This window comes from Lygodium microphyllum, chromosome 12, assembly GCF_053477565.2.
Source record: "Lygodium microphyllum isolate KBCC chromosome 12, Lygodium_microphyllum_v1.1.10, whole genome shotgun sequence".
In the NCBI taxonomy this organism is placed as follows: Eukaryota; Viridiplantae; Streptophyta; class Polypodiopsida; order Schizaeales; family Lygodiaceae; genus Lygodium; species Lygodium microphyllum.
This window is the reverse complement of record NC_141146.1, coordinates 143,566,920-143,639,008: the sequence shown is the minus strand read 5'-3', so window position 1 is coordinate 143,639,008 and position 72,089 is coordinate 143,566,920. Positions and strand designations below refer to the sequence as shown.

The window sequence follows — 72,089 nt, the reverse complement described above, 5'->3', positions numbered from 1 at the left end:
ACTAAGGAAAACTTTTTACCGAGTAGATAATGTCTCCCTAGCTTAAGGGCGTGAATTATAGCAAGTAATTCTAGATCATGCATAGCATAGTTCCTTTCATGGATCTTTAATTTCCTTGCATCAGTTATGACTTCAAACTTCTTGCTTAGGTTAGCTAGCCTTAAAATAGAGTCCGTACCAAACTATGCTTAAGCTTTTCAAAGCTGGATTACTTGATAGATGTTCATATAATGGTGATCTGCTTCTTAAGTAGGTTAGCGAGAGGTGCAACGAAATTGAGGCATAGTCTTGATGAAGACTCTATACCAACCCATTAGTCCTAGAAAGCTTTGCACTTCTTTGACCATTGTTGGAGGTGGCCAAGCTTGTATGCCTTTGTCCTTGGCTAGGTCCATTGAAATGCCATCTACTGACACTATGAACCCTAGATATTCAACCTGCTTCTTGAAGAAATAACATTTCTTCTTTTTAGCATAAAACTTGTGAGTTCTCATTGTTTTAAGAACTATTCGCAATCATGGTTTATGGTCTTCTTCATTCTTGGAATATGTTAGGATATCATTGAAGAAGACAAGGACAAAATCATCAAGATCGGGTCTGAAAATATCTTGCAGCAATTTGTTGAAGGTGGCAAGAGCATTTGTTCATCCAAATGACATCACAATAAATTCATAATGACCATACCTTGTATTAAAGGAAATTTTGGGGATGTCTTCCTCCTTGATTATTATTTAATAGTAGCCTAATCTAAGGTCAATCTTTGTAAAGATCTTTGCTTCCCTAGAGTCGATCAAGCAACTCATCTATCCTTGGGATTGGATGTTTATTTTTCACTGTCACCTAGTTCAACCCATGATAATCGATACAAAGGTGGAGTGTCTCATCTTTCTTTTTCTAAAATAGTACCGGGGCTCCCCATTGTGAACTACGTGGTCTGATGTATCCTTGTTCTAATAACTGTTTGAATTATTCATTTAGCTCAATGGCTTCATGAATTGACATCCGATAAGGTTGCTTGGCTATAGGAGCAGTGCCTAGAATGAGTTGGATCTCATGATCTACCTCTCTTGTTAGTGGAATCTCTATCAAGTCTTCTGGAAAAACATATGCATCCTTGGCTTCACCATCTTGCTTGACCTTGTTGAGCTTAATTAGATAGATGGGTAATCATTTCTTCAGTCCTTTCACTATTCGTGAAGCTTTAGCCATCTGAACCTTAGGTTTTCCTGCTTCTCCTTGAGTGGTTACTTATTCTCCTTCTAAGTTTTGAAATGTAATTTGACCCTTTCCGCAATGGATATGGGCATTTTTTGGAATTAGTCAATCCATACCTAGCAAACATTCATAAGCCCTAAGGTTCATAATCCGAAGCCCATTTTGAAAGGATTGCCACATAGACTAAATTTTACCTTGGTAGTCTATTGTGTTGAAAGAACTTCTTTACCATTTGCTAGCTCCACAAGATATCTAGGTACAGGATTAGTGTTTATGCCTAGCTTTTTCGCACATCTTGGTGATATGAAAGAATGGGTACTCCCACAGTTAATTAAAATTTAGAAAGGTTTACCTTGATAATTTGTCAGTGTCTAGATCACTGAGAATTGGCAATTTGGACCCTTTTTGTTGAGAGTGGCATGTTCTCTTGCTCTCTCCATATTAGTTTCCATCGTAGGATCTCTATCATCAATAATCTCATTCAAGGTTACTCAAGCAACTTTGCCCCTGGTAGCTTGGTTCTACCCTCAAAATTGCCCTTGGTGATTGTTTCAGCCAAGCTTCAGGCATTGTCTCTTGAAGTGTCATGTGTTCCTTACAATAAAAGCACCTTGGAGCATCATTGTCTTTTCTTGTGGATACAAAGTTTCCCACCACATTTGACTTGGCTCTCTTTGCCATGTCTGTCTGATACTGCCCTTGGGCTCTTTTTGCAAAGCCTTGGGAGTTACCTTGTTCTAATGGTTTTAATTTTGAATTTTAGCATTTCTTGGCTTTTGCTCCATCTCTTGAACTATTGGGGCTGCTCAAATCAATGCATCTGGTAAATCTAATGGTTGCATCATTGACTCAAGACATGTATTCAAGGGCAGATTTAGACCATTGCAAAATTTGGATACTTGTTGTGAAATATCCATCAATAGTGCATATTTAGAAGCATTATGAATTTACAGTAGTAAGCTTCTAGGCTTAGGCTTAACTGCTTCAAATTGAAAAATTCATTCATCTTTTGGGCCCAATATGTGGGTGGAAGGTATCTCCCACGTATAGCATCCTTAAACTTGTCCCAAGCAAGTGATAGTGGTTTCAGACACTCCTTGGTCCTTGCACAACTGTTGCCACCAAAGACCGGCATCCCCTGTCAATTTTAGTTTTGCGATCATTGCTTGATTTGACGGTATCATTCCTGCAGTAATGAAATAATCTTCCATAGATTCTATCCATGTTTTCGCCTCGATTGGAGTATTATTCCCCTTACCATCAAATATTGGCGCCTTATAATGCTTGAGAAGAATTTTCTTCTCCTGAGCTTCTATGCTATTGAGCTTCAAAGTAAGATCTTGGGGATTTAAACAATTTTCATGATCAAAATTTTCTCCAATAATAATATTTAAGAAAGATGTTAACTTGCTTAATGTGATCTCGTCACTCTTGGAAATGAAGTATGTATTATTCAAACTTCTTGAGAATAATCAAGGTTTGTACATTAAAAATAGAGTTTTAATTAGAGCTTGAACTTGTTTCTAGCTTTCAGCTTATCCGTGGGTGTCGGGGTGGCTCAACAAATCTTATCAGTCGGAGTTGCAGCATGTACATCCACATTTTGGTATTTAGTGGAAAGGTCTAGATATCCTTCTCTGTAGTAGTTATGATGAGGGTTACTCTCGAGAATAACAATACTCTCAACCGAGACAATTTCAGTTAGTTCTCCATATACGTAATGATTTTGGTGATATAGTTGGCCATTAATACACAGAATGGTATTCTATTCAAATTCATCAAAAATAAATAGTTCAACGAGCTTTAAGCTCTCCATCCATTAGATCTACCTAAGGTTGTGTAATAAAGTAATTTTTCATGCTACCTTAGTTAGGTAATTAGCCTATTTTAAACTGGAGTATAAAAGGCAAGAGGGTACCAATGTAAATCATCTTTGTTAATCATTTTCACATCTCCACTTCTTAGAGCTTGAAGGTAATTCCTTCCCCACCATTGTAAGGGGGGTGAGTTCCTTGCAAAAACTATCATCAATTTATTCTCAAGCTACCATGGCTTCAACATCTCTTGTAATTCTTGGTTGTAAGACATCTTGAATAAAGAAATGGCAAGCTATGATTCTCAACATTTCTTGTTGTTTAGCATTTCTTATTAGTCCTTGTGTAATTTCTTATAATTTCCATTGAAGATGCAAATTTCATTACATTGGTATCAAAGCATAGACTTTGATCCATGGGAAGAGTCACTTTCATGGAGAATTTAGTCATAGGGATAGGTAGCAAGTAACTGGAATACCAAGATTTGGTCACAAGGTTTGGTACAGTTCAAATCGTGACTAGTCACGGTTCTCTACAACAAGTCAGGATTAATTTTGGAGGTTTCTTGAAGGATATCTTGAGGAAGATGGAGGTTCTTGGACAAAATAGCAAGTTATGATCAAATGGAGGCCCATTTTGAAGGTTTTTGACCCTAACTGGAGTCTAAATAGGGATTATAAGAGTCAAAACTTGGTTACTTTTTGGAGCAAGCTTCTCTTTCCTCTTTCCAAGCTTCTTGCTAAAAACTGCCACATAGATTTCTTCCTATTTCTCTCTGCCATGATCATTTCTCTTCAAGCCACCCACTGGAGAAGATTCTTGATGTCTCAAGCAACTTGTAGACTACTCTATTGCTACATTAAAATAATGATCACATGGAGTAGGAAGAGGCTAGCACAGTTTGCGCCATTTTTCAGCCCTATTTCTCCTAGGAAAAATCAGCAATCTCCTTCATCATTGAAGCTTCTCCCTCATTTGAATGATTAATGGCATCCGTGACATGAAGTGCTTGCCTTTTGAAACTTAATCTTTCACTCTTATTCAGCCCTAAAGCTTCCTTCACAACCCTAGCTATGGCTGAAAGTGGACAACATGAAGATCTCAACAATTTCTTGAATTTTCGAGTCAATCTTGGTCTCTTTTAGCTTCAAGAAGTGGAAAGCAAGCATCTACAATAGACATTGAACCATTCTTGGACTCGAAGCTTCAAGGATAGTTGCCTATGGAGTCAAAATAGAGCACCAAGCTTTAGGCATCAAATTCTTGGATTATTCTCTTCCATTTCATGGGGCTTTTTCTCTAAATCACTCCAGGGACCTCTCTTCTACTTCAAGTATTCAAGATCTTGAAGAATTCAAGCAAAGCATTCAAGATTGAAGGCCAATCTTCTCTTGAACTACAAATATGACACGGATTGAAGAATTTCTTTGAAATCTCCATCAAAGAAGCTTCAAATTCAAGGGATTTTCATCTATACTACTCATTGGAGCTGAAGACTTGATCTAGACATCATTCTTGGATCATATTTGGAGCTAATGTGTAGGATTATGGAGTCTATTCTTCTCTTGATCATTTGTTGGATTCAAGAAGACGGTCTATCAACCTATATTGCTGAAGTTTGACTCAAGCAACATCTTTTTCTTCAATCATTGAAAGAGTACTTCTATTACTCTTCTTTAATCTCTCCAATCCCTCATTCAATTGTTGTTGCATTTCCTACTAGTGAAGGAGAGGTTAAGTAGAGTACTCTTGCATTGAGTTTCAATTGCAACATTGATTGAATGAACCATAATCCTCAAGTATTGAGGCATTGAACCTTGAATCCCAAGCATGAATTGATTGATGAATCAGCCCATTGAAATCAACCCGTTGAAATTGAGGTTTATCTTTACTCTTTGCATTGATTGATCAGTCCATAGCATTTACCATACAATTTCCTTTCAATTTTGCTAATGAATTGCTTAACCTCTAACTTTTGGGTCTTTTGCTGATTGAATCTATTGAGAATACCCAAGAAATTTGTAAAAGGTGAGCATAGTAAATCAGTGAATCACTGATTACTATAGGTAAACCTTTCTCATCCTCATTTACATACATCTTACCTTCCAATTCCTGCATATCATGGGAATATCAAAATCTTGATTCAACCATGCATATCATGCCTTGGTTTTTAGAACACTAGCTTTGCCGTGTATATTCCGACCGAGGAAAAAGGTCGAAGCCGAATGAGATAGCAAGATGATAGTGAGGTGACCCTCCCTTGCTATTTATGACTCCATAGGGGTGCACAACTTGGCCCGGAAGGAACTTTGCACACCTTGCAAATTCTTAGAGTCCATTTAAGTGCTTGTCCGCCATTTTATCCCTCACCATAGGTGGTGGACCATAGAAGACCACTTGGGAAAAAGTGGACAAAGACTTGAAAACTTTTGGTTCCAAACAGAGCAAAACAGGGCAGTAGATGACATTTTTAAACAGAGATACATGTCTATAGGTACATTGAAGGTGATCATAGGTTTGTGGCTGAGCCTACAGGTTGTACTTCAGTGCCCACAAGGGATTCTTAATGATCTATTACCAAATGGGTTGAAACATAGTCCAAACAGTGAGTTTACAGGTGGTTACAGGTTGTTGTCTCATCCTGGACAGTCATAAAGAATCAATTACAGGAGTAGAAAATTTTATTTTGAAAATTTGGTTCTTATACTCTATGCATTTGATCCTAGCTATAGAGCATTTCATTTTGACCAACGGTTCAAAAGTTATGGTCATTTAGTGTGACAAGTGGAGCTATCAAGCACTTAGATTGGAGGAGTATAGCTCTAGTTATTGGCCATTCTTTACCAGGAAATCCTGAGTTACTACAGTTTCCATGATAGCAAGGAATAAGAAGAAGGAGCACGTATTGGAGTACATTAATGAGGGCTTAGAAGATTGCAATGTTGAAGCAAATCCTACCATAAGGGCCACAAATAAGGGATAGGAATTTATGGGCAATAGTACAACTAAGGAAGAGATCCAATGTCCAAGGGTTCGTCATGACAATGATCCTAGAACTGAAGTAAATGTTACTCATGACTCCAATGATTTCCAGTAGCTATTAAAGCATATTAGTCATTTTAATGAAGGTCTAATCCAACTTACCCATTCAATGGATGACAAATTTGGCAAGATGATTACACATATGGAGCAGCAAAACCATAGGTTGGATGCCAAATTTGAAGTTACAATATTCAGCAACTTGGTTAACAAATTGCAAAGCAATCCACCTTCCCATGTTGAAGATTACCTATTACTCATGACAATGTGAGGTTCACAGTAGCCCACCTTCATATACCATCCACTTTTTGTCAAGAATCGTGTGGTGGGGGGACTTGCTCAAGATGCTGCGCCGAACACACACAGAATGCACAAGGAGAAGCTCACTCAAGAGATAAGGAGAGAGATGGAGACGAAAACGTTTTCTTGTTGGTTTCTTCTTCTTCTTCCACACTCTTTACGATGTACACAAAGTATAGATAAGATACAACATAAAGGAAAGTGGCCTACTAAGTCAAATAATGCATAACCAACTATACTAGTCGACTGGTGCTATAACTATGCGAGTTGTAAACAGGTGTAACAACTTGAATATAATAAGTAATGAGTCAGTGGCCATGTGAGAGTCATAATGACCACCAACGTGCTAAGTGTAGACATGTGGACCCATCTAACAAGGCAGTCCATCATCAATGTCCGCATGTGTTGAGCTTGTCATCTCAACACTCCCCCTCAAGCTCAACTACATCTCTGCAACTCCAAGTAAGCTTCAAAACTTTTGAAGCTTCTATGTACCCAATGCCTTCGTGAAGATGTCAGCTATCTAATCCTATGTGCTGACATACACCAAGTCAATCTCACCTGCTAGTACCTTCTCTCTCACAAAGTGGTAGTGTACCTCAATATGTTTTGTCCTGGCATGGAACACAGGGTTCCTAGCCAACTGTATAGTGCTCATGTTGTCACAATAAATGACAACTGGACCTTCCACCTACACATCCAAATCAACCATTAACTTTTGTAGCCATACTACCTCACATGCTGCAACAACAACACCTCTATACTCAGCCTCTGTACTCGACAAAGCAATTGTAGACTGATTTTTGCTACTCCAAGCAACTACTACACTACCAAGAGAGAACACGTATCCACTGGTAGATCTTCTATCAGACATACTACCAACCCAATCTGCATCTGTGTATCCAAACACCTGTATATTTATACCTGCCTCATAGAAAAGTCCATAATATAATGTGGACTTCACATATCTCAATATGCATCTGACTGCATCCAAATGTGGCTTTCTAAGTACTTGTATAAACTGACTCACAAGACTAGCAGCGTAGCTCAAGTCTGGCCTTGTAATGGTCATGTAGATCAAACTCCCCACTATCCTCCTGAACATAGTAGGGTCTTCTATCTCATCCCCAACATTAGCACTCAACTTTACATTCTACTCCAACGGGATTGAAAGTGGTTTGCATACTGTCATACCATACTTGGACAACATATCCAAGCAATATTGTCTTTGAGACAGCCATATACCATCATCACATCTGATGACCTCAATGCCAAGGAAGTACCTTAGCTCACCTAAATCCTTCATCTCAAACTTCTTCTTCAAAAAATCCTTGACTTCAGCAATCCCACTATCACTATCACCTGTAATAATCAAGTCATCCACATAGATGACTATGATGACCAAACCTGCCCTTTCTCACATAAAGTGAGTGATCAGCATCACAAACATAAAAGCCAATATTGACAAGATATTCTCTGATCTTGTCAGACCATGCTCTAGGTGCTTGCTTGAGCCCATAGAGAGCCTTCTTCAACCTGCACACATACGTGGGATGCTCTAAATCTTCATAACCTGCTGGTTGATCCATATACACTTCTTCCTGCAAATCACCATGCGCAAAGGCATTCTTCACATCCATTTGCTGTAACCTCCAACCTTTGGCTGCTACCAAAGCAATCACACAACTGACAGTTGCCATCCTAGCAAGTGGACTGAAGGTTTCTTCATAATCTATGCCATATGTCTGGGCATAGCCTTTGCAACCAGCCTAGCTTTGTACCTACTAATAAAACCATTTGCATTGTGCTTAATCTTATAAACCCACTTACATCCAATAGCTTTCTTGCCCTTCGACAATGATACTAGATCCCAAGTCTTATTGGCCTCTAATGCAACCATCTCCTCATCCATTTTACTGCATCCCAATGAGCATGACCAACAGCCTCCTCAAAACATGTGGGCTCAACATCCTCAACTAGTTTCACCATATAAGTATAATGGTGAGTTGCATAACCTTCAAAACCAAATCTTTTAATAGGCTATCTAACCCTGCTAGATCTGTGTACCACTGGATCACTCAATGGAGCCTTTACATTACTATGAGCTCTCTGTACACCTGGTGTCCTAACAGAAGGAATACTAAGCTTATCATCCAAGCTCTCTGAGCCACTGGAGTCTCCATCAAGAACTGCATCAATGCCATCTGACACTTTATTCTTTCCTTTGTCTTTACCTGTAGTGCTACTAGATGCACCTGAAGATGTAGAGGTACTCCTTAGTCTCCTAGGCCAAGGACTACCAGATGATGTCTCTGGTCCACTAAGAGTCCGTGATCCTTGCTTTTCAGCTTGCACATGAGTGTCATGATCATCATCATCATCCAATGTATCACCACTAGATGCATACCAACTGCTCATTTCATCAAAGATGGCATCCCTGCTCACTCTGAACTTACATGTGATAGGGTTATAATAGCGATACCCTTTCTGCTATAAAGAGTATCCAATAAAAACACATTTTTCTGCCTTTGGATCAAGCTTCTTCCATAGCTCATCTGGCACATGAACGTATGCAACACAGCCAAATACCTTCAAGTGTGATACATCAGGCTTCTTGCCAGTAAAGCATTCTTCAAGAGTCATCCCATGAACTGTAGCTGTGGGAGTTCTATTCATAATATAAACAGCAGTATGAGCAGCCTCAGACCAAAAATGCTTAGGCATATTCTTTTCAGCCATCAAGGCACGTACAACTTCTGCAACATGCCTATTTTTCCTTTCTACAACCCCATTTTGCTGTGGGATATATCTGCATGTGAACTGTCTCTTTATCCCATGAGACCTCAGAAAATCACTGAACTCATTCGAGAGGTACTCTCCCCCTCCATCTAACCTCAAGCACTTTACTTTCAAGCCTGTTTCTCTTTCAACTGCAACCTTGAAAGTTCTAAAGTGCTCAAATGCTTCACTCTTTTCCTTCATAAAATATACCCACAGCTTTCTAGAACAATCATCAATGAATGTGACAAAGTATGAACTACCTCCAAGAGGTACATTTTGTGTAGGCTCCCAAATGTTTGTATGCACAAAATCAAGGATATTTCTGCTTACATCTCTATCATGTGAAAAGGGTTGTCTTGCCTGCTTACCAAACTGACATGCTTCACATACCTTATGAAATTTTGCAATTCTAAATGTAGGCAAACCTGTAACCAATCCTTTGGACTGCATTAATTTTAGCCTTTGTACATTTGCATGTCCAATGCGTTTGTGCCAAATTTCAATATCTGCAAAAACACATTTTCCTTTAGCGTACATAGCAGCATTCATAGTAGGAATTCCAGCATCCAGAGTAAACATACGTCCAACTCTACTTCCCTTTGCTACCAACCTGCACTTGTCATTGAAGTCTTCTACAAAGCAACCCTTTGCATTAAATGTGACTTGCAGCCCTTGCTCTACCATTTGACCGACTGACACCAAGTTCTTTATAATAGATGGCACATGTAATACATCTAAAAGACTCTTTGTCTTACCATCATGCAAGGACAAGGAAACTTTTCCAATGTGTGAAATTGGGTGGCATGAATCATCACCCGTCTGCACATAACCTGCATTTTGCAAATCCTACATCTCTCCAAACCATTCTACATGGTTGGTCATATGATTGGATGCACCTGAATCAACATACCAAACATCATCATGTGTTCCCTTTCCTGTAACAGCATTTAGCATATGCTGCATAACAAATAAATGTTCATTTTTGTCTTCATTCTGTCGTGAAGACGATGCATAGTTTCCTTGCTGCAACTTACCACTGCGAATATCATCTTTCTTAGCATAACATTGGGATACAATATGACCTGTTTTGCCACAGTAGTGACACACAATACCAAAGTTGTTAGAACCTCTATTCTGCCATCCACCTCTTCCTCTAAAGCTCCCCCTGCCTATAAAGTTACCATGACCTCCTGAAACCTGCATATCGCCAAATTGCTGATTCAATCTGTTTCCCTAGTTATCACTACCACGTCCTGTACCACAGCCTCTTGAAGAGAACCTGCCACATCCTCTTCCTGAACTAGAGTAGAAAGCTTGTACCTGTTCACCACTTCTTTCAGATGTCTCACTCTGCACGTTGATCTCTTCAGTGATCATAAGGGAGACCAACTCATGGAAATCTGGAAATGGCTTTCTAACATATACGGAAGTTACAAAAGACTTCCAAGCCTTTTCATTGTTAAGTCCACCCAAGGTAGACGACACCAAATCATCATCATTGGGCATTGCATCAATCGCTGCCAATGCATCTACAATACTCCTTACCTTCAGTGCATACTCATTGATAGACATCTTTCCTTTCTTCAATGTATTCAACTCTTGCTAATGCATTTCTAATATGTCCCAGCATATTATTGTCAATCACAGTAGACAGCCAATACATGACCTTCTTGTCTTTTGCATTCCATTCCTTCCGTGCCTTCTTCTCTTCTACAGTTGGAGAATCACTCACCTCCGGCTCCTTTTCTTCACCTGAAACAAACTCGTAGAGGCCTTTTCCAATAAGGAAGTTCATAACACGGAACTTCCATGAAGAGTAGTTGTTCTTGTCGCACTTCTCAATGATGGGGCTTCCACTACTCTCTGCCATTATCACAACTAATACCAAACTGCAATCAAATCTTCTGCAACCCTCAACCTATAGTGCACAGTAATACACTAGACAGCCTTTTTCACTGTCTCCTCAACAATACATGCAATCTGCAACCTATTTGCAGATAAACCTTATGTTTTCTTCATGCAAACACCTCAAGAATTACAGATTTGCAATCTGTAACTTGCACACCCACTTTCGGTCAAAACAGCCGAAATCATAGTGTACCTTGAAACTGTTGTCTGCAACCTTGTGGCTCCAAAACGGGGCCTGAAACAACCTCAAATGCCCAAAATAACTGCAGGAAAGCCCTAAAGGGCCAATTTGCAGAATACACAGTGCTCTTCGTGCACACCAAATCTCACTGCAATCTGAGATTTTTGCTCTACCCTGCTTTCGGTGCCTCCACAGGCACTATCTAAGAGAAAGAGTGGAAGGATGGGAGAGCTTACCTGTGGCTTGCTTGCTCGAACCTTGCTTCTTCTCCTTCACTTCAGCCTTTGAAATCAGCCTCTCTCAGTGGCACGGCTTTGATACCATGTCAAGAATCGTGTGGTGGGGGAACTTGCTCAAGATGCTGCGCCGAACACACACAGAACGCACAAGGAGAAGCTCACTCAAGAGACAATAAGAGAGATGGAGGCCAAAACGTTTTCTTGTTGGTTTCTTCTTCTTCTTCCACACTCTTTACGATGAACACAAAGTATAGATAAGATACAACATAAAGGAAAGTGGCCTACTAAGTCAAACAATGCATAACCAACTACACTAGTCGACTGGCACTATAACTATGCCAGTTGTAAATAGGTGTAACAACCTGAATATAATAAGTAATGAATCAGTGGCCATGTGAGAGTCATAATGACGATCGACGTACTAAGTGTAGACGTGTGGACCCATCTAACCAAGCGGTCCATCATCAATGTTCGCATGTGTTGAGCTTGTCATCTCAACACTTTTGAACATGAACAACCTTCTAAGGTGAATGAAACAGTTCAGCCTCATACCAACTCTTGGAATAGAAGCAAACCAAACTTCACTAATTCAAGAGATAAGGGACGATAAGATTATTCCCTGCATGATGAAAATAATGAGTTTGTACATGAATGTCATTCCTTCTATAAAGAGTTCAGTTCTCAACATAAGTTCATAATGTAAGAGATGATTAAGGGCAGTATGCACATGATAAAGCAAGGAATGGAGACAGTTTCTAGCATGCTGAAGATCATGATGATAGGTTGCCACATGGGATATCCACTCATAATCAACAATCACATGGGAACTCATTGTTTGGTCATCAATCTTTTGGAAATAATCGAAATGGGTGACATTCATTTACTCCCAATCATGGACAGCAAGCAATGAGTGATCATTTTAATAAGCAGCAATCTTTTGGATTTACCAATCATAATGGGCAGCACTATCATTAAGACAAGGAATACAAGGACAAGATTAGCATATCCAATTTCAAAGGAGATAAGGAATGAATTAACCAACCAAACTTGAGGAATGGATCAACAAACTGGAAATATATTTCAATCTCTACCCACGCAATGATAAAGCAAAGATTTGTTATGTAGCCCTACACCTACAGGGATATGCGCATACGTGGTGGAGATACATGAGCAAGATTGGGGAGAATTTTCAATCTTGGGAGGACTTCAAATTAGCCATGACTCAAGTCTTTATACCACCAATGGAGAAGGAAAGGCTTGAAAGAAAATGGTATGATCTTGGGTAAGGGGATTCTTCCATGAGGGAGTATTCCAGCTAGTTCCATGAGGAAATGGTATGATCTTGGGTAAGGGGATTCTTCCATGAGGAAGTATTCCAACTAGTTCTTAAACCTTTCCATGTATGTGGAATGCATTTTTTTTTCAGCCAAACTGAGCAAATATATTTTTGGTCTTGATCTAAACCTTTCAACTGAAGTTGGGCAGCCACAAGTCTACAAATGTCCATGCAGCCATTCGATATGTTGAAAGGTGCATCTAAAAATATAGAAGAGATTTAACTTCATTTCAGCCCAAAACAAGAATCGATTATCAATCAAATCAGCCTATGAGATTTGGACAGCAGTTCAACCAACAAAGAGAGGGATTTAGAGCTGGAAACAAGTTTCAAAATAATTTCAACAAGGTTCCAAATTACCCTACAACATATGCTTCAAAATAGGGCAATAATTTTAGATATAATGATGATCCAAAACGAGAATTCAAGAGGGCTGAAGGTGCAGCTAAGCAATATCCCAATAAAAACAGCAACAAGGCACTTCCCAATGACAAATACAAGGGTCTATGCTATAACTGTGGGGAGAAATGGTCTTCTAAATACAAGCAAAACTGCAAAGGATATATGGCAAAGTCTAATATGCTAAATATTGAAGACTATGATGAAGAGGAGACACAAGAAGGAAATCTTTTGCAAGTAGAGGCAATTCCTACTTGTGATGAGATTCATGAGCATGATGATCAGAACATACAAGAGGAATTAGAGCCGGTTAATAGTTTCCCTTATGATCTAGGTGGTCCATTTGATCCTGGTGGATTAGAGATTGATGATCCTTCTATGGTTTCTTGTCAACGCATGTTATGTTCCATATCTCAAGATGCATGGATGGGTTGTAAAGGTGAAAATACACTTTGGCTCAAGGATACTATTGTAATGTCTCCATTACTTAGTTTATTTTAATGTGCATATACATTCCAAAGAAAATTTATCTATATTGCACATGTTTTTAAAAAAACTAGCTCTAATTATGAAACTGACTCTCATTATGAAGATAATTATTATTATTAATGAGGTATTATATGCCAGATGGAAGAAAGACTTGGGAGACCCTCCCAAGACTAGCTTATTAATGAGGTATTATATGCCATATGGAAGAAAGACTTGGCAGACCCTCCAACGACTAGCTTATTAAAACTATGTTTGTAGTATAGAACAACAAAACAGAACTAGCCTAGTGGATAGTCACTTGGCAATTAAGTGAACTTGGGTGACAACAGTGCTAGGATGGGTGACCTCTCGGGAAGTCTTTCCTACAAGCTAGTGGGAGCTTCTCGGTGTAGCCAACGGTGCCAACGAAGCCTTCGTAGCCTGTTGCCAAGTATGCCAAGGTCTATGCCTTGGTCACCACCTTGGTCGTCAGCCTTAGAGTGACAACTGCCCGATGACGCACCATGCGATGCTTGCCCATAGATTCGTAAATTTTTATCTTTGCGCTACAAAAATGGAGCTCCCTCTCAGACGTCATCAACGATGTCATCAGAAGTGCTAAAAGAAAAGTGTTCTCTCTTTGTCATCGATAATGTCATTAAAAATTGCCAAAAAGTAAGTGTTCTCTCTTTTATCCCCTTGCAAAACTATAAATTGAGGGCTTGGGGATGACCAGAATAGGGGAAAAAAGAGCAATCTTGATGAGGACAAGATGTTGATCGAGAAGAAGGAGACTCTATTCCGTGAGACAAAGAGACATCATTCCATTCAACCCAAGGAAGGGGATACGCAGAAGGTCTCTCATCCTTTTCTACTCTAATCCAAGAAGAGAAGACATTGAAGAAATTTATCCTATTCTATCAATCCAGTTAGAAGTCATACCTCTACTCTTGTCCCTATTCCGTCTACTAGAGAGCGAAGTATTGCTCTCCACAAGATAAGAAGAACCATTTGCAAGGCCTACATCACTGAATTCTGCAATAACAATCATCATCATCGAGAGTCTTACACCCTTGCCAACCGGTATTACTATCGTGTTATTTTTCTTCTACGAATTATATTTCTGTCATAGCCTCAAAGAAAAAAAATCAAAATAAGAAATTGCAAATGACCCTACTAACGTGGAAGCAACAGTTGGAGCGCATGAGTCATACGGAGTCACGAGCACGGATCACAACCCTTTACTAATCACAATATCACAGGTTTTTCTAAAAATTTATATCCAATTCAATAGAAATAAGATAAGCCTCTTAAGAAATACTACGATCTTAGAGTATTCACTTGGTAAATTATTAGAACATCTTATAGGCTAGAAACTGTTAGGAAAACTACAAAATTCTAAAACTTAAGAGAAATCATGAGGCATTTTTCAAGATGGATTTATTAAGAACGAACCTCGAAGAAATTAGTTAAGGATATAGTTTAATCTAGAACCTTTGATATAAGATTTTAAGACCAAAAATATCTCTAAGTTAAAGAAATTGGGAAGTTAGAGACCCTAAAATCTAGATACACTTAGTTAAATTCCAAGGGGAAGAGTTTATTATGTGAAATTCAAGTATCGATTGCTACTAGATTAATCATCACTTGAAAGTTAGATGATTGATTGAAATCATAACTGCTTAAAGACATCAATCTTGTTTGTGATTTTCTAGAATAGATCCTGATTGAATTAAGTACTGGAACATATAAAAATTGAGAAGCCCTATACCTCCCCCAAGGATAGGTGCTAAATCGTCATACCAAGAGTGGATGTCTTTATTGCCACGGAAGCATGGATTGGCTTTGATGGCGAGAGGTCTCCCAGCAGGGATCGTATTAAGTAGGAGGTGGATAGGGTGCCATGGGGGCTCTGGCTAGCAAATCCTTTACACACCTAGGAACTAATCAGTCCCTTGTATGGCCCAAGTTCTACTTGGGACACCTAGAAATGCTAGGTATAGGTGGATTTGATCTTGATGACATGCAGATGTGCCATACAGCATATGTGAAATCGTAATTTTTCTCCTATATGGGCGGGAGAACACACATTGTGGAACATAATCAATGAATTTGTTTTATTCTGATTGTATGTCCATGAGTAAATTATGCAAAGGAAAAAATGTGCATAAAAGGATTCTTTTTAATTAATGAAGCTGTTTTTATATTATTCATGTAATGTGATAGGTAATTAGATAACTAAGAACTCCCATAGAGGGATGTGGATGGATTTTCGATGAATCCAGTCATATGGCAATGTAGTCTCAGTTAGTCGAGAGGTTTCCCAAAAATAAACGCTAGGAACAAACTCTAGGAAGGGCTAATTTGCTGACTTACCTAGGGTTTGGTCTCACAATCCGAACTGTAAATTATCTTAAGGGAAAGGTACGGCAACTCTGCCAGAGCAGTGCAAGGGATTTCATAAATCCTTAGTTTGCTACTGGAAAAAAGCATTGTACTCCATGAACCAAGGGTAATGGCAGTCGCTCCTTCCAGGCAAGAAGCCTCTCAAAGGACACCTTCGGATGTGAGCTAGTTGTCAATAGGTGACTATTAGGTCAATTAGAAACCTTCAGGTCAGTCCTCCGTGGGTAACGGCAGGATGCTTCCCTTACGGATAGACCTAGGGTTAACTAGTCGGGACAAAATCAAATCATTCTGGTTAGAGTACGGATGGCTATGGTTGGAAGGTAAACTCTAGGCAACTACTAAAATGTTATCCATCACATTATCCAGGGCGAGTACATTAGAGACAAAAGAAATCAATAACTTAATAACAATGGCCTGAGATATGAGTTGTTTTTCCCTTCCCTTCCTAATATGTGAGAAATTCATAGTCTTCCAAGCAATGTTTACATTGGCAATGCATTCTATGGATTGCATTTACGATCCTTCTCCACTATATCTAGAAAGACACTAAATGATAAGCAGTGGATATTGTTATATCGATGCAAACCATCTTTCCTTTCTTCAAACCAATTTTAAGAGGATAAGATGGATGGAAAACCTTAAAGTCATGAAGGTTTATTTTCATGAAGCCAGAGTGAATTCAACTTTATTCACTAGAGACCAGGAGGAAAGTCTTTAAACTCATCTAGTCGAATCATTTGGACTTAACTAGCCATACACATGCCATTTTTTGTGTAGAGGTATTCCCAACCATATCAATCTCGCAAGGTGTCAAGGTACAAGATATAGATTATTTTATTTGAGACACTACATTTTATAGTCTAAGCTCTTCAAATTTAATATATGGAATGTTAAGAAAGTTGAAACATCACAAGGGAGTGAGCCTATAGCACCACCTTCTAATGCATGGCTTAATCAAAGTAAAGAGGATGTATGGAGGATGTACCAAAGGAGTTTAGTAAACCAAAGAAACAACAAAGTTACAAGCTTGCTTTAGATATATAGCTAGCCACTGATCTTATTAAAGTGCTAGAAGAGAGGATATTCAAGAACAAGGTTGAGTTCACTCTAGAAGAGATTTTGGGGATTGCAAAAAGAGAGTTTCACAAGGAGATTGTAGACATCATCAAGAGGAAGAAACATGTAATTCAGACTTCAAAGGAACCAAATATGCAAGGCATTATGATTGAGGAGCTAATAGAGGAGAGTGATGATGATGTTCTTATTGAGGATGTTGTAGAATGCATGAATATTATGAACAATCTATAGCCATTGCACTATGTAGAGGATGATGCACCTATGATGATTCCCCACAGCCATTTCTCTACAAGTCAGTGGGCCCGAGAGACCATGGAGACAATGGTAAATATTGGGGACATGGAAAATCCATGTGTTACTTTGCTTGATCATGGATCGAAGATAAATGTCATAGTTTGCAATTTGTATATGAGAGTGGAAAATGGCATGTTGACGTAGAGCATACATGGTAGATGAGAGTTGCTAATAATATTGTAGGAGAGCTTTATGTACTGCTAATAATATTGTAGGAGAGCTTTATGTAGGATGTTTGAAGGGTATGAGGGTGACGTAGAGCATACATGGTAGATGAGAGCTGCTAATAATACTATAGGAGAGCTTTATGTAGGATGTTTGAAGGGTATGAGGGTGACTAAAGGAGATGTTTAGAATGGTTCCCTTTTTTTTTGCAAGATTCATGCTTATGATGTTAGTTTGAGGTAGCATTTTATCATTGAGACATAGATTGAAATGAAGGTTATTGATGACTGTTTTGCATATGCATGGGTTTGAAGTCAAGATGGGTGAAGAACTACGCAACTTATGATAGTCTATGTGAACCATCCAAGAAACAAGGATACTTTGCAAGATTCCCATTTCCCTGCAAGAGAGTTGGATATTCACTAGGTACCATTGTCATGCAAGATGATAGTGGTACAATGAGGGAAAAGGTCTTGCCTCCTAGCAACGATGCTTTTTCTTCAGGATTTATTTGTCTTACAACAAAGGGTGTTTGTTTTTATAAGCTTGCAAAGTTTCCTAGAGTTGGCAAGCAACATGTATGCAAAAAAGATAGGGAGTTGCAAAAAGTAGCTTTATTGTTGGATAATGAATGCATTGATGGATTTTATGATGGGATCTCTTATGTTGACATTGCTACACAGATTGAGGATGTGTTGAAAATTGAGATACGGAGTGGTTCCAATTTTGTACATGTATATTCATTGGACATGTAGCATGAAATTGCAAAGTCTATGTAGCAAAAAAGGTTGAAAAAGAGCCACTGGATGTAGAAAGAAGTAGAGATGTCCCATATTTGTTATCTCGAACATCTTGTGTAGTGTCTCCTTTGTCTACTTGACCTTTTGGAGCATAGTGTTTCAAAGATTTCATCAAAGGAAAAGCAATGAGGGAAGTACCAGTCTTCTCCTCCTTGTGCACATGATACAATCCATGATTCAAGGATTGAGGGAGTTCCTGATGAGGAAGGGCAGCCACAGGATGGCTTGTGGACTAACTATTTTTTTATGACTCATGCCATATAGGATAAGGAGCCCACCTCTGTGAAGGAGGCTTTATAATCACAACATTCGCAAAAGACTATGTCATGAGATTTAGGAGACTTCGAGGGGGATTTTCATCTCTCAAAAACGGTATGTGTAGGAGCTTTTGACCACCTTTGAGATGGAGGGGTATGATCCATGTAGATTCATTGGCAACATATGCTAGCTGCTACAAGTAGTTGATTGGATCGTTGATATGGCTTCTCAATACTCAAATTGATTTGTGCTTTGTTGTTGGTTTGCTTATAGGGTTCATGAGTGAACCCAAGTTGGTTCATTGGCAAGAGTGTTGAATTATTTCACCAATAGGATTATAAGGGGCTAAATTAATTCAGGTAGGCAAAAGAGTTTGATGCTTGCTTATGTCAACATACAAAGTTTGGGAATGACTGTATGCAATTCCAAGAGAAGGGATAATTTATCTTAGCCAATAGGGTTTGGTGATGTGCATTTGCAACAACAGTTGGGTTTACAATAGGAAAATAATGAAGCTAGGGTGCAAACTATGAACAAAAGTTGTGGATAAAAAAGTGAAACCGATCATATGACCCTTGCCACCAAATAGTGATGATCAGATGAAGAGGCCTATAAAATGACCAAGTTTGAGTGATCCTACAAATGTTGGGATCATAAGTTTTTAGTAGAGACATTAGTAGAATTGAAGATTGGGAACGGGGAGTTCTTACTTCCTATTGAGAGATTATGTTTTATGGAGATGTTGGAGAGACATGGGAGAGAATTTGCATTCTACCCGCATGAGATTGGGTGTGTGGATCTTGAGATTGTGACATTGGTTGTAATTTTCACTATTCCTCACATACCTTGGAATCTTTGTCCTATTCCAATGCCTACAACTCATTTGTCAAAATTGATTGAGCTATTGAATGAGAGGATTTGGATTGGAATACTTGAGCCATCATCTATGTCATACTCAAATTGACGGTTCACAGTGCTTAAGAAGAATGGGCCTCTTAGGTTAATTTAGGATTTGTAGCCACTAAACAAGATGACTATCAAGAATGTAAGTGCAGGGCCAACTATGGATGAGTTTGTTTATGTATTTGTAGGTGAGCTATCTATTCTCTTGGTGATCTTTATTTAGGGTATGATCATTTTCAATTTACCTTGGAGAGTAGAGATTTGACTACTATGAAAACTCCATTGGGCCTTGTTAGGAAGTGTACTTTTCCATAGGGGGCTATAAATTTTGTACTGCATAGGATGAATGCCATAAAGAAGGTCCTATGTTATTATATCCCTCATCTTAGAATGCCAATCTAGGATGGTATGCCTATTAAGGGTTGTGTAGAAGAGGAGAAGGACGAGACATTGGATGTTCATGGTTGTAGACAATTTGTTGCAAACCATCTTATAAATTGTGAGAAGATATTGTCTAGGTTGGAAGAGGTGAACTTGATTTTATTAGGGTTGAAATCAGTTTTTAGGATGAACAAAGTACTTATTTTGGGGCATATGTGTGACTACTATGATAGGAAACCATCAAACCATAAAGAAGATTGCATAGACTTGGTTTTTATCATCACAAGTAAGGAGCTTCCTTGGTGCATATGTCTTTTACATAATTTATATTCCACAGTTTGCTCATATTACAAATGAGTTGTGTAAGCTACCTCAAAAGGGGCAAAAGTTCTTTGGGATGAGAGGCACACTAGAGCTATGAGAAAGCTAAAGAAGTCATTGCATATTGCTTCGATTCTCAAGAAGGTAGATTATGCTTGTGGATGTCCTATTGTGATTACAATTGATACTAGTAGGATGATGAGGAGGGTCACAGGTATGTTATATGGTTTGGGGTGAAGATCTTGAATGCAAGGCAAAGGAGATACCCAGAGATTAAAAAATAGCTTTGGGGAGTCATGACTACTCTTAAGTGTGATAATGAATATTTGGTACTTATATTATGGTTGAGACTAATTGTTTGCCTCTGTTGGGGATGATCACTAGTTGCTCCATCCCTAACATTGCTATGCTTCATTCCATGAATCCAAAATTCAAGCATATTGTAGGGAAGGAAAATCCAATGTGGCAAATATGCTTTTTGGATCTTGATTTGAGGATGAGGATACACTTCTCTTGCAAAGGATGGAGAGGTTGAGATTTCAGCCATGGTTGATCACATATGTCGTGCCTCTTTAGTTGAGGCATTTTGAGAGGATTTCTATATAGGTTTTTGGTTGCAAATCGATTAGTACTTGACTAGACTAACTGAGAGGGTTGAATGGTCAAAGGTAGAGTTCAAGAAAATTAGGCAAAGTGCCTATGGATATTTCTTGAGAGATGGGTGGCTATGGAAGCATCCTAAAAAGGGAGGTGGGATACCCTTGACAATAGTCTATGGCAAGACTAAATACATAGTTCCAAGCTATGAAAGAGCTTCATGAGAACTTATGGCCTCAACATAGAGGTATGTGGGCTACATATGAGAAAATCAAAGAACATTATGAGTGGAAAGGGATGTATAAAGATATATCTCAATTTTTTGAGATATATAGGGATTACCAATTACATTCTTCTGTGTAGCATAGAAATGAGCTTCATCCAACTTATCCACTTTGTATATGCATTATAAGTGGATAGCGAATTTGGTTACTATATTGATTGAGCTTTAACAAATGAGGTAATTGTCCTTGCAAGGAAAGATCTCACCAATCAAGTTGAGGGTAGAGCATTGAGGATGAAGGCTACTGGTGCCATATGCAAGTTCCTACTTGAGGAGATCTCTTGTAGGTATGGATGTGGAAGATTATTGCAAATCAAGTTGAGTTGGATGTGGATGAGGCTAGTGAATTTTTCTCTAAACATGGTATCAATTTGGCCTTAACTTTTGCATATAATCCAGAAGGTAATGGGAAGAGTGAAAGAGGTCATCCATCTATACTAAAGGCCTTAGCCAAATCTTGTGGTGGGAAGATTAGAGATTGGTTGAGGATGTTGCATTATACTCTATGAGAAAACGTATTATACACAGTGTTACTATTGGATTTATGCTTCCATAGTTGATGTATGGGAAAAATCCAATGATGCCTATAGAGACTTGTGTACTTACTTGGAGTGTGTTGCCTCGGTAGGAGGTTATATCTAGAGATGAGCTCTTAGATCTTCACATTTGACAACTTGAGAGAAGGTCAAAGGATCTACAAAGATAAATGCAAAAACTTAAGGAAGCTAGGCTATGGAATAAGGACTGGTTTGATAGTAGGCATAGGCTATGGCCTAGAGTAGTGGAAGAGGGTGTTGAGTGTGAAATATGTTGGTTTTTAATGATAAATGGTTGTTTTTGATGACTGATTGTTTGAAATTTGAAGATCTTTTGAAGTGTTTGGAAAGGTTTGGATAAGTTTGAAGGGTTTTTTATGGTTTTTGATGAGGATGTTTGGTTCTGTAAGGTCTGATTTTCTTCTGTTTTCTTCTGTTTTGTTTCTGTTTTGGTAGTAGAGATGGATGAATGAATGTTTTGAGAGATGATTGAAGTTGTGTGAAGAGGTTTATGAAATATTGAATTGGTTTTGTTTTTATTTTTATGATTTTTATGGGTTCTGTTGATCTTCTGTGAAGTTCTGTAAGCTTCTGTAGCTCTGTTGTTCTGTACTTCTATTACTCTATGGTTCTGTTCTGTTGTTTCTATTGAGTGTTATGATGGATGTGTGGATATTTTGGGAAGTGTTTTTGTCTTAGGAAAGGATAAATGAAAGCTCTATCCAAGCTAATTGAAGTGAAGAAGTAACTATGAAGATTCACAAAAGGTTACAAAAGACAGTTGACAGAAGACAGATCTCACAGGACACTATGAAGTCTCTGGTGCCCTTTCATATCAGACATACCTTTTGGAAGGTGTATCCACAACCAAGAGAGGAGTATTGAAAGTGATTATTGATTATTGTAGTGAGGATATGATGTACTATTGATGGAGAGAGAGAGAGAGAGAGAGAGAGAAAGTCAGAGATAGTCAATTCTATCAAAACATTGTAATTGTATGTGAGAGATAGAGAGAGAGAACTATGAAGACATTGAAGATGGATAATATGTGATTGATTTCTATTCAAAGATGGTGTATTTCTTTGTGTTATTTGTTATATTGATGGAGATTATGAAGATTATGAAGAATATGGTTGATTTTATCAAATCCGTGGGAGATCTACATGATGTTGCATGAAGATTTGTTGTGCCTGGTGTTCTTTTCTTCATTGTGATCATATAAAACCTAATAAAAAAGCTTGTTGATGATGACAAGATAGATTTTCTTGCAGTAGAAACCCTATTTCTTTGGTGTCTCTCTTGGGGCTCCATATTTTTGGTGCGTAGCTGGGGAAAACTGCCATCAACAAGCACAAACAGAGGCTGAAAATGGAAGAAGTGGCACTGTGGAAAAAGAAGTAAATTAATGGATAGTAGAGTTCCTGGCACTGTTGAAGAATTCCAAGCCTTCATTGCCAAGGAAACATTCTACAAAAGATTCATTCCCCAATGGAGAAAGCACAATGCCATTCTGATGAAGTCCCTCTGTGAGACAGTCTGTTTTCACTACCCTCTGAAGCTATAGAAAGTTGCATCACAGTTGCAAAGTTCCTCCTACAAAACTGAAGAGTAGAACACAGAGAATGAGTATCAATGGAGGATTTGGCCTTCATTGAAGAATTTCCAAATATCATTAAGTGGGAAATAGTCAAGAAGCTTCAAGAGTTGTGGTCTGTGGAAGTTCACAAAAATAAGAAGGAACGGAGCTGGGACTTGTTTGTAGACGCTCAACAGCAAGATACGTGGGATGCTTGGTGTTCTGACACTGTTTGTCCAATTGGCAACCCACTGGAAGTTGGTAGACAGAGTGTTCTTTACAACATACACTGTTGAAACCATCAGGAGATGGCATTACTATGATGATGGCACCACCACAATGTTTAGACATATGCATTTTGACATCTTCAGAACTGAACACCTTCCTCTATGCAGTGGCATGAAAGCAGAATTTAGAGACGTTTAAAAGGAAGAAGTTTAAGAAATGTTGGCAAGAGAGTCCTCCAGAGACTGAAGCCTTCTGTTATCTCTCTGTGGAGCACTAACAACATAGTGGAGCCAACCCCCTCATGAATGGCGCCATCAGGAGACAAGCACTAGAATGACTTCAGAGGTACGTGAGAAGAGAGAAAGCAAGAATCAAAGCCGAGAATGAGCTAGTAGGAGAAGCCGCCTTTGACGCCCTTGCAGAACTCTTTACAGAAGTCCTGATGGCACATCAAGCCCTTCCTCCTCCTGCTGGAGGTCCACTTCCAAGCCAGATCCGTCCTGGAAATATTGATGGCAGGCAAGTGAATGTAGTCTCATTGCCAATTTTTAACGGAGAGTACAATGAAGACCCCGATCTTCATGTAGCAGAGTTTATGGTAGCATGTGTGGCTAACAATGCCAGAACCCCTGAGCATTGGTTAGCAATATTCCCCGCCACTTTCAAGGGTGCAGCATTTCAGTGGTATGAGAGACAAGCAGCAGGAACTTTTGGCACATGTCTGATGCCAGGAATGATGTACCCACCAAATACAATCCCAGGGATTGTCCCCTACCCCTACCAACAGATGCCCCCAATATCACAGTACAGTGCACCAAATCCACAGTAGCCACAATCAATGCCTCAAATGATGGTTCAACCACAACAACAATGGTCCCAAACAATTCCCCCAATGCCAAATCAGCAGCAACAGTGGAACCCTACCAACTGGAGCCAACAGCCAATAGTTCAAATAGGAGCTCTGAATCAGAATTAGAACAGAGACCCCTCTGTACCAGCCCAACCTGTTTATGCAGTGATTACAGAGACTCCTCAAAACCCTATTGCCAGTGCCTCAGGAGGAGAAAGCTTGAAGGATTATTTATCCAACTCAGTTGCAAATATCAAAAAAGAGTTGATGGATGTGATTATAGAGCAGTTGCAGACACTGAAAGTGAATACCGCTAGCATATCCAACGTTGCAGGAGCATGAAGAGATGTGATGCAGTCAAATACTTGGTGTGGTAAGTGTCATCAAGCAGGGTATTTAGCCACTAAATGTACTCGAAAACCAACCATTCCTGGAGCTTTCTACTCCTACTGTCTTAGGAAGAACCATACAGAGAATATTTGCTCTCTTAAGGAGATGCACGATAGGAGAAGGAAGGAAGAAGACGCAAGATTCAACTTGCTGGAATCCAAAATGACAACACAAGATATTGGACCCAAGCCTAGAGAGTTTGGTCCTAATTTCGGTCCAAGGAGGTTTCCATCCCAAAGCTATAGAGGAAGACAGTCTGGTGGTGGTCAGAGATAAGAAGTGGAGTGTTACAGATGTGGAGAAAAGGGACACATTTCACCAAATTGTCCAAATCACAGAAGGTCAGTGGATTACAAGCCCTTATGCAGTCGATGCAAAGGAGAAGGCCACACTGCAAAAGACTGTCCAAGCCCAGCCCCAGTGAAAAACAGTGCTACTGATAATCTGTCCAAGGCCCAAGAGCCTACCTCCAATTTGGTGGAATTGGAAGTTGCTACATCACACGTGCAAAGAAGAAGCAACCACCTGTCCATAAAGAAAATAATCCTCCTGCTAGAACAGTGAAGTTCAATCTTCCAACATAAGAACAGAACAGAACAGAGTCTGACAATGCCGTACAGAGCACTACAGTGCCACAGAGAGTCACAAAGACAGTTCCAAAGACAAGACCAGAGGTCCAGGAGATAGAAGAGGAGGAAGTGCCACAAGTGGCAGAAGAAGTCCCCATGATGCCCCTATTGGAAAAAAAAAGGAAAATGAAAATGGGTGTTGTCCCATTCCCTAACTAGTTGGAGAAGCCAATGGATCCTATTAAGGAATACAATCTGGTCAGAGATCTAGATACCTTTAAACCAAACCTCACATTCCAACAATTTTTTATGTTGTCTCCCAGTTGCCGAAAAAGGTTCAAAAGTATAATGACAAGAAGACGTGGCTTAAGGATTGCTCCCTCAACAACAACAAAGTCCAACAAAGCTCCAGAGCCTGTAAAAGAAGTGGATGTGGCTAACGCCTTCCTAGATCCTGGTATCCCAGAGACTGGCGTGTGGATAGAAGGTTGCTTTATTGCAAATGCACTAATTGATGGTGGCTCATCACTGAACATTATGACGGATGTGACAATGAAGGATTTAGGCCTACAAGGTATGCAACCAACTCAATGGCTCATCAGACTGGCGGATCAGAGCAGAATCAAACCTTTGGGCATTCTCCCATATGTGAAGACTACAGTGGCTAGAAAAGATTATTGGCTAATCTATCTGGTGGTGAAGCCAAACTCTTATGGTACATCTTACCCCTTGTTACTGGGTAGACCATGGCTTTTTGAAGCCAGAGCAAGGACGTATTGGTTCAAAGGAACCTTGACCTTGGGTAGAGGACCCAATAAAGTGGTGCTGAAGCTATATGGTGCTCAAAAAGGACATGGATCCACCTTCTTGGAATTATCTTCTGACTCCCCCAATGAGGCTACAGATGGAACATCAGTAGAAGAAGATGCTGTCAAACAGATCCTTCCCAAGAAAACAGAGGCACATTCCCTAATAGTGGGTATTGTAAACCAACTCCCAAAAGATGCAAAGCCATTATCAATGGGTGAATACTTCCTGCCTGAACCAGGAACGATTTTCGAAATCACTTTTGACAGTGAGATAAAAGCATGGATGTACTGCTCTTCCTATTACATGGCCATAGTAAAGCCAGAGATAGAGGCAGAAGGCGAAGCAGAGGACCTGTTCTTCTCTTACAAAGTGCCTACAGAGGCAGAGCCGGAGTCTGAAGAGGATGATGATGAATCTGAAGAAGGAGACTTTGAAAGAGAGACAGAAGAAATCACTCCACCCACAAAAGGCATAGATGAGGAGGGAGTTCCAGAAGCTTCAAAAACAAAAGACTCCATGCTATGGGACAGAATGGCAATGGTACCATTTGGATTGGTAAATGGATCTTTCCATAGGCAAAGCCTATACAAGAAGTGGATCAAGCAAAATAAGCCGTCTTTTATCAGTGGTTCTTGTCACACCCATCCACACTTGTCAAGAAAGGATGATGATGATGCTCCCATCAACAAGTACTAGTCCCAAGGCCACAACAGAATTCCGAGAGCCCCTGTTATGTAGCATTCTTGGATGCATCCTCAGAAGAGGAGTCCTCAAGTTCTAAGGTAATTAACCCCATTTCAGCATTTCAAGGAGCAACCTAAGTCCTTACTGAAAGAAGACATTGGGTCTAGTGGGACATCAGAAGAGGACACGGCCCCCTTGAAGGAGTCGGATTTGTACCCAGAAGCAGTCTGTGGAACCTTCATCCGTGAAGTAGAAGGTGAAAGATAGTTAACCTTTGTGGATGCAGATGGCACTGAACGCCACTTGAAGGTGGGTAGCAACCTACCAGAAGAGGATTTTTCAACCTTGTACAACTTGTTGAAAGAGAATTTGGACGTGTTTGCATGGTCCTATAAAGACCTAAAGGGGATTGATCCCACAATATGTCAGCATCATATTGATTTGGAGCCTGATGCCAAGCCAGTACGGCAACGACAGAGGCGCATGAACCCAAATTATTCCACACTGGTGAAAGCAGAACTGCTGAAGCTTTTGGAAGCGAAGTTCATCTATCCAGTGGCCAACAGTGAATGGGTCTTACCCATCGTGGTTGTACCCAAGAAGAATGGCAAGCTTCATATATGTGTGGATTTTCGCAAGTTGAATTCCAAGACGAAGAAGGATCACTTTCCAATCCCTTTTACAAACCAGTTGTTATACACAGTGGCAGGCCATGAGTTGTATTCCCTCTTGGATGGATTCAGCGGATATAACCAGGTCCAAATAGCAGAAGAGGACCAATCTAAAACAACCTTCACCATAGAATGGGGGACCTACGCTTACTGAGTGATGCCATTTGGGCTCTGCAATGCCCCTGCTACCTTCCAGTGAGTCATGATGGCGGCATTCCAAAATCATCTGCAATGCCCCTGCTACCTTCTAGCGAGTCATGATGGCCGCATTCCAAAATCATCTGCACAAATTTATTGAGGTATATTTGGATGACTTCTGTGTTTACAGTCTGATTCTTAAACACTGGGGACATTTGGAACAATGCTTTGACCGATGCCGAGAGTATGGGATCTTCCTCAACCCCGACAAATGCATCTTTGGAGTCTCTTCTAAAGTTCTGTTGGGCCATATTGTCTCTGCATAAGGGATATCAACAAACCCTGCAAAGATCAAGAAGATCGCAGCTCTGACAGCACTGACCAACCTCAAACAGTTGAGGGGATTCCTAGGCCATGTGGGTTACTACCGAAGGCTCATAGCCCATTTTGCAACAAAGGCAACCCCCTTGCATAAGCTTCTGAGGAAAGATGCAGAGTTTATTTGGACGGAAGAATGTGACAAAGCCTTCAATACTCTGAAGCAGTGTTTGATTGAGGCACCCATCCTGCAACCTCTTGATTGGACAAAGGAGTTTCATGTACACACTGATGCATCAATTGAAGGCTTAGGTGCGGTCCTATGCCAGAAGGGATCCTCAAAGCTGGAGCAACCCATCTATTACACAAGTCGAAAAGTCACTGATAGAGAGCGGAACTATACAGTGACCAAGCTGGAGTGCTTGGCAATGGTGTTTGCCCTAGAGAAGTTTCACCACTACCTACTGTCTACCCACTTTAAATTTATGTGGATCATGAGGCCCTGTCCTTTCTGATGAACAAAGCAAACGTGAAAGGATGAATGATGAGATGGCTCCTTCGATTCCAAGAGTTTGACTTTGAGGTAATTACCAAACCTGGTCGTTTCCATGTTCTGGTTGATCATCTATCGCGTAACCCGCAGACTGCAAATGAGGAGCAGAATGATCTAGACCTCCCTGATGCTTCCCTATTCCTGGTAGAAGCTGTAACCCCTTGGTATGCAAACATTGCCAATCTACTGGCAACCCAACAGTACCCTCCTGGCATCTCAAGTCGCGAGAGGAAGAAGCTTATGTTAGAATCAGCCCCCTACACCCTATTAGGCGGTGCACTGTACAAGAAAGGCAAAGATGAAGTGCTCAGAAGATGTATTGCAGGATATGAGATTGGGGTTGTTTTGAAGGCTTGCCATGATGAGCCATGTGAAGGCCACTTTGTAGGAGAAGCTACAGCTAGGAAGGCTCTGCTAGCAGGTTACTGGTGGCCGACCATTCATAAGGATGCCTATGACTACTGCAAGCGATGTGATGCCTGTTAGAGGATGGGAAACCCCACCAAGACCAGCGCTATGCCACTGCAACCTATCCTTCCTTTGAAACCGTTCGAGAAGTGGGGCATCGACTTCGTCGGCCCAATCGATCCTCCCACCAGAAGAAAACAGAATAGATACATCCTGGTATGTACGGATTATGTCACAAAGTGGTGTGAAGCTAAAGCCCTAAAGTGGGACGATGGTAACAACGTAGCCCTATTCATGTACGAGAATATCATCACCCATTTTCGCAGACCCCTAAAGTTGGTAAGTGACAAAGGCACTCATTTCATTAATAAAGTCATGGAAGAGTTAACAGAGCTGTATAAGATCCGCCATCGCAAGTCCACTCCTTACTACCCCAAAGCCAACGGCCAAGTCGAAGTCACCAATCGCATTCTCTGCTCGATCCTGACAAGGACGATTGCCGCACATCGCCTGATTGGGATGATCGACTTACAGAGGCCCTCTGGGCATACAGAACCTCCCATAAAGCAACAACACGACAGACCCCTTTCCAGCTGGTGTATGGTATAGAAGTTGTTTTCCTTGTTGAACTGGAATTGCTCTCTTTGCGAGTGGCTATCAAAGAGCGTTTGGGGGATGATGACTCACTACAACGTCGTCTCCTGCACTTGGAATGTTTGGACGAAACTCACAGGATGGCTCTACAGTGCATGGAAACCACTCAAGCGCGACGCAAGGCCTACCATGACAAATTCATCAAGCACAAGGAGTTCAGAGAAGGTGATTTGGTCCTAGCCTATGATTCACGATTTGGCAAGTTTCCTGGCAAGCTTCAACAGTGGTGGATGGGCCCATATAAGGTACTTGCTATCAACCCTAATGGCTCTGTCCAAGTGCAGACCGTTGATGCCTCTGATGATCCCTTCTTGATCAATGGCTATCGCCTAAAGAAGTACTTCCCTCCTTGGGGATCTTGACAATCACAGTCACCTGATCCTTTCCCCCGTTGGCGTGGCACTGTAACTCTTATGATGCTACTTCTGATAGCCGTTCTTCAGCCACTCCTGATGAGTTGGATGCAACCCTTTGTCCCCTTAGCCCCACCTCCCGCCCCTAATCTCTTATCCTCTATTTTCCACCAGCAGTAGTGGCGAGGATGGTTCTGACAAATGGTATTTCTACCATTCCCTTGCTTTATTCGAAAAAAATGAAAAAAAAATATACATATCGATCATGGGAAAAAAGGACTTCGGTCCTTGTCATGCTGACCTATTCTTCGAGAAAAGGTAGAGACACCCTCGGGAATAGGAGAAAAAAAAAACAAGAAAACAAAAAACCAAAAAAAACAAGAAAAGAGAAAAGAAAAAACTGTTTTGGGAGAAAAGGAAGGAATTCCCTGTCATAGCAGACCTCGTTCCAAGAAAATGTGGTCAACACCCTTGCGTGGGAAGCTGGCTATGGAAAAGGTGGCACAACCCAGCAGTCCAGAAAGTGGATTCATCAGTTGACATCCCCAGGATCTAGTTCCGACACTGCCTCCCTTAGTACGCTATGTCTTGTGCCTTTCTGATGAGCGTTTGACAGTCCTCTAGCAGACGCCATGTTCCTATCTAACACAATGTTCGATCTGATGGCTACCTCCCTGGGAACCCGTCTTCAACAACTAATGACACGATCTTCATCGACAAACAATCGAGTGACGCGAGCTTTCATCCTAACCGGATGGGGAAGTGAGTATGGGTTGCCCTCTGTATCTATCAACAAAGCATGAGATAGAGGGTGGGGCGAGTGACCAGTCTTTCCCTTCAAATCAAATGAGAGGTGAGAAGTGTGAATGGAGTGTTGCACGCACAAGATGGGTCTCTCAATGCACAAAGCACGATCTATTCATGTGCGCTGCACCATAAGGCTTCCTGGCCTTCCTTCTCGCACCGTATGCTGACACAGGGCGGGATGCACTATTGCACCATCAAATGCGCACAAGGCATACAACCTTTGCACAAGTGACCATGAGGATTACATCAATGGGTTTCAGGACATGGCTGCCCTCCTGTATCTATCAACAGAGCGTGAGACAGAGGGGGATCTGAGTGTGCCTACTGTGTCCTCAAAAAACAAAAATCATCAAGAGGGGGATGTTACGACCTTTGGAGTCAGGTACGTTCCCGTTTCCCTATGCACCCATGGGCTGGGTTTTTGCCGTCATCACAGGACACGTCACCTTGTTCTGTACCCTGTTCTAGGTTTCTGCTGTTATCACAGAACACGTCACCCTATTATGTACACTGCACTATAAGGCTCCCTGGCCTTCCTTCTTGCCTGCACCTATGCCAGCTGGGTTGGATGCACTAATGCACCATCAACTGTGCACCCTGGCGTACTCCTCTGCACCATCCCCCTTGTCAATTCCTAAACTGGGTGTGAGATATGGGTTTCAATCATTATTCATCGAGTGATGTCCGTAATGGGGCGAGTGACTATTCTCTCATCCCATCTGAGTGCTGTAAGTTGAGTGACTATCCTTCGTCAACGACACCGACCCGACGAGATTCATCCATTAGCTGCCTCCCTGGGTGTTGTTACATGGTCCCTGCCATGCTGGATGCGTCTATTGTAGAGTGAGCTCTGGTACCTCCTACCGCCGCCTTAGACACAGCGCGCAACATCAACAATCGATTTCAACTATCTGCCACACACGCCAAGTTTTCCTAACTCTATCTCCTGATTGCACGTGTATGTTAAGGTGTTAAGTGTAGGGACGTCAGTGTCCAGTCAGTCAGCATCCATTCGGTTGTCAAATCCTAGGTTGTCGTGATGCATTTCCCTTGCCGTTAATGTTTTAAGTGTGGGGACGCGTCCTTGCACGTCTATGTGGCATACCGCCCTGCATATGACTCACTTTGATCATGCATGTACGTCATGACTTTCTTTTACCCTCCTGGGGTCCCTTCCCCACCCACCCATCCACTATCACCCCTCCCTTGGGGCTATTCCTCCTCCCTTTCTCTTTCTCCTTTATTTTGATGTGTTTCCATGTGAACATACCCTATCTTCAGCGGCATCCGCATCTGCCCTTACAACCCTCTTCGTCCCTTTGAATTGTCCAATTTTCCTTTTTACCCACTCCTGTTCCGATGCATGGTTTTTGAGTTATTAATTTTTTAAGGATTTTACGTACATTAGACAATTTTCCATGTGAACGCGTCTTTCTTACTTCGAAACTGTGATTTGACGTGATGGCCTTGTCCTCCCCTTCCTCCCTAACATTTTTTCTTTTTACTCTGTGTCATTCCGATGCACGGTTTGTCCAATATTAATTTTTGTGTTTTTTCAAGACCTTTTCGTGCGTCTTTTTGACATTATTCCATGTGAACCTACCTTGTTTGCATCGGAATTCTAGTTTGACTTGACAGCCGTGTACACCGCGCCTTTCCTTACATTTTTCCTTTTTTGTCCCCCTATACCGACTTTCGGATTTTTAATTATTAATTTTTAAACATATTTTCGAGTGTCTTTTTGGTGTTTTTTGCATGTGACCATCTCCTAACCCTATCGGAACTACATTTTAACATCACAACCCTGTGCAACCCCTTCCCCCGCACATTTGTCGTTTTTGCTGCCCTCTGTTCCGGTGAACCGATTTTTTGTTATTAATTTTCGACCTCGTTTTTGTGTGCTATTTTTTCGTTTTTCCCATGTGAACGCTTCCTATCTCAATCGAAACTGTGTTTTGACGTGATAAGGTTGTCTCACGCATTCTTCTACCTATTTTTCCTTCTTCCCGCACTTTATTTGGATGCACGGATTTCCCACAATTAATCCCCATATGTGTTTTCAAGGCTATTTTTCGTGGTTTTTTTGCATGTGCACGCCCTTTATTCCCCCGGAACGCCTGTTGACCTTTTCCCCTATCTTCCCCCTGCCATCTTGTACATTTTTCATTTTTACACCATTTCATTTCGACGATCGGATTGTGAGATCTTAATTTTTCTTTATTTTAACGTATCTCGCGCAACTCGTCTCGTGCGTGAACGCACTCATTTTCGATTTTACGCGTCTTGCCACGCCTGGTCGCGTAAGCGCACCCCGTGTCGATGTCCTGGCGCCGTTTCGATCCCACCAACGTCAATTTTTTTACCCCCGCCCCGCACATGCGCGCGGGACGAGGGCGTGCCCTCTTTCCCGCACTATTTCTTTTGCCCTTTCTTTATTTTTTATTTATTTATTACTTAATTCCTTTTTTAAATTAATTAATTAATTCTTTCGCTCCCCCCAACAGGCACCCTCCCCCCCCTATCCCAACCACCCTCTATCTCTCTCTCTCTTCTTCTTTTCCCTCTTTCTCTCTCCCCGACACCCTCCTCCCCCTCTCCCTTCACCCTCCTCCCCAACCATCTTCCCCCCATCCCCTCCTCCTCCTGCTCCCTCCCGCCTCCATCCCTCTTCCTCCCTTCACCTTCCTCCTACTTATCCCCCCTTGGCGCCTCCCTCTCAGCCCCCTATCCGCCCTTGGCGCCTCCCTCCCAGCGCTGCCCCGCCCGCCTGGCACTGTGCTCCGCCCGCCTGCCCCCAGGCGTCTCCCTCCCAGCGTCGCCTGCCCCAAGCGTTGACCCGCCCGCCCACCTGGTGTGGCCTGCGCTAGTTCCGCCCCCGCCTGTTGGTTCCGCCCGCCAAGCGCTGGTTCCATCGCCGCCAGGCCCTGGCTCCAACTGGCCTGCCTACCTTGGGCCGCCGCCACCCTCGCTTCCGCTCCCTTCCGCCTCCTCCTTCTCCTCTTCCCCTTCCTCCTCCCCTACTTTCTCCACCACCTCCTTCCCCTCCCTTAACCCCTATTCCCACCCGCCTTCCTTAACCCCCATTCTGACCCCTCCCTTAACCCCCATTCCCCCCCTTCCTTAACCCTCATTCCCACCCCTCCCTTAACCCCCATTCCCACCCCTTCCTAAGCCCCCTTTCCCCTACCTCCTTCCTAAGCTCCCCTCCCCCATCCTAGCCCCTGTTCACCCGCTCCCGCAGCAAGCCACCCACATCGACAAACCACATCAACACCACCTCAAACCCCGTGGTTCTTGCACGGCAACCCGTGCGGTGATTTTCTTATTGCGTCTCTACATCAGCCGGCCGTTCGCTTGCGTGTACGCATGATCGCGTCTCTTTGCAACTGTTCATGCGCGAGACGCGCATTTGGACTTGTCAGTGCGGTGGTGCGTGCTCGTTCATTCACACGCAGCTGTTCACGCATGTCCGGGTATTCATTTTTGAAATCCCGAAAATCATTTTTTAATCACAAAATCCATTAAACACATTTAAAATTTGAAAAAATTCAAAACAAATTCAAAACAAATTCTAAAAATTTACCAAAATTTGTTGAAATCTTTTCCCACAGTTTGATAATTTTTCTTCTTGAAAAATCCTATTAAAAAATTCCTGAAAATTCCAAATTGGCTGAAATTCTTTCTAAATTGATGGAAATTGATAAAAAATATAAAAAAATACATAAAAATCAGAAAATAATTCACACAAAAAAATAAAAAAATCACATTTACCCTCTTTCCTATTTTGCACATTTTCTTGGAATTTAAAAAATATATTTACATAATGTTGGAAACTTATTTCTTTTTGGAAACATCTCATGACAATGTATTTATTATAAACAAAATTTTTCAAAACTCCCCAACATCAATTGATTATTTCCATCACATTGCAACAATATGGGTTTCCATCCTCGTAGTGGGAAAATTTGGGCTCTTGGTTAAAAATATATATATTTTTAAACACAAACAAACAAAACCACATAAACAAACAAAAAACACCACAAATCCCAAACAAAAAAACAAATATAAAACCATACACCATAAAAACAAATAACAAATTAACCAAACAAAATTAAAAAACTTTTTTTTCTTTTTCTTTTTTTTAAAATAAAAAAACAATACACAAACAACCAACACCATAAACCAAGAAACAAATAAACAAAAAAAAAACACACACACACTTCAACGTAACCTAACACCATAAACTAAACACATAAAAACCCTACCAAATCAACATATTCAAATAAATCCAAGACATACATTTTTTTTTCTTCTTTTATTTTGGTCATCCATTTCATTGTTCTTTGTCGTGGTCACGGTATTAGCTCGTTTTTGTTTTTCTATCCAACAGAATGACTCTTGGTAGTCGACTATTTGACCGTTTTGTGGATTTTTGTGGACTGGGCATTCCACTTTTGGAGGTTGTGATTTCAAACTTCGCAGAGGTAGACCCCACATTACCAGGTTCCTTCCTTTTTCCCCCTCTCACTTGCACAATAAGACACATTAATTGTAAATAAAATCAACCGAACGTTGCATACACATAATTAACAGACTGCACCTCATAAATTGTAAATAAAATAAACCGGACGTTAATTGTAAAAAGAACCCCCGTCGTTGCATGTGCACCTTTGCACCCTAACCCACATAAGTTGTAAATTAAAATCAATTCACAAATCCACACGCACACGCATTTCAAACACATTAACTTGTAATTAAAATCAACCCCCGAAGTCACGCATGCATGCACGCAAGTGCCATACATCATCTAATTATAACAAGGAACTGCATTAGTAGAGACCCAGTCAATCAGTCCAGTCGTGTCAAAATCTGAGTGGGGCTGGGTTACGATGTCGACTCACCATGCATTAACGGGTTAATTTAATAACGAACGATGCTTATTTGTTTATATAATAAAAAATGAGTCGTTAGTTTTACTCACACACTCCGCCGCACTGTAGGACGTGAACGCTACGTGGGCGTGGGAGTAGTAATCTGACATTGGTCAACATGGTATTTATTCTCGTTTTTAGTCAGAATATTTAATTGCATCATGATTTTTTTTGAGTCTCTATCTAGGCTACGGAATGTAGTTTTATTTTATTTTCTACCTAATACGCGGTTACAAGGTGCATGTATGTGTGCATAGCATGAAGCTTTCGGTCGCACGTGTGTAGAAGTCATGCAGATCTTTTTTCCTAGGATGTGGTTTGCCTAGGGGTTGTTATGGTCTAGTCAATCGTGTCAATTAGTCAGTTTTTTGTCGATGGTCTTAGTCTTGGTTTTGTTTTTGGGTTTTGCAGGTTTTCTTTTTGTTTTCCTGGTTGTGTGTGTGGGTTTTTTTTTAACCATAGTCTGAATGGCACCTCTTTCTACGCCTCCAATTGTGGTCCAGCATGTTCCTCTTGCAGTCCATGACTATTCTCTTCTACTAGAGGCAGATTGTATTCGACGAGCTGGACTTCGCCCATTTGTGGCTCTCACTTTACCACCTGTGGATGAGAAGTTGTGTTATTCTTTCCTCGCTTCTTACAAAAACCAGTCTGGCCTAGCTTACAACCGGACATTCTGTTTATCAGTAGCCAATATCAATGAAGCATTATGTTTGCCCTTATCTGCTTTCTTTGTGCCCAGTGGTAACCAGCTACTGACGCTGAGGAGATAGTCACACTGATGAAGAAGGAAACTTCCACCCCCTTGCTCCTTAACCAGCTCATTAATAGCTCAAGGGTGTCTGTTGCCCACATTTCTTCTCCAGTCTGGAAGCAGTTATACCAGTTCCTATAGGACCGATTCATGTCAGGAAAGGTTGCATCCAAATACCTATCAAAAGAATTATTCACAGCTTCTGTGAAGATTCTGGAGGGAGCTAAATTCAACTGGGCAAGTTTACTATTATCTAAGATGGATCAGCATTCCCAGCATGTCAGGAAGAATCAAAATAGTACAGTTTCTTATGGTGCCTTCCTACAGAGGATCCTTACTTTTCCACCTCCTCCTGGTGGTGTTCCAGTGCCAGATCCAGCTCCTTTACCAGTGCAGCCTACAATATCAGTTTCTTCTCCTAGGCCCATGCAACTTAATTCAGAAGATGAGGAGTCGACTGTTATTTTTTCTAGAAAGAAACACCTTCGCACAAAGGGACCTTCCAATCCTTCTATCCAAGATCCACTGGTGCAAACATCCACTCCTGTTGTGTCTGGCAGTGCCCTTCCTTCATTCCTTTCCTATACCAATCTATTTGCCGCTCAAAAGGAAGGAAAATTAGATTCATTGATCCCTTCATCATTACAAACCATTTTAGCTGGACTTATGCTTCCACAGATGGTTTCCAATGTCCAGTCTACTCTGGAAACTTCCCTTACTTCCTGTCTTCAGACACTGTACACCAGTGTTTACACTTCCATGCAAGACAAAGTGGATTCCCTCACTAGTCAATTGAGTAAGGCACTGGAGGATCTGTCTTCAGAAAAGGCTACCCTCAATGATATCCACAATCAGATGACTACTGCCACAGCCTTAATGGATTCACAGAAGGTCACTATTTAGGAGCTAGGCTATGGAATAAGGACAAGTTTGATAGTAGGCATAGGCTATGGCCTAGAGTAGTGGAAGAATATGTTGAGTGTGAAATATGTTGGTTTTTGGGTTGATTTTTTGTTGTTTTTAATGATAAATGGTTGTTTTTTATGACTAATTGTTTGAATTTGAAGATATTTTGAAGTGTTTGGAAAGGTTTGGATAAGTTTGAAGGGTTTTTGATGATTTTTGATGAGGATGTTTGGTTCTGTAAGGTCTGATTTTCTTCTATTTTGGTAGTAGAGATGGATGAATGAATGTTTTGAGAGATGATTGAAGTTGTGTGAAAAGGTTTATGAAAGATTGAATTGGTTTTGTTTTGATTTTTATGATTTTTATGGGTTCTGTTAATCTTCTGTGAAGTTCTGTAAGCTTCTGTAGCTCTGTTGTTCTATACTTCTGTTACTCTATGGTTCTGTTCTGTTGTTTCTGTTGAGTGTTATGATGGATGTGTGGATATTTTGGGAAGTGTTTTTGTCTTAGGAAAGGATGAATGGAAGCTCTATCCAAGCTAATTGAAGTGAAGAAGTAACTACTGAAGATTCACAAAAGGTTATAGAAGACAGTGACAGAAGACAGATCTCACAGGACACTATGAAGTCTCTGGTGCCCTTTCATATCAGACATACCTTTTGGAAGATGTATCCACAACCAAGAGAGGAGTATTGAGAGTGATTATTGATTATTGTAGTGAGGATATGATGTACTATTGATGGAGAGAGAGAGAGAGAGAGAGAGAGAGAGAGAAAGTCAAAGATAGTCAATTCTATCAAAACATTGTAATTGTATGTGAGAGATAGAGAGAGAGAACTATGAAGACATTGAAGATGGATAATATGTGATTGATTTCCATTCAAATATGGTTTATTTCTTTGTGTTCTTTGTTATATTGATGGAGATTATGAAGATTATGAAGAATATGGTTGATTTTATCAAATCCGTGGGAGATCTACATGATGTTGCATGAAGATTTGTTGTGCCTGGTGTTCTTTTCTTCATTATGATCATATAAACCTAATCAAAAAGCTTGTTGATGATGACAAGATATATTTTCTTACAGTAGAAACCCTATTTCCTTGGCGTCTCTCTTGGGGCTCCAGAGGGTGATTGGGTATTGGTTTATGATAGTAGCCTAGAAATTCAGCATAGCACTATCTGAAAGATGGTGAAGTGAAGTTTTGGGTCTTATCTGGTGAAGCATGCCTATGATAATGCTCCTTATGTTCTTACAAAGCTTGATGGGATAGACTGGAGGGTACCTATTCTAGGCAAGAGGATTAAAATCTTCAAGAGAAGAGATTAAGCAATATATGTAGTGGAAATTTTACAAGAGGAAGAACATAATAATAGAGAAGTGGTTGGAGAAGTAGTGGATAATATAGAAGATGAAGTTGAAACTTCGAATACAGAGGAGCATGATCTCAAGTTTATTATGGAGCTTGAAGGAGATGAGGATGGGTAGTTGTGGTCCATTCGAAGGATGGGCAAGTTAGAGGGGGTAGATGTCATGACATTGTGCATCCACTCTCAAAAAATATTGGAAAATGGTTGTGAGTTAGATGTTTAACATAGTTAAAGACAACATCATTATCAGTATTGTTGGTGTACATCTAGATTTATTTCCCTTATGTTAGTTGAATAAGGATGAGAGCTAGGATCTCACAATGCTATGGCAAGGAGTTCGAATGGAGAACACATGGAAGGCTCAAGCTCCATATGCTTTGGACAATGCCTTTTGGATGGTTTATATCCATGAAAAGGAAGGGTGGAGGAAACCTAAATATGGTGGAGAAAAAGCCAAGATCATATGGATCAGAGGAAGAGGAACGAATAAAGTTGAAATATCTCTATTATACATGCCAAGGGCGCTAGAGGAGGAATTGGGGTAATGACATCACATACTTGTCTTGACATTTTGGTCCAAACAATAGAATGGAATGGCATCTCATGGAAGTGGAAAGTAAATTCTTAATTTGGTTGTTCTCCATTGCTCCTATAAGAATATGCTTACATGGGGAGTGGAAAATTAAAAGCAACTAAGCTTTTCAAGGGGTGGTGGTGGGGGGTGCACATGCTTTTCGAAGGGAAGGGTTGAAAATAGGAAAAGCTTATGTGCTAATTTTGAAAAAGGAAGGGGTAGCACTTGCATGGTGTGGTAGATCTTGGTGAAACCCTTATAGACGGCGGTCTATCACCCATCATGAGGAAGAAAGCTCTAAGACTAGCACCAACCAACATCTAGGGGGGAAAGAGGGCACCATCTTGAAAGAGGGCTTTGAGTGAAAAGCATAGTGAGGCTTTCATGTGTGTGTGTGTGTGTGTGTGTATGTGTGTGTGTGTGTGTGTGTGTGTGTGTGTGTGTGTGTGTGTGTGTGTGTGTGTGTGTGTGTGTGTGTGTGTGTGTGTGTGTGTGTGTGTGTGTGTGTGTGTGTGTGTGTGTGTGTGTGTGTGTGTGTGTGTGTGTGTGTGTGTGTGTGTGTGTGTGCGTACATGCGCGCGCGCGTGTGTATGTGTGTGTGCACGTGCATGCATCCGCGCGCACGCGTGCACGTGTGTGTGTGTGTGTGTGTGTGTGTGTGTGTGTGTGTGTGTGTGTGTGTGTGTGTGTGTGTGTGTGTGTGTGTGTGTGTGTGTGTGTGTGTGTGTGTGTGTGTGTGTGTGTGTGTGTGTGTGTGTGTGTGTGTGTGTGTGTGTGTGTGTGTGTGTGTGTGTGTGTGTGTGTGTGTGTGTGTGTGTGTGTACACGTGTGTGTGTGTGTTTGTGTGTGTGTGTGTGTGTGTGTGTGTGTGTGTGTGTGTGTGTGTGTTGGGGGGCACAAGGAAGGATAAGGATGAGTATGCAGGGAACATAACCAAAACAAAAGAAGGATTTTGACAACAAGTTTTGTTTCCAAAAAAGTACAAGTATGGCATGAGGAAGGATAGGATGGCACAAGCATATAGGAGAAGATGGAGACATTACCAAAACAGAGTTTGTCATCTTGACTGAAGATTAGCATCGTCATAGAGCTTCTAGAAAGAACATTCGGTACTGCATAATGGAAGAGGACCTAGACTAGAAGCTAATCAACAAAGTGCAAGGTTTCAACATAGGTGATGATGGTTATCATTAAAAGTTGCCCTCTAAGGCATTGGTCATTTAAGGAGCCAGTGGTTTCAAATAATATTGATATTTTATGTGGAGAAGGGTGGTAATTGACCTTAGACTTCCACATCATGTTATTAAAGTTCCTTGATTCATCTCAAGAGGTTCTTGAGGCCGTGTTTGCCAACACCAAGGAGGAGAGCACCTCACTAGATTTGTACTGGTGACAATACAATGGTTTAGGCACTTTAGCATAAGAATGTGATAACTTGTATCGCAGCCATAGCATTAAAGCTTTTGATTCACTTTCTTGCTTAGTGTATCAAAGAACAGGAATATCTAGTAGCAACCTCAAATCAAACCACTATAGTCAAGAATATTTATGCATTACTTCTCATCTAGAACATGCTTCGGTTGATGATATTATCACCATTAAAAGACTACTTCCATCCTTTGGTTGAGATAGGTCACCTTCACTTCTACTTTCATATGACTAAGGCATAGAATATTCTTCATAATAATTCTTTTATTCTCGGCCTCAACTTCCACTTCTCATATCGTAATTAACCTCAAAAATCTTCTTGCTCAAGCCATGTATGAATCTCTTTCGCTCTTCCTTCCACTATGTCTACCTATGGCCACTACCATCATCCATTAAGATGGAGGAAGTATTGTGACCAGTGAGAAGATTGATCATGAACAAAGATAGGGAAAGGCTACATACTTTGGCCTATTGGTGCTTTGATTGATGTACTAGCTTGAAATCTTAAATGCTGTACATTGAACCTAGAGGTTATCTTTTCAAAGTTTTGCTTGGGCTTCTAAATTTCACATGGATTCTCACTTGGTGTTGATTGAAGTCCTTCTTCCATATTGTTTTACATCTTATCCTCTATGTGGATAGTGGCTAGACACGAAACCCCTTGACAATGTACCACTTCTTGTATAGCTCCCAAGTTCCCTCGCTTCGGAGCCATCTTCAATGTATAAACTCTTCTAATGCATCACTTGTCTCATTTTCCTTGAGCCTTCATTGATCTTGATAAAACTCTAACTTATGAAGGAGGGTGATTCTTCAAAATAATTGTATATTGACCAATAGTGAATTGGGATTAGAGGTGGTTTTGAGTGGATTGAAGATGGAAGGTGAGATTAGAGATGTTATTGATTGGACAAAATGATTATCAATATGGTTATGGAGATTCAGAGGTGGAATTTTTGAGTAGGAGATGGACAGTTTATCAATAACGCACCAATGAAGAATTAATCATAAAATAGAGAAGACCGAGGATAGGATTCAAGTCATTGATGCTTCTTGCCACTTATCTTTGATTGATTACCCTTTTGAGATATGTTTTCCTCTCCCTTCTCTCTCCTCCTCTCTATGCCTCTGTGTGTGTGTGCGCGCGTGTGTGCATGTGTGTGTGTGTGCGTGTGTTGTAACAAGATTGATCCTTGATCAAAAGAACCTCTTTATTATAGGGGGAGACTACTATATAGCTCACCCCTCCCCTACCACTTTGTTGGTCACAAACTCCCTCTCAATCTCTTCTCAAGGTTATCATTGATGAGTGCCTCTAAGAGTTCATGGCAATTTTCCTCCATAATGACATTTAGCTTGAAGGTGGAGATGGTCTATCTAGTGATGGCCCCAAAGATCCATCCAACAGTGTTGATCAACATGACAAATAATAGAACAATGGATTGAAATGGCTATATTTGAAAAATCTTCATATTATTAAAAGTATTTTTTCATGTGGAATATTTCAAATTATTTGGCTAATTTACCATGGAAGCTTCTCAACACATTTAGAAAAATATATTTTGTGGGGATGTGAAATGTGACAGAGACGGGTCACCCATGCAAGCTCCTAGCCACCATCATACAGATTGGTACTGGGGATGTGTCTTTGGGCTTTATTGACTACCTTAGTAGCTTGCTCAAATTCCTCGTTGTCTGAGAGTGGCAGATTGATTGTGGCAAACATATGCATCCAATCTCCCTCATCCTCTGAGCAAGGGATATACTTAGTCAATGGCCTGTAATATTTTCTAACCTGAGCGTCACCCTTGAGCATAGTTGAGATGGTGTCTAGGTTAGCTGGTGTAGTCTTCCAAGTATCCATCTCCACTCTTACCCCTTTCATTCGATTGCCTAGGAAGATCAAACCATTGCCTCAGTCTTCTATGACTCGTTGTCCGTTGCACATCCAGGGTCGGCCTAATAGGATATCGTAGTCCACAAGTCCATGGAGAACCAAACTCTTGTGATCTTCAATGGCCAATTTCTTAGCACTCTAGCTGGCATCACTTTTGTTCTACTGGTCAATGTGACATTGAGCCTAGCATCCTTGACAAGTGGGTTACCTAAAGCCTGGAGTACTGTGCATGGCTAAGTACACTAACACCTTCCCTCGTGTCCACAATCCCTTTCCTCATGGTGTCACCTAGAGCTAGGATTGGTAAGACCACGTGCATTTTGGTGCCTTCCCAAAAAGTATTAATATGCAATGATTTGAGCACTAAGTGCATTGTCTTGCTTGGTATTTGTGTTATTGCATCATGGTCTTGCAAGTCGATGGCAGCTCACTCCCTCAATCCTTCCACCCACTGCTTTAGCTCCTGCCATATCATCAACTACTGCCTAAGTAGGTCTCCCAAGCTCAAGGTCATAGGGGTGGTTACCAACGTTGTGAGAAGACCGCTCGTTGCTTGTGTGTTCCCTAATTTTGTGCTTCTCGATCCATAGTCTCGATTGGTTTGCTAGCCCATGGTATTCAGGCTCTATCTAGGCAGCACAATTTGAGGCGCAGACATGCCTCTCGGTCATGTGGGAGAGACTAGTGTGTGGTCATGCTAGAGAGATCATCAATCTCATCCTCTAAGATGGGCTCAGCATTTCGGGTTGGGGTACTCCCCTACTTTAGTCTTTGGGATGGATGTTTTGGCCTCAATGTCCGTGACTTTCTTCCCGACATGCAGTGTCGTTGCACTCTCGGTTTTCAATGCGACCTTTGCCTCGCTTCTCCTCTTTCTTCACCTATGACTTTTCTTTGCGATTGAGGATGCATCCAAGTTGCTAGACCCTGGCAATGATATGTCGGCCTCCCTCATCCATGAGTGGGTCATGACATGCAACGGGATGGGTGTGGCCTCCTCGTTGCATGACTCGATGCCAAACATCCACAGTGGACCTAGTGGGACAATTGCCTAACTAGAGGATGGCTTCTGCTTAGGGCAATCGACAAAGAGGTGAGTGATTCCACACTCAACACATCAGAGATCAGCCTTCTATTGATTTTCTTGCTCCCTTTCGTGGCAATGTGAAGAGATGTGTTTTGGGTGACCACAAGCCCAACAAGAAATTGGTTCTTGGGTCTGCCCTCCTAAGCCTCTTCCTCTCCCCTTCCCTAATGCCATCACCTGCATTGGTTGATAGTCTATGAGGACTAGATTTCCCTCTTTGTCGTATGAGACGTAAGGGTTCACATAGGACTCCTCATCGTTAGGATCCTCCACATAGTGGACCAGAGTGTCGCTCAATGGATGGGTTATGTGTTGGAAAATAGGTCATCCCCCATAAGCACAGTGAAGAGAGTAGAGAAGATGGAAAGCTATAAAGACATGTACTTGGTTTACTTTTCAATGCAATGCTATTGTACTTTGTACTTAGAGTCTATGTTCCTATCCACTCAAGATTGTGTTTATGAGTCCAAGCTAATCTATCTTGAAACCTAATTCACTTGAGTGAAAGTCTGTGTCTAGTCATCAGTCTTCATATCTCTTGCTTATGAGTTCAAGCCTCCGTAGCCAAACTGTGTTCAAAATCCAGTTTAGCTCTTCTTCCCGCTCCTCCAACTTCTCACAGCTCAACAGCTCTCCAGCTCATGATAAGTGTATGAGCTTATCTCTCACTTCATCTACACTTCCTACTTGTTGGTCTGCCATAGCTAGCTAGACCCTATCATCTTTGAGCTCTTGAAACTCTCAAAGCAAGCATCATCTCTTCATGGTCTCTCCTGGGCATATCTCAAGGACCTCAAGGTGCAGCCTCCTATCATGAAAATCCCTAACATTGGTCACTTTGATTGTTGGCATTGAGGAAATTGTACCTCGTTGTCTCAGGTTGTTGCGCTTGTCATGGTCGTGCGTGTCATCAACACAGTTCTCATTGAAATCAGTCCTACCACCTTTAGGGATTTTAAAGTCTGGTATATGAGTCTTTTCTCCATCAAATCTTTTGTCAATTGATTGCAAGTACATGTTGCTATAGACAAACAATAGTCAGGTACATAAACCTTAATACAAGGCAGCCATAGCTTGTGTAGTTCAAGCTCATCTTACACTTCAGTCTCTTACTTCCTCCAACTAATTCAAGTTGCTGCCACTTTGATCTGAGTTCTAGCTCAATCCATAGCACTCCGAATCAATAAGGGGAGGATATCTTCGAGCAACATCTAGCTCAACAAGGAGATTCAACATCAATAGTATCTCTTGATACTCAATCAGTGTCTCTTGCCACTTGTGTATTTAGCTCACTCATGAACAAGCTATTCACTGATTTTACCTCAGCTACTCAAAAGCTCATTCTCAGCACTTGTAATGACTTAAAGCCCTATTGATCGAATCCATTTGTAAGTCTCAATTTCTTTGTAAAAGGATAGACACTGCCCGAGTGTTCTCATGGTAAGACCTCCTTCTAAGATGACTGAACTAGAACAAATAGCAAAGTTTAATGGTGAAGGCTTTCATGCCTGGAATGAGAAAACCATGTACCATCTCATGAAAGACCTTTGGGATCTCTTTGAGGAAGTGTTGAGATATCGAGCTCCACTCGTGATACGCCAGGGTGACCGTTGTGTATTTATGTCACCGACTTATCAGTTGCAGACGCGGTTGGTACACCGCCCATGAATAATAGCTACATGATAGCTATCCTTATCTACTCTAGTTCGTGGCTCAATTAGTATGCCACCTTAGTTAGTTGAGTTTGGCTTGAGACCCATATATAGGGTTCTTCTATTTCTTTGTACTTGAGTTCTTTTGGCTTACACAACTAAGAAGAGGAAAACTGTTTTCAGCCTCCACCCTTGTGTGTATTCCCCCATTGTGCAAGCAAGAAAGCTTCAAGTGAGACTCCTTCCTTCTCTCCCACAATCTTGACATGGTATCAGAGCCTTGTTCGTGGTAAGGAGCTCAAGAAAGCAAGCCAAGCTCGCGGTGTTCTAGTAAGAAGAGCAGTGTTGCTTTCATTTTCTGTTTTGGGAGCAGATCTCTACAGGTAGCACAGCCGGAAAGTGCAGGAGTGCATTGTCTCAGGTTGAGACGCCCTTCGCGGTGAAGCAAGAGGGCAATATATGCTGCGGGTAAGGGCTTTAGCCCTTGGCGACCTTGTTTTTTTTATTTGAGGCCATTTCGGGGCCTATTTTGGAGGCGGAAGTTTTCTGCACGCACTCAGGAAAAGGCCCAGTTTTATGTTGTGCAGCCACTGTTCTACAGGTCGGTGAAAAGTTACTGTAGAAATTGCATCGTATGCTTGTGCGCAGAGACATTGGGAGTTACAGAATCATCCATGTTGCCTGTTGATGCAAAATCGTCACTAGGAAGTGACTGTGTGGTCAAATACCACTTTCGTCAGTTTTGCAGATTTGCCTTTGTGAGGTTGAAGCTGTGTTCTTTGCAGTGACAGAATTTTTTACAGTGTTCTGTAATGGCGTCTGATTCTCTCTCGCAGATTGTCACTGAAAAGCTTGACAAGAACAACTTCCAAGCATGGAAGTTTAGAATGACGAATTTCCTTATGGGAAAAGGATGTTGGGAATTTGTTGCAGGAAATGAAGAAGAACCAGTTCTTCCTGATTTTCCCAATCAACAGCAAATGCAGGCATTTAAAGCATGGCATGAGAGAGCCAGGAAAGTTATGTACTGGTTGTCTATCAGCATTTCAGACTCTATGATTGTGCATATTCAAGATGCAAGTACGCCAAAGGAGGCATGGGATACTTTGTCAAAAATGTATAGCACAAATACGCAAGCCAGGAAAATGCAGCTCAAGCAAGAGTTGCATAATGTGCAAAGAGAAAATATGAGCATCAATGACTACCACATGAAGGTGAAGAAGATTGCAGATGCACTTGCTTCCATTGGGTCACCAGTGGAAGATGATGATTTAGTTTCTGTGACCTTGAATGGTCGAGGAAAGGATTATGCACAGTTTCGGACATCCATTTCAGTTCGTGAAAGATTTCCTGACTTTGAGGAGTTGATTGCTCTTCTAATTTATGAGGAGCAGAGAAATGGCGGTGCATCTTCTTCAGGAGGAACTTCAAAAGAAGCTGTCTTCTACTCAAATGCTGGAAGAGGTAGAGGCAGAGGTAGAGGAGGCCGATTTGGAGGCTATGGTAGAAATCAGAATATGCAGCAAACTCAAGAAAACCAGTCCTATGGAGGAGGACGTGGTAACTCTAGAGGCAGGGGGAGCCAAAGAGGTCGTGGTGGATGGCAAAGAGGCCAAAATGCAAACAGTAATGTTGAATGCTACTATTGTGGTAAAATGGGTCATATGGCTAAAGACTGCTATAAAAAGCAGAATGACATCATGAATGGAAAACTGCAACAAGGAAATTATGCATCCTCTAGTAGACAGGGTGATGACAGAAATGAGCATCTGTTTATGGTGCAGCACATGAACAATTCTGTGACAAGTGCAGAAGAAAGCAATGATGTATGGTATGTTGACTTAGGTGCATCAAACCATATGACAGGTCATGCAGAATGGATGGAGGATGCAAGGAAAATGAAAAAACCAGGACCTGTGGAGACTGATGATGATACTGCACATCCTATTGTGCAGATTGGAAAATTTCCTTTGTCTATGCAGGATGGGAAAAAGAAATACTTGTCCGATGTATTTCATGTCCCAAATATCACCAAGAATCTGGTTTCTGTTGGTCAAATGGTTGAGCAGGGCTTGCAGGTAAGATTTAATCCTCATGGATGCTTTGTTGAGGATATGAAAAATAAAGGTCGCTTGATAGCAAAAGGAAAGAAGAAGAGCTGAATGTTTACATTGGATGTAGACATGTCTAAATTGAGTGCAGCAATGTTTGCACATGGGACCGGTGTAGTTGCAGATATTGATATCTGGCATAAACGCATTGGTCATGTTAATATACAGCGACTTAAATCAATGCAGGCCCAAAATATTGTTGCAGGTTTGCCTAAATTCAAGGTTGCAGAAATGCATAAGGTATATGAAGCCTGTCAGTTTGGAAAACAGGCAAGGAAACCATTTTCTAGACATGTTCAAGAGAGTGAGAAGCCATTGGAATTAATCCACTCTGATGTGTGGACTACTAAAGCTGTATCTCTTGGAGGCTGTCATTATTTTGTCACTTTTATTGATGACTATAGCAGAAAAGTTTGGGTGTATTTTATGAAAAAGAAAAGTGAAGTTTTTGGGCATTTCAAAACCCTTAAAGCTATGGTTGAAAAAGAAACACGCCTGCAAATAAAATGCCTAAGGTTAGATGGAGGGGGAGAGTACCTCTCAAATGAGTTTGCAAGGTTCCTGCAGGAGCATGGCATAAAGCAGCAATATTGATGCAGTCATACCCCACAACAAAATGGAATTGCAGAAAGGAAAAACAGGCATATTGGAGAGGTATCTCGTGCCATGCTCAATGAAAAAGACTTGCCAGATTTTTATTGGGCTGAAGCAGTTGCTACATCAGTCTACATAATGAACAGGACTCCCACTGCAGCAATACATGGAATGACTCCAGAGGAGAGGTATACTGGTAGGAAACCAGATATTTCTCATTTGAAAATTTTTGGTTGCATTGCCTATGTACATGTGCCAGATGAGTTGAGATCCAAGTTGGATCCAAAAGCTGAGAAGTGCATCTTTATTGGTTACTCTCTGCAGCAAAAAGGGTATAGATGCTATAACCCTTCTACTCGTAAGTTTATAGTGAGCAGAGATATTGTTTTTGATGAGATGAGTAGCTAGTATAAACCAGTAAATGTGATTGATGATGTAGATGCACAAAATGGTAATGCTGCACAGAATTCACAGCAGCAGTCACAAAATATTAGTGGACCTGGAGCGTCCTCTAGCAGTGGTTCACATTCTTCGCCATGGACAAGCAGATTGAGATTAGGAGAATCTTCTCAAAGTAATGCAAATAGTGGTATGCAGGTATCACGAAAAGGAAAAGAGAAGGTTGATCAGCCCATGTTTGATGTGAATGCAGGTCACTCTTATGTGGATGGTGAATCCAGTGGCTCAGAACAGAGCATTGATGATGATTTGGGTATTCCTTCTATTGTTACACCTGGAGTAAGGAAGACCAGGGATGTTTTGAGAGCACCTGGGAGTGAACCTACTTTGCATAGGTCTATGAGAGCTAGGTATCCTGTGGATAGGCTGAAATATGATGGATTTACACCCATTCACTATGCATATATGGTCAAAGTGATACAGGAACCAGAACCCACCTCTTTTGAGCAAGCCATGGGAAAAGAAAAATGGGAGAAAGCCATGGATGAAGAAATGGATGCCTTGGAAGCAAATGCTACATGGGAATTGGTACCTTTGCCTAAAGGTAAAAATGCAATTGGCTGTAAGTGGGTTTATAAGGTGAAGCACAATGCAGATGGTTCTGTGAACAGATACAAGGCAAGATTAGTAGTCAAGGGGTATGCACAAACATATGGCATTGACTATGAAGAAACATTCAGTCCGGTTGCAAGGATGGCAACCGTAAGAGCAGTCATTGCTATGGCTGCATCAAAGGGATGGTCTTTACATCAGATGGATGTAAAGAATGCCTTCTTGCATGGTGATTTGCAAGAAGAGGTCTATATGGAGCAGCCACCAGGTTATGTGCATGATGTTCATCCTGAGTTTGTTTGTAGGTTGAAGAAAACCTTGTATGGCTTGAAGCAAGCACCTAGAGCATGGTCTGACAAGATAGGACAGTATCTTGTCACTATTGGCTTTCAGATTTCCAAGGCAGATTTCTCACTTTATGTGAGAAAAACAAAGAAAGGTATTATGCTACTTGTCATTTATGTTGATGATTTGATTATGACATGTGACAGTGATGAAGATATCCTTCATGTGAAAATGCTATTGAAGCAGAAGTTTGAGATAAGGGATTTGGGAGAGCTGCGTTATTTCTTGGGCATTGAGGTGATTAGATCACCAAGTGGGATACAGCTCTTGCAGAGGCAATATGGATTGGACATGCTGTCCAAATATGGGATGACAGGCTGTAAGCCTATTTCAGTTCCTTTGGAGCAGAATGTGAAGCTGAGCACAGATGCAGGTGGGCTTCTAGAAGACCCTACTATGTACAGACGCATAGTAGGAAGTTTGATTTATATGACTATTACCAGGCCAGATTTGAGCTATACTGTTGGATTGGTAAGTCAGTTTATGCAGGCTCCAAGGAAACCACATTTGGATGCGGCTAGACGCATACTCAGGTATGTGAAGTCCACATTGCAGTATGGACTATTTTATGAGACTGGGGTTCAGATACAGTTGCATGGATACACTGATGCTGATTGGGCTGGTAGTATTTCTGATAGACGATCTACCAGTGGATATGTGTTCTCTTTTGGGAGTGCTGCAGTCACTTGGAGCAGCAAGAAACAGCCTACAGTTGCCTTATCGAGCACAGAGGCTCAGTACAGGGGTGCAGCAATGGCTGCATGTGAGGTAGCTTGGTTGCATAAGCTACTTTATGATATGCATCAGTCTACAGATGGGCCAGTTGTCATTTATTGTGACAACATGAGTAGTATACACTTGGCAAATAACCCAGTCTATCATGCTAGAACAAAGCACATTGAGGTGCATTATCACTATGTGCGAGAGAGGGTTTTACTAGGTCTTATTGATCTAGTTTATGTCAACACAGAGGATCAGGTAGCTGACATATTCACGAAGGCATTGGGCGCAGAGAAGCTGCACAAGTTCAGAGACCTGCTTGGTGTGCAGGAATTGGGATTGAGCTCGAGGGGGAGTGTTGAGATATCGAGCTCCACTCGTGATACGCCAGGGTGACCGTTGTGTATTTATGTCACCAACTTGTCAGTTGCAGACGCGGTTGGTACACCGCCCATGAATAATAGCTACATGATAGCTATCCTTATCTACTCTAGTTCATGGCTCAGTTAGTATGCCACCTTAGTTAGTTGAGTTTGGTTTGAGACCCATATATAGGGTTCTTCTATTTCTTTGTACTTGAGTTCTTTTGGCTTACACAACTAAGAAGAGGAAAACTGTTTTCAGCCTCCACCCTTGTGTGTATTCCCCCATTGTGCAAGCAAGAAAGCTTCAAGTGAGACTCCTTCCTTCTCTCCCACAATCTTGACAAGAAGATAATGCAGATGACAAGAAAGAAGATGCTAAAGAGGAAGATGCTGCAGAAGACTAGCCTAAAACAAAGGCATGGAAGAAGATGAACAACAAAGCTCTAGGTTTATTGCTTGGGGTCTATTAGATGATGTATTACACTACATCTCTGGCATCAGGGATGCAAAGAAGGCATGGGAAGAACTTGACAGGATCTTTGGTACACAAGCAAAGAACTCAAAGGTAAAATTACTCATGCACTTTTATAAGTTGGATGTAAAAGACAGTTCATCTATGATTGTACACATCAATAAGTTCAAGAGCCTTAAAACTTAGCTAGCAACTCTTAAAAAGAATATTAATGAGGACGAGGCAATAGCAGTGCTACTTGCCACTATTAATCATGAACCATATAAGAACCTTGTTTCAACACTAAGTAATGTTCGTAGTCTCTCACTCAAAGACATTGAGAACCCACTCCTTGATGGAGAAAGAAAATTTAAAAGCAAGGATATAACTAGCTCAAGAGATAACCCCTTGTACACCATGGGTACTTATGTAGCAAAAGGACATGGCCGAGGATTCACCATCAACAGCAACAAGGACTGAATTATTTGTCATTACTGTGGCAAGACTAGCCATGTAGCGAGTGAATGTTTCCACAAGAAGAGAGCACAACATGTGCAAGAAGATCACCACCAAAGCCAGTTTATGCATGAAGAAGAAGAAGAAAAAGATGCTTTCGCCTCCATCAACAACTCTGACAGATTGTTCTAAAGAAAATTTCATTGTATCTTTCCCATAGTGGATGTTTTCTTTCCCTTAGTGGATTTGTATTGAAAAAACCCTTGCCAAAAATGTAAATTTTCAAGCTTGACTTGACTAGGCTGCCCAAGAGCTAGTCTCTAGGGCCATGTTATCATGTGGGGGGATAAAAGCCAGCAAATTTACAAATTCATCATTTGAGGGGGGGTGTTGGAAAATAGTTCAAATGATGTATGTTGCATGATGAGGAGCCTTGTATCCCATAAGCACAGTGAGGAGAGTGGAGAAGCTGGAAAGCTATAAAGACATGCACTTGGTTCACTTTTCAATGCAATGCTATTGTACTTTTTACTTAGAGTCTATGTTCCTGTCCACTCAAGATTGTGTTGATGAGTCCAAGCTGATCTATCTTGGAACCTAATTCACTTGAGTGAAAGTTTGTGTGTAGTCATCAGTCTTCATGTCTCTTGCTTATGAGTTCAAGCCTCCATAGCTAAATCGTGTTCAAGCTCCATGTTTCTCAACATTATGTCAGGTCTAGGTGGCCTAGGTATGCTTGTGGGATTGATCTCTATCCTAGGGATAGCTAGCTTTGTATCGTTAGGTGCTAGGAGGGCCAATGGGGCTCCTCTTCCAAAGAAATTTGGAGGTCTACTCCCTAGGTAAGGCTGGTTGTAAGGTTGCGAATATGGAAGTCTCCTCAACAGTCTATAGTGCAAGACATCGTGGCTGAGAATCTACCTCAATGGCGCAAGGTCGGGACCTAGGGTCTTGACACTCAGTTAGAAGGTGGTTTCCACAGCAATACACACATTGGACATGCGACCGCGTAGACCTTCTCATCATCTCTTGAAGCTTGGCCAACTCTAGCTTCACATTTGCTAACTCATGGCTCTAATCGACATTCTTTCCTTTGTCTTGGATGCCTTGGCTGGATCTGTCACTAGTGATCGGGATTCTTCTTGAGGTTCCAGGAGCAATGATATCTCGGGTTGTGGGTCTTGAGCTCCTCTCTTTGAGCAAGTCATCCACTCGTATGGCTTCTTCGAAGACCCTAGCTAATATGTCCCTTTGTAGGGTTGAGTTGCTGACCAAGGCCTTGTAAAGCTTTTTACTTCGAATTCCACTCATAAACACAGCGGAGACCGCTCGTTTGCTAGGTCTCTCTGCGGCGACTGGGATTCTCTCGAAAAAACTATGCACATGGGTGACGTAGTCTCATATATCCTCCTTGTCCTTCTGCTTGACATTCATCAATCTAACTATGAGGTTGTCAGAGTATCCCACCTCAGAGAACCTCTTGATGAAGAGACTCTTGAGGGTGTTGGAAGTCATTGCGTTCAACATTATCCAAACTGGTGTACCACATCTGTCCTTTATCGCCTAAGCATAGGCCAAAAGTTTGCGAGAGCACTAGGTAAGATTTGTGAGGCCATTAGCCTCGTAGACCTGCTCAAACTACTCTATAAAACAATATGGGCTAGTACTTGTCTAGTTTTTTTGCAACTATAGGGATTCTCGATTGGATCTTGGAGCCTTGGTTGACTCCTAATCCTGCCAACAACGGTGTTGCTAGTGTTGCAGTGCTTTGCTCTGCCGATGTGTTGTCTATCAGTCGCTTCATGAGACCCCTGTGGACCGTGTCCGATTCTGCTGGCATGCAAACAATGACAACAAAAAATCAATTCATTTGCAATGATTTGGCTACGACCACACACAAGGAACTCTAAAATGCAAGAACACTACACAAGGAGGGTCCTATGTACCTGATGTTGTGCATGGAAAATTCATGGGGAAGTCGATCAATTCACCCTAAGCTCCAAGTCTCTCTCAAGCTCTCTCTCTCTCTCTCTACTACAGAAACTTTTGCCATGTTTTGGCCAGTTTTATAGCAGAAACCCTAAAGCTTTTTCCTTCGATTTCTTCCTCCTATCCTACTCTAAATGCAACAATAATCAAAACACAAATATTGAAATGAATTCTCCTTCTTGTCTACTCATCAAAAATCCAAAATAATTACTTGTTTTAAAGATTAAAAGCCCAAATCTCCTACCTATCTCAAGCACTGATTCGGGGATATGACCCTACTTTAACGCTCGATTTGAGGCGCACAAGTGCTCAAGCTTGAATCCATTGGTCCCGGCAATGGAACCAAAATGTAGTGGGAGCTCATGCTCAGCTGCCAAGACCCACGGACAGCTTATTGCTTCAAGTGTTTCAAGCGAGCACAAATGGCTATCTCTCACCTAGCCGATGCACCTTCGATCCTACAGGGATGTAATGAGCTTATCTTGATGCCCAAATGAGTAGCCTCCTCCCTCAAGCAACCCGATAGCTCCATGATTCGAGATGCAAGTGCAAGCAAGCTCAAGCCTCCACCTTTAAGCTCCATCCTCCATAGCCACACGCGAGACAAGAGAAGAGGAGAAGAGAAGAAGGGAGGAGATGATGGAGACCTTCTTCTCCTTGATCCATCACCCTCACACACTCACTCCCCCACACTCTCACACTCCCTCTCTCAAGCACACACAAGCAAGAAAGAAGGAGAGAAGAAGATACCACTTTTGCCACACACCAAAGAATGAGCCTTTCATTCACTTTTTGAGTTTATATACAAAACCCTAGATCCCTTGGGCACCCATCTCCTTTTTTACATGACCGAGCATCTTGCCAAGGTCCTCTTTCTCTATTCCCTTCTAGTTGCCTTATCCCTTCACCTATGTCTGTTTAGACTTTACAACTTGCACATGAGGGAGCCTAGCGCTCTTATAAAATGAATTACATTGCACCTCGCCTTGCGAGAGCCCTTAGAGGTTCTCCCTCATCCTTGAGAGAGCCTTGCTAGAATATTTGGTGCTTTCCACATTCTTTCTAAGAAAACATACCCATCAAAAAAACATTACACAAAATTATTTAAAAAATAGTTCCACACAAAGAAGCTACATTTTCTAAAGATTAACAATTTTCACATTTGCCGAAGCGTATTACTCCCTAAAAGGCCCAAAATTTGCATTGACACTACCAAAGGGACGTTGACAACCCGCCATAACAAGGGAGACATTGCTATTTGTTGTACCACCTATTTCATTGCTTAGCCTAATAGCCACTGCATTAAGATGACCAAGTTGCATATTGAAGTTTGCACCTTCAGCCTCAATCCTATCAATTTGAGACTTCAAGTTGTGTAACATTGATCCTTCCTCCCCACCCCACAACATCCCCAACATCTCTCCATACAACTCGCTTGTGTCTCTATGTATGCTTCTGAAGCAATGTCTAGCAACCCCCCTTGCAAAGCTATGTCAACTCCAATGCTCCAAGCAATGCCTTGCGGCGCAATGATGTGCAATTCTCAAGAGAATAAGACTGAAAAGGTGACACTTTACGTCCATTAAATATTGAAGATATTTAATACCCGATCTCTTAAATGAATAATATATTCTCTCATTAATCACGTCCAAGCAGCCAAATTTGGAGGGTTTTTCTTTTCTAAACCTCTTCTAATTAGCAACTTAATCATTTTCTTATGAGTGCCGTTTTGAAACGTTTTTGGCCCTAATGCATTTTCCGAGAAAAGATTTGCGAGAAAGAATGAAGAGGTGCTAAAAGTTTCAGAGCTTCTACTCAATCCTAGCCTTCCAGGCAATATCTTCATACATTGAATATTCAAATTGTTGGTGCAAGCATTGTAGCTCCATCAAAATATCAATTTTGAGTCCATCAGGAGAGGTATGCCTATCTCATATAGTTGTCAGTGCTCATTTAATGGCTTTACCCTTGGTCAATTGCTTTGTCTTCCTCACATTCATGCACCTTTGTCGCATGGATGCAACCACCTCTAGGATGTCACTGTCAAACATCTCCATTGCGGTATTGCGATTACGTACCTTTATACCTGTGAGATAACATTGGGTGTAGAGTTTTTTTTTTAATAGAAATAATGTTATACATACTTTATGGAGTTGAAGGGAGAACTTAGAGGGTGCTCGTTCTATTTCCAAGCTTAAAATTTTATTTACTGCACACATTGCAACGCCCAATAGTTTTTAGGAAGTACAACTCTTGCAATGTCATTCCATCATCTTGAATTGCTTCTTACCAAATGTTTTCGTATCTATTGGTGGCAGAAACAATTTTCTTAAACATTATTCAAAAGCTTATAGAATCATTCTTGAAGGGCATTACATTTTATTAAAGGGTGCTTAAAAATGTTCCCTTAAGACAAGAGTTGCTAATAACAAAACTCTCAAGATATCCTTATCAAGTTATCCTTCGAAAGCAACAAACTACAATCACCCTTCCATACTATCAAAACTAAGGGTTGGGGCAATTTAAAGAGAAGAGTGATCATCATTGTGAGGAGAGAGAAATGCATGCTATTGAGTCCTATGTATGATTGTGTAAGTAATACCTTATTGGAAGAGTACTCAATTCACTCTTGAAAGTGTGAAATAATGTCCTCCCCTAAATTCTTCAAGTTAAGTGCAAACCAATCTATATGTGTCCTCAAACACCCTAAATGATACACACCATTTTCCATACATGTACATGTATGAAAGCTAAGAAACCCCAACACTCACAATTCAAAAGTTACATATTTATAGAAACACACACATTATACATTAAATTTTTCAAAAGAAAATCTAAGTATTAGTTAGTATATGAGTCCAAGAGTTTAAATGTTATGCAACATTTACATTGCGTAGACAAATTGACTATACATATTAGATATTATAAATGGATATGAATTGCTCACATTTTAGCAACATGTGTTGTTAGTGATAAGTATCCTCATAGTTAATTTCATCTCTAAGATCTCATTGGCAAGAACCCTAAGGCTATATTCTAATACCGCAATGGATGGTTATTAATACTCCTCGAGCCTCCAATAAAAGGACAATTATGACCCAATCAAAATATTCATCCTTTAGACATTGCTTTATCAAGATTAATATGTTTCAAATTGGGTTCAAATTACACTCAAGGGGTCTTGCTCCACAGCATTCGTAATTTCTAACTTGTTAAAATAAATAGGGGATGCTAACTTAAGATGAGAACTTATTTGGTATCTTGACTAAATGTAGCAAAAGAGGGAGTGATTTTAGTTTACAGACCAATGGACAATCAACACATTTAGGTGGATAGGCCTTGAGGCATGCACAACATAAACACTTTTTATTGTAATCTACAAAGAGTGCATATTAATGTTCAAATATCACCCAAGAGTTTCCCCACACCCTTACATAGGATCAATTGATTGAGAGACGAGTGCAAATCATCAATGCCACCAATAATATAGAAGCTTGATTTATAAAGAGGGGATGGTTTCTCTAGTGAATAAATGGTAATTTGAACTATGAGAGTATCAAGGGCAACTTGGAGAGTAGTTGGTGATTGCAAGAGACACTTTTTGAGATTATTAGTGTAGATCAAATATGCATCAATGAGTAGAGAATATACTAAAGGAGATCGAATAAAAGTTGTGTTCTAGTACATCATGCTAAAGTTTGTATAAATATGGAACTTTACAACAATAGCCTATTGGCAAGGAGGTGACAAAGCAGTGACATGTGTGAGTTGATAGAGAGAGTGTGATTGCTCTACCATCATGGACCACCCACACACATGTTAGTGAACTAACACGTGTGTACTTGCCTCCCCCCCTCTCTCTCACTTTGTGTGTTTCATGCTAGAGATGTCTTCTCATTACAACTTTGTTTGATGCTAGTCCTTCTCCCCCTCTTGCACCTCAGTGATACCCTCTCCCCCTCATCCTTGTCCTACTTGTCCTGGTCTTGCTTGTCCACCTCCCTTTGTGTGCACTATAGGCTACTCTTGAAGAGCTGGTGAATGGCCTCTCTCCCTCTATCTCTCTCCCCAGATGTCTACAATTTGTTTATGTTTATCTCATTTTGTCTCTCTCCCCCTAGATACCTACAATTTTTGGCAAGCATTTCTCCCCCTCTTGCACCTCAGTGACCCTGTGTCCGCCTTCTCCTCCTATTTCAATGCAGCCTGCACTAACATAGGGTATGAAGGTTGATGTTGCAAAGCCTATGGTTCAATCAACATAGCTTGCAACAGCATGATCTGACGGCATCATCAAACCATGGTTGGATTCGCCTAGTGTGCAATGGCATCATCTGATGGATTGATAGTGACACAGCCCATAAAGGCATGATTTGATGGCATTATCAAACCATGGTTCGATCAATACAGCCTACAATGGCATCATCAAACCACAGTTTGATCAATGTAGCCTACAATGACATCATCTAATTTATCAATCTTGACATTGAGCCATAGGCTTTGCAAATTAAGTAGATGGCATTATCTGACAACATGAGGCTCCTAAAATTGAGAAAAGATGTGCAAGGCATTGCATGTACTATTTATTGAAGGAGAGGCCATAGCAATGGCCGTGGCAGCCGCTTTGTCCCTCCTACCATTCCATCCTCTACTCAAGCATTTCGCCTTCCATGGAGCTTCCCTATGCCTCCTTGTTCTTGCCCTTAGCCCTATTGCCCTCCACTCGCACGTTGCTCGAAGCAAGCCCCGCACCCTCTACTAATGCAATTGAAGAAGATCGGAAATAATCTTCCATTTGTGTGTGCCCATTCATTGCTCCCTATTCGGTATCAATGCCAAACATAGATTGCACCTTCTGTTCTCCTATTCACCCTTGGGTCCCTTTGCCCTTGTTTTCCTCCCCCCCCCCCCCCCCCCCCCCCCATCATCGACGGCCTTCTTTACTACCATATTCAATAGTCATCTGCTCGCTACTTCTAGCCTCACTGTCCAGTACTCTTGCCCATATTAAGGCCTATCCCTTCATTTATTTGTATTAGGAGAAGACTAAGGTGAGAGAGAGAGAGAGAGAGAGAGAGAGAGAGAGAGGCTTAGCAAGGGAGTGGGGATAGCTGATCCCTCACCTACACACACAGAGAGATTGTTTTATTTACCTTATTTTAATTGTTGTTTGATTACTTTTCTATGAATCTAACTTACCATTTTTTTACATCGGAGATTTAGAACAAGACTCACCTAATGAAATGGTGAACAAAGTGGCTCGAGGTTTGTTCAAAAGATCGTGCCGCATGCAATCCAATATACCACCTAAATAGAATATACAATAATCAATCAAATGCTAGGAACTTTGACAACCCATAAGTGAAGCTTGAGCCTTGAGAGTGAGGCATGAACTTGGCAAGATGGTGAGACGAAGACCAAAATCTTGATTGGGAGAAGTGTTGCGATTTTGTACTAGCCATGAAGCGAGCTACCTATGCACGTGCTAAAGCTCATGTTACTCATAGTATGTGCACCCATCCTACCACCTCTGTCATCTTTAGGTCGATGGCTCTATGGTTGGCTAAGTCTCCACCATTTTCTCTTACATTTTTGGTTTGACATCATTATTTTTGGTCAAGTTTGACCACTTGCAAAGAGCATAATATATTATGATTTATAGACTTTTTCTATTAGTACACCCTCTACTCCCCACTTTTAAAGGGAGTTATATTTGTATGTGGAGTGTAATAAATATATATTTTTTAAATTTGAAGTGCCGTAAACATTTGTTCTCAATGTTGGAGACTATATTTGTATAGGATGGAAAAATGTAAAAGTATTTTTTGGACTATGATGGTTTGGTGTAGGTTAGGCGAGAGGTTTAGTGTTTCTTTGCATTCAAGAGTAGTATAGATTCTCCCCATGGCAAAGTCGAAATACTAAGCATAGAGAGATACCATAGGAAGAGGTCGTGTGGACTTTCCTTGTGCACAAAGTAAACCTTCCTTCTTTGTGTCATTGATTTTTTGCGCATGGGTAGTAAAGGCTTGACGTAGAACTTGAGAATCCACTTGATTATTTTTATGTGAGCCACATAGGAGTCAAGTTCCTTCATGGTCCACTTGGTCTCTATGATTCCAATGCATTCTTGCCTACAACAACATTAGAATCTACATCTCTTTTGCCTTGCATGCATGAAGAAGGACATGCCACAGAGATGTCAGTAAAGAGTATTGCCGATCTATTTGTTTGCGGACGGTCTAGACGTAGCAACTTTGTTCCCAAAGGGTCAGCATGTCAATGCTTGTTAAGTTGGCCAAGTTGCATGTGGTTGCCTTCCTATCCTGTGGCCAACATCTTGTGTGAAGGTGATCAAGGAACAAAAGGTAGTGAATGAAGGCGAGCAAGGAAGAAAAGGTGGTTAATAAAGTGTGTGTGAGCCCATGTTGAAACACCGGTGAATAGAGATGTAGAGACATTTCGTAAAGTGACTCGGAAGGTAAGATTTGAGCGTGGGATCGTCAAGCTGGTATGTGAGAAGCTCGCTGAAGTGCTGTCTCTAGGCTATTATGTCTTGATGCAATACGTTTTGTAATGCGTGTGCGCCCTGTACACACCGGGTAGTACGTACGATATGACTGGATATGGCAATGAAGTGGTGGTGTGTGTATGTATAATGCTCTTGGGGGCGCTAGGAGGAGAGGAGGAACAGGAACTGCCGAAAGCTTCCGGTGTATTGCAGGAATCGGATATGCGTCGCTGTTAGCCTACGTGCTGAGAGCCGGCGACGTGAGATTTTGGGGCTTCTATGCTTTTGCGTTTCTGCGCTTTTCGACTCGGGAAGCTACGCCAGATAGCGCGAGACGTCGCACGCGGCGGCACAGGCTCGCTGTCGTCACAGGCGCATGTGTGTGTACAGCCCAGGCCCTAACACACACACATCGATATATTTATAGCTCGTATAGTTGCTTGCATAGTGTCTGTGTCTGTGTGTGTGTATATATATATAAATCCAGCCTTAAATGCCCCCCTCCCGGCGAAGAAGAGCGCAATTCGTCGGCCAGTAATCCAATCGCCCGCCGTCGCCATACCCTCGCTCTTCTCTCTGTCTCGCCTCTTCTTCTCTCATCATCGTCATCATATCGATCAATCATCAGAACTCGCCATCGCCATCGCCTTCCATTCCCTTCCTCCCCTTTCCCTTTCATTCCTTCCCTTTCAAGCTATTGTTCCCATCGTTCCTCCCATCGCATCCAATCGCAGGGCATCATGGCCTCCGCCCTCCCCAGCCCTGCCCCCCTGCGCCGCAAGAAGAAGAAGGGCCTCAAGCGAGGCTCGCCTGTATTGGGCTCCCCTCAGTCCAACCTCAGCCGCAAGCGTTCGCGCACCCACAGAGAAAGCATCGACTCCAATCCCTTCTTTACTGAAGCTCTCTCCGGCCTGGATGACGCTAGGGTTTCTAAACAGGCGGACGACGCCTGTGGTGACGCGACCACGGAAGTGCAGGTCACAGAAGAAGAAAAAGAGGAGGAGGAAGAAGAAGAAGAAGAAGAAGAAGAAGGAACAGAGGATGCTGATGACAAAGGAGGAGTCACAGAAGAACGGATTAAACAGGACGACGAGGATGGGAGCGCATCACAGGACGCCCCTGGAGTCATTGCTGTATCTGCAGGCTGTGTTGATTTGCATGAGTTCTGCACGCCCTGTGCCAATGTAGCACCAATGAATGCTCCGCAGCTATGCCTGGGTCCGCCCGTCAGAAAATTTGAGGTCGGAGACCTCGTTTGGGCCAAGTCTATCAGGCGTAAGGGTTGCCCTTGGCCAGCCAGAGTAATGAACCCTGCCTCTTCTGCACCCAATGGTCTCTCAAAGCTGCCGCCTCCGGGTCGCATCTGTGTCAAGTTCCTGGGGCCCCCTGCTGGCAGAGGCAGAGACAGCGACTACTCCTGGGTGCATGTGGATGACGTTCTGCACTTCCATAGCAACCACGAGAAAGATGATAAGACCCGGGATCAGTCATCTGAGGGTACCCTGGGGAGAGACTTAGAGCTTGCCATGGCTGAAGCAGATGGTGAGGTCTTGTCCACGAGGAGGAGATCAGTTAAAGGCTCCACTCCTGCAAGCTTCATTGCCAGAGTGCCCGTTGATGAAGCAGTGTGGAATGCAAGGAAGTGTTTGAAATTTGCTGATGACAAGGGTACACAGAAACATGCAGACACCGACGAAGCTAAAGGCCCTAATCCCTTGTTGCCAGAGACTGTCCCTGTTGTCTGCGTTGGTGTGGAGGGTGCTTATTTCCCCAGGTCACATGAGGTTAGATGCATGTGCCGCAGCTGCAAAGGGCGCACAGTATTTTCGACCATCAGTAAGTGGGAGGCACACACAGGTTGTCGAAGCAAGAAATGGAAAACTAGTGTCAAGCTGCTCGAGGATTCCAGCACAACCCTTCTCTCTTGGCTTGAGGATATGGTCTCAAATGGTGCTGTAGGACTTGCATTTAATGGCCAGACACATGAACAGAGGATACGACTGCAGCTGCAATTGCCTTTCAAGCCAATAGTGGTGAAATGGACACCAGAGAGATGTGCAGTGTGCGGGTGGGTGGAGGACTATGATTACAACCAGATGCTAGTTTGTAACCGGTGTCAAATAGCAGTGCATGAGGAATGCTACGGTGTGAGAGCTAGTGAAACAGGTGGCTCCTTTATCTGCCGAAACTGTGAGACTCCTGGCGTTGAACAAGAGTGCTGCTTGTGTCCGGTGAAGGGAGGTGCTCTGAAGCCCACTGTGATGACAGAATTCTGGGTCCATATCTCATGTGCTTGGTTTGTGAAGGGAATGTTTTTCAAGGATGTGGCAAAGATGGAGCCTGCTTGCGGTCTTGCAGAAGTTAGCCCAGATCTATTCAAGAAGAGATGTGTGGTGTGTGATCAGGTTCATGGTGCTTGTATCTCTTGCGAGGAGTGCAGCACAGCATACCATGCAACATGTGCTCTCAGAGCTGGCTACAGAATGGAAATAAGTTCTGAGATGGATAAGGAGGGAAATCAGGTTATCAAAAAGGTGTCCTACTGTGCCCAACATAGGAAACCGAAAGAAGATGGGAGACTAGTACTTCCTGCTTTGGAACCAGAATTGAAGATGAACAATACCGACTTGCGGACTGTTGCAGGCACAACAAATACAGAAGAGGCATCAGCATCCTCTTCAACTTCCCCATTCAACAGGGGAGCAATGCTGCCACCCAGCGTAACCGGCAACAACACTGAGGCACCAGCAGTTTCTAGGTGCACAGTCTACAGCTCTGATCAGCACAAGAATTGCAGTCGCAGAGAAGCTGTTGCCCACATAACTACTGGGTTTTCTGGACATCCCTTGAAGGATGTTGCAATGTTAACCAAGCCACCTGAACAGGTGGAATTGCTGTCCATTGAAGAGCGGCTGATCTACTTGGAGAAGACCCAGAAGGCAAGGATCTGCTTTGGGAAGTCAGCCATTCACAAATGGGGACTTTTTGCCCGGCGGGATATACAGGAAGGAGAGATGGTGGTCGAATACAGAGGGGAGGTGGTAAGGAGGGCTGTTGCGGACCTGCGGGAGAGGAGGTATAGGCTGCAGGGTGAAGACTGCTACCTGTTCAAGGTGAGTGAGGACATGGTCATAGACGCAACACGCAAGGGCAACATGGCACGCCTCATCAATCACTCCTGCTCCCCCAACTGTTATGCCCGCATTTTCCCTGTGAAGAGGCCAGGAGGGTCATGCATCATGCTCATGACTCGCAAACTTGTCAAGGCAGGGGAGGAGCTGACTTATGATTACCAATTCGACCCTGAGAACAGCAACGTGCCTTGTTTGTGTGGCGCTCCAGATTGCCGGAAATTCATATGCTGATGAGACGCAGCGGCAGCTGAATCATGTAAATATGCAAAAGAGGAAGGCAGAAAAGTGCCTTCAGTAGGAAAAGACAAGGGGGTGTGCAATACTGCTTGCTGCACACCCTTGCATTTCAGGAAAATGCATACACAGATGCAAGCACAGCAGTCATGCAGCCTGCAGGGTGCTGTTTTGGAAGAGGCACCATCTTGGCGAGCCAAATTCATTTGGGCAGACATGAAATTTTTTATACATTTATCTTCTTTATGTATGTATATGTGTGTACCTAGAATGAAGCAACCTCACAAGAGTGTCAAATGTCTTGGAAGGAGCTTGCTTGCGTCAAAGAAGGAAATCTAGTTTAAGCGTTGGTAGTTTGCAGGTTGATATGAATGGCAACCTCCAGAGTCGATCCTGCCTTCTTGTCTTGTGAGCAAAAATTTATTGAGCAGGGGAAATACTGTTTCTTTGATTCCCATGAATGGTCCTTTTTCTTGGGCCCTTTCGTGGATCGACTGTTTTTTGAATCTTTGAAATTTGAAACTCGCCGCGTGTCGCCTGCTGGTGGGGTCTAAGATTCCAACTGTGGGGCCCGCAAACAGAATCTACTTCCGCAGTAAAGGTTCAAGGAAGTACTGCCTTGCCTTTGTTTGTTGTACACGAACAGACTTTATTTGCCCCTTTCCAGGTGGGACCCAGGACGCCGGTTAGACAAAGGTCAACAAGTCTGATGGCTGAAAGGTCACTACCTTCGTTCGTTTGTGGGTCGAAAGAGCAAAACGGAATTGAAAATGCGTTTGTCCGGACGACCAAAATGAAATTGACCATGTATTTATTGCCCATTGCGAGTTTCCATTGCCGCACGTTATCGTTAGGAGCGCATTGTCGCACGAGCGTGAGCGTGAGCGTGGCCCCGGTGGTTTGGCCATCATGTTTGGGTTCTCTTTGGGTGCTCCCATATATCCAAAGCTCAAATGGCATTTGAAATTGGGTTGCCCATAGAGTAGTTCAATGTTGAGCTTAGGGCTTGAGTATTGCTCCACCTTGGCATTGTTCACTTCACTTGTCTGTAGGTGATTGCGTGCGTGTCTTAGAGAAATAGGGCTAGTGTTGTGGCCCCTTTAACTTTTAGCCATACATTGGATGCCCTCTATCGACATCAATAGGTTTTTTGCAATCTAAGGCAAGCTTCAAATCCATTTGAACAGCTTCCATGGATAGCCCCTTTACCCTAGCACACGACCACACAAAGTTCTTGCTAGATTTCCTTGAAAGTTTAGCAAGTGTAATCGATCAATCTTTTGTTGCATCTTCTTTAGGGTAGACATGCTAGTAATAGGGGCATGCCGCCCTAAAAGATCACTTGTATGCTCCAATAGATATTTCTTGTTGCAAATGTTATTCCTTAAGGTTTGGAGCTATCAGCCAATTGTTGAGCACAATGCTTGTCTTTGATGGTGGTAAGTCCAAGTGATTGTTTGCTCTCCAATGATTGATCTTCTCTTGGCACACATGGATTGACTAAATCGATCCTTATTTAGTAAAATTAATTATGTAAATGCTTTGCCACAAGTAGGTGACAAAATTTTGTCATTTTGATGCCCCAAATAATCTGAGCTTATCTTTGATTGGCGGATTGAAGCAATTGTTTTCTCCCCCATGACTCATTTCCTTTTGACACGCATGGATTGATCGAATCACTAGTTAATGAGTAAAATTTGTTACATAAACATTTTGCCAGGAGGAGGGGGAGAAAATTGTCACTTTGATGCCTCAAATTATCTAGGATACATAGGTTGCTGCAACCAAATACATCAATTGATTTTCTTCTGGCACATCTACCCCAGCCCTCACAATAAAGTTGTAGCTACTTACTAGAGTTGAAGAAAGTCTAGCAAGTACGATATCGCCCTTTATTGATCTAAACAAAATGAGATAAAGGGTCTAAATGATATGAGCAAAGGGTGCTCATCTGTGGCCTTATGGATTGACGAGGGTGTTATGCATTCATTCATATGGCATGAGCACATTTGTGGCCTTATAAGCTAGTGTGTTAAGCATTCAGTTGTGTGCCATACGAATGCAATCAATCTTTCTATACAATATGCACTTTGAGTTGTCTGTTTGTGTGCAAAGAGTCAAACAAACATTGTTGATTACACTTTGGAGGTGCTTTTAGAGGAAGAAAAATTCGTGCCAAATGATATTTGTATTGCATGCATGCATCTATTACATGCTTTATCTGCATGCACCTATGCTTGCGTATGCCTATGAACTAAAAATTTTGAGCATGTGCATCTGTGTGTTGTTCTATATGTATTGATGTGTAGCACCACAAATTTGTGTATGCAAAGTTATACAAGGGGTAGTCTTGTGGAAGAGTGTGTAACCATTACTTTGTGTATTGAAATTATTGGAGATAAATGTGTTTTCATCTTCCATGCATACATGTATCGGCAACTTCAATCTTGCTTTTTTTTTTCTTGCTTTCGATACCCATACCCCTCAATCAGTTACATTGATTCTTTCAACCGGTTTGAATGTTGTGGTTCAAAGGAGGGTATCATTTTATTGCTTGATCAAGGCCATGCTATAAAGTAGGAAGCAATTGCATGTGACTAAGTGTTTGCATTTATGGGCCATGATATTTTGGAAGCATCGAGTAGTATTTGATAGATCCTAATACATTGGATTTATTTAACACAAGGGGTTACACAATGCTTGAATAGGCTATCATCACTATAAGGAATGTTGCATTTGCATTGAATTCTCAATAACATGCCTATACTCTTATCAAAGGTTTAACCATCACTTTCACGTGAGGTTTATTTGATTTACAAAGTTTTATGTCAAGATTTTGTTAGCCATCTTCCTAGTTGAAGACAAAGTGGAATGGGTACTCTCTACATGCATAATCTTCTAATGCTTCTACCACAGCATAGGTGTCAGCTTGGTTCTAGATTTAAGATCAAAACCTTAATTCTACAATGAAGTCTAATAGATGTTTGATCATTGACTTCAAAAATCAACCTTATATTGAATCTAGGAAGCTTGAGTCATGTATTGAATCCTCAATATTGAGTTATGGACTCAACCTTGTTAGGACATTGAGATTGCAAAAGCTCTAGACCCAATTTTTAATAGCAACATATTTCTAGTGACTCTATTCCAAATGCAATTGTATTAAGCTTGCTAGCATTGTTAGGGCATTGAGGTTCTAATGTTGAGTCTAAGACTTGGCCATTGACTCAATTTTATGATAATAATACTTTTAGAGATAGACTCAAACTTTAAATAATGAGTCTAGGATTGAAACATACCCACCTAAGGAAACCCAAGGAGTAACGTTGGGTAGTTTGCCCAACTAGTTGTCTTAACTATCCCCACTTGGATCCCATGGAATGCACGAGCTTAGACCATTAGGTAGCTTCTGTGTCTACCTTGTAGGGAAGTGTCCAGCTTGATCCATGAGGATCGACATGAGATTTTTAATGACTCATTTATGGTTGCTAATAACATTCTAACATTGAGTTAAGAAAGTCACTAGGGTGATCCATCAAACCACAAGTAAGCAAGCACCACACTTTGCTCAATAAGAGTGAGAAACAAGGAGCATGGAATGTCAATCCCTCACACCAACACCCTAAAACGATGATATATTGGATTCTAAGACTTAGACCCTAGGAAGTCATCATTCATCTGTAAACTTGAATCGTTGAGAAGCCACTTGACTAATTGAGTCCACTTAGCTATAAGACAACTCCCATTGAGAAAGTCGCCCTCTTACTTCCATGCACACCTAAAAAATCCTTAGGTTTCTAATCAGGGTCCTAATACATTTAGTTTGGACATTCAAGATTAGCTTCTTTAATTAAACCTTTAGCACAAGTTCATTCCACATGTTTAGAGCATAGGTTCATTCCACGCCTTTAGAGTACATACATGAGAATAAGTGAAAACAATTCTTTCAAATAATCTATAGTTCAAACAAAGTCAATTCAATGGCCATTTCCAATCATAAAGCTATCTTTGGAGCAAAACCAACACAGTCCTGTACACCGAGCCAGAAACCACTCTGGATAGACCCTTTGCTGATATAGACTGCTCCTGAATTAGTATATAGTGAGAACCACCCTAGATAGACTATCTAATAACAAGCAAACTGCTCTAGACTTGGACTATCAATACCTAGCCAAAAACTCTCCTTATCTAGAATTGGGTTTCTCAACACCTATAGATGTCATGCCATTCAAGTTTCTATCTCCATCCTAGGTTTAGCATGAGAGTGTTCAGAGCCATCATGACCCTCAAGCTTCTGTAGGAGCAAACCTTGCTCATGTTAGCAGATTAGTCAGTTCATGGGGGCTAAGTCTGTGCATGTGGTACAACAGGGTGGGCACCATAGATATTTTAGGCATTTTATTTGCCAGCATTTATTGTGATTTGGCATTATTTATAGCCAGTCAGCTAGCATTTAATGCTAGCTGACTAGTCATATTTTATGGCATTTATTTGGCACATATATTCTCAAGCTCCCTCCTCCACATTCATTCATCACCTGACAGTTCTTGGGGAGAGGGAGCATGTGCCAGTGCCCCCCAGTCTCGGTGACTCACATTGCTTCTGTAATATCTCATGCCTTGGTAAATGGATTCCATTTCTCGAGCATCTCTTTTCTTTTGAGTTCTCTTGCAATGTTTCTCTTTTGTCTTTTCTCTCTATCTCTCTTGTGTTTAGTAGTCTATTACAACAGTTTCCCGCCCTTCCATCGCTGCATCCACTTCTGACATGGTATCAAATTTTAGGTTTTGACATATTTTCAGATTTTGGATCAAGGCTTTTGTTGCTATTCTCTACTATTTCACGTCTGATTTTTTTATTTTTTGCTGCTAATCTGACGACCTGATTTTGACTGCTGCGAATTGAATTATAGCTGGGCAACCATATCCTAGTACTTTTTGGCTTGTTTTCAACATTTTTCTTTAGTGTTTATAATCTATCATTTTCGTTTTTGTTGGTTTGAAACTGATTTCAGGGATGGGGATCTGATTTTGACCCTTCTTAATCAACATTTTGGTGGCTGCATGTTGAGGTGACCTGCCAGTCGACTGCATTTAATGTAGTTTCAGCCTACGATTTTGTCATCAGCATCTACGTTTCATTCTTCCATGTCTGTGCAGGGTTGTGCGATAGTATTTTGAGATTGTTTTTGCAGGTTTTGGTTGTATGTGTTCTACCTCCTTCTGATGCTCAACATTCCGATTTTATCTACTCATCAACAACTGCTATGTTGGAGCAATGTTGTGTTCAGATTTAGGTCGGAATGAGGATGTCATCTCTTGGTACTCTTGTTGTTCCAGTTTTCGAGAGGGGTGACATTCGGCCCAAGAAGAAGCCCCCTCAGTGTTATTATTGTGGCAAGAAGGGACATCTCCAGAAGGACTGCAAGACATTAGCAGCTATTCGGGAGAGGTGAAGGAGCGACCGCCTTCAACAGGTGATGCCTCTCTCCGCAGGTCTTCCACATCTACAAGTTCAGGTACGAACTCTAGTTATGTAGCTATGGTGATGGCTGGAGGGGCTTCCCTTTCAACTTGCTAGTGCAAGTGGTGTGGACTCCCCTCATGATTTCCTTGTGCTAGAGAGGGAGTGTGAGAGGGTGGTGTGATGGGGCAGTCAGACCTCATCTATACTTCTATACAAGTACACAGGATCCAGAGAGGGTTTCCCTAAAGCATCAACACCAAAGTCTGGCATGTACAAATCCTGGAGCTGGGATTGACATCCAGGTTCACGATAAGTTATTCTTTTCTTAACAGAGAGAGGGTGGCTTTCATCTAGAGCTCACATGAGGGGACACTTTGGTGGTTTGGCCAAAGGAGGGGAATTCATGGTCATTTATGCACTACGGCATTGGTGATAAGATGGTCACATGTGCTACATCAGAGGCATCGTTGACGGACATGAGAGCTGCTATGATTCTTCTCTATTTTTAGGAGCTAGTACAATCAACATCGACATAAGGTTATCTCCAAGGCACCTTGGTGGTGGCTTGCGCACCCACTACTTGGGTATCCATGGTTTTACTCTGATGGACATTGTTGTATGTACTATGATGAGACACTATCATTGTATATTGTATTGTATCAGATCACCCATGATCTGAGAGAGGGTGTTAGCAGATTAGTCAGTTCATGGCTGAGAAGTCTGTGCATGTGGTACAACAAGCTGGGCAGCACTAGAGATATTTTAGGCATTTTATTTGCCAACATTTATTATGATTTAGCATTATTTACACCTAGTCGGCCAACATTTAATGTTGGTTGACTAGTCATATTTTATGGCATTTATTTGGCCTATATATTCTCAGGCTCCCTCCTCCACATTCATTCATCATCTGACAGTTCTTGGGGAGAGGGACCAAGTGCCGATGTCCCCCACAGCCGGTGACACATTGCTTTTGTACTGTCTCATGTCTTGGTATATGGATTCCATTTCCCGAGCATCTCTTTTCTTCTGAGTTCTCTTGCAGTGTTTCTCTTTTCTCTCTCTCTTGTGTTCAGCAGTCTATTACAGCAATTTCCCATGCTTCCATCGTTGCATCCACTTCGAACCTTTTCACCACTTAATCTTCAGCTAGTGTATGAAGCAATGCCCTTTGGATTTCCTTGTCTTTATCTTGGCAATTCCATGATGAAACCACGGAGATGGTCCACATTCATGCAACATTTCCTTGTCTGAACCAATCATAGATCTCAGAATGAGTGCATTCTGCATTGAGACCATAGAGGTGATCCTCACGTATACAACATTCTCTTCACTAGCCTCAAAATGAGCATAAATTATTCCCTGAGTTTTTATTATCACAGCATTCAACCACAAGCAAGGTAACATTTATTGAAAAGTGTTACTTGTAAACACTTCTTTTTTAATATTAATTTCCTTGATTACATCTAATGCATCAAAGCAAGAAAGTATACAAATTTGACCAAAGTAAACCATCTTAACTTAAACAAAATAACTAATTATAAAAGAAGAACTCAAACTCGATAATCAGAGTCTACATCCTTGATGATATATTTTAAATTTGTCATAGGAATATTGTCCTCAAATTCTCTAGAAGTGCTTGCGTTGATGACTTTCTTTTCTTCATGATGACTCTTGGGGGCCATCATCTCGAGCTTAATTTGATAAAGCTTCCATGAGGCTATCGAAAAAAGGCTTGGCAGAGCTTCCACACAATTGTGGAGAAGAGAGAAAACTCTTGATGGATTTCGACACAGCTTCTACATCATTGTTGAGAAGAGAGAGAAAGCTAATCAGATTTAGCAAAGCTTCCATGCTCATGTGGAGAAGATGAGAGAAGCTCGACGGATTTTGGTAGAGCTTATGCACATGTGTGGAGAAAAGAAGAGAAGTTTGGCAAATTCTAAAGCAGAGTTCCCTAGTAATTGTAGAAGAGGGAAAAAGGCTGAGAGAGAGAGAGAGAGATTCTCTCTAGCCTCACTTGTGTCCACAAAGTGGTGTCTCCTCCAAGAGATTTGTATATCTCTCAAGCTAACCATAGGCTGTTCATATAGACAGAGAGGGGGACTTGCCTTAAGCTTGAAGCAATCTATTTTGAGTATTTTTTGAGTGGTTTAGCTCAAATTAGTGACCATACATATTTTATGAATTTAAGAGTCTGAAAATAGAAAAATATTTCTTTTTCACACATGCACAATCACACGTAAAAGTTCCTACATGTTGGATAAAACTTAACACAACCATAACTTTTGATCTAAAACTTAGAATTCAGATATGTTTGAACGCTTGCAATTGTAATGACAAGTTCTATGTTTTTATCATTTTAGTTTGCATTTTTGAGATATTTTTAAAAGGGAAAAAAAATCTCTAAGATTTTCCATCGGTAATCCGTACCAATATCTCAAAAAAATCAATAGAACCAAGTTCTTTAATGCCCCTAAATATGTTTACTCTTGAAGCTCACTCATGTACATCAAAATACACAATGTACTTGGTTATTTTATCACTAGATTTTGTATAAGACCTAAGGTACCAAAGTGGGTACATTATATTCTCTCACGCTTAGAGGAATCAAGATGTGCTCATCTCGAGAGAAATTTGACGTCTACCAAAGGTTTTGCTTGGGTAAGTGCACCCTGTAAGTCACTTGGCCGCATGGATGACAATTGTGTGCTCAAAGGATGATTGGCACATTTTTTAGCCTTAACTCAAAAATCAATCTAATCCTTGAAAGCAAGTTCAAAAATCAATGTCCTTATTCATTAACAACCTTTTATAGAGCTTAGGTAAGCAGCAATAACTAAGCTAAGTCAATGAAGCACTAGGTTGAATTATATCTCCCTTGGGAGGTGTTCTAGATACATCAACGGTCTTGATTGGATAATCCAATTCATTAGAAAAAAATTAAAGTTTGGGATATAGAATTTATGAGGTCAAATCCAATTACTTTTGAACTTAACCAATTCTTCTTACTTTTGAGTGATGCTAATGGATCAAGAATAGGTGTTGTTCTCATGCAAATGATCATCCCATTGCTTATGAAAGTAGAAAACTTAAACTATCCAAACAAAATTATAGCACCTATGATAAAGAACTTCTAGTCACAGTTCATGTACTAGACATTTGGAAAATTATCTGCGTTTAAAATTTCTTATAAAAATTGGATCAATATGATATTAAGCATTTACTTTTACAATGTCTCATCTTGATAGACATATGAAATGGGCTTCATTTATTCAGACAGTTCATCCCATGATATGATACCAACCTCGACATGTCAATGTAGTTGCACATGCACTCAATCATGGAGCTAATAATAATGTTTTGTTGCACCATGCACTTCGTTACAA

The 72,089-nt window shown here is 41.4% G+C and overlaps 1 protein-coding gene across 1 annotated transcript; it reads left to right on the top strand.

The window, feature by feature from the left end:
- Nucleotides 1-60,037: 60,037 nt before the first annotated feature.
- LOC148028379 (histone-lysine N-methyltransferase ATX4-like) lies at nt 60,038-63,816 on the top strand. The gene has a single exon (XM_087690201.1). It carries the CDS (start codon nt 60,607-60,609, stop codon nt 63,229-63,231), a length of 2,625 nt encoding a protein of 874 aa, XP_087546327.1. The 5' UTR covers nt 60,038-60,606; the 3' UTR covers nt 63,232-63,816.
- Nucleotides 63,817-72,089: the final 8,273 nt, after the last annotated feature.

Bases quoted from the DNA above. Each gene is read 5' to 3' on its own strand.
- LOC148028379 (XM_087690201.1), top strand. From the start codon at position 60,607: ATGGCCTCCGCCCTCCCCAGCCCTGCCCCCCTGCGCCGCAAGAAGAAG.